The 72,089-nt window shown below is 34.3% G+C and overlaps 1 protein-coding gene across 3 annotated transcripts; it reads right to left on the bottom strand.

The window, feature by feature from the left end:
• Positions 1–31,399: 31,399 nt before the first annotated feature.
• Positions 31,400–40,284, bottom strand: LOC117907474. Of its 3 annotated transcripts, none has more exons than XM_034821020.1 (3): positions 40,132–40,284; positions 38,873–38,934; positions 31,400–31,950 (listed from the first exon to the last, which is right to left on the bottom strand). In XM_034821020.1, exon 3 carries the CDS (start codon positions 31,879–31,881, stop codon positions 31,576–31,578), a length of 306 nt encoding a protein of 101 aa, XP_034676911.1. In that variant the 5' UTR covers positions 31,882–31,950; positions 38,873–38,934; positions 40,132–40,284; the 3' UTR covers positions 31,400–31,575. The 3 variants fall into 3 exon arrangements, with proteins under 3 accessions (XP_034676911.1, XP_034676912.1, XP_034676913.1); XM_034821021.1 differs by having other exon boundaries at positions 31,400–31,942; XM_034821022.1 differs by lacking the exon at positions 38,873–38,934.
• Positions 40,285–72,089: the final 31,805 nt, after the last annotated feature.

Here is a 72,089-nt window from a genome sequence, read left to right as displayed (position 1 = left end):
TTATGTATTTTGTTTTGGTTAGTCTTATATGAAATCTCCCACATTTTGATAGCATATATGAAGATTCTTTGGATTACTTGTATTACTTTTTTGCCAACTGTACTCAAATGATTAAAGTAATGAAAAATCTAGTTTTTTTTTTTTGTTTTATTAACTCTTAGCATTAATTTACTCTTATTTCCTTTGCTCACACTTTTTATTCTTTTTGAAACATGTGGTTTCTCCAATCAATATTCGAAATTGATATCACTCAGGAGGTACCACTTCCTCCCTTTAATTTTCGATCACCCATATCACATTGAGGACAATGCTCAGCTTGGTTGGGGGGGGGGGGGGGGAGAAATAAGGAAGGAAGTTTGCTAAGTTGAAGGAAGTATGCTAAGTTATTTTGATATTTTAGCCTTGTCTAGTAAAGTAGTTGTAGTTTTTTGCTTGTTACTATAATCTCCATGGATTTTGAGGAAAAATTTTCAAATTAAAATAGGAGAAACTGAACTTTTGCTTTTCATCTAACTTAGAGTTTGGATTATGCTTGCTAAAGTGGTTCAATTGTTGAAACTTCTATTGAAATCAAATTTAGTCCTTCCACTTTAAGCTATCCACACACTGTGCACAATAGATTCCGATTATAAGATGAAAATCTATTTCCCCCTTGACTTAAAAAATTTTGGGACTTGGTACCTTTGACCTCATTTTAATAATATTGAGACACCCTATGAAAGGCCAATGAGCCTTTGAAAAAGAAAAAGAAAGAAAGCAAAATGTTGGCTTGCCTTGAAACCCGAGCAAGGTCTGAAGGGTATATGGTGAAAACCTTTGAAACCTGGTGCCCTAAGCCTTCAATGGTTGGGAGTCACCGGCCTCAATGCTCGTTACAAGGGTGGATAGGTGGAGTTAGCATAAGGTAGGCAGAAAGGGTACATGAAAAAGTCCGGGGTAAAATCCGAGGATTTAGTGGTTGAAAAATCCTTAAAGCTTGATGCCCTAAACCTTAATTGGTTGGGAGTCATCGATGGACCCCCGTTACATGGACAAAGCAGAAAAGAATGCCCCTTAAGCCTGATACCTTCAACAAAAAAAAAAAAAAAAAAAGTGTGTTCTCTGCCTATTGAATTTGGTCAGCTTGCTAAGTGTTAAAAAGAGATAGGTTGGGGGAAGAGATTAGTTTGGCATACTATTTTCGGATTCTATCATCTTACACTTAGATTTTTGTGGAAGATTAAAGTTTGATTCTTTGGAAGTGAAAATGATTTTAAAACTTCAATTTGCATAATGCATTCCCTTGATCAATGGTATTCAGCAAAGTTTTTGATATCTCTTATTGAAATTTGAAGTTTTATTTCTTTAATGATCCATGTGAGAGTTTTGTGAGTCATGCCACTTAAATATTTTTTGGAAGTGATTAGCATGATTTGTAAATTATGGTACTTTTGTTTTTTTTTTCTCTCCTTCATTGCTAAGGGACTAGCAATATGTCGGTTGGGGGGAGTGATTACTACTCAAAAAGTGCTATTTGATAGCTTTTAATTAATCCTTTTAAACACTTTTGAGTAGTAGTTAGTACCTTTTAACCCAATTAGCATGTTAAGGCCCCTTTCAATCAATTCTAATCAAATTGTGTAAGTTTTGGTGTTTTTGTTAGTATTTTGATCACCAAAGCATTATGAGATTGAGGAGAGTTTTATGGAATCCTTGGTAATCAATGGGAAGCTTAGAGGCATGAAGAATCAAAGCTTTGAAGCATCTTTTGCCATAAGCAAAGTGGAAATGAAAAGGAGAAGCAAAGAGAATCCAGCCATGAAGCATTCTTGATGACAGTCACTGCAGCCACTTTTGGAGCACTTCCTGATGTCCACATTATGCATGCTATATGTCATTTGAAAGCTTAGGAAGTCAACAATCCAATGCTTCAAACCGTGTTCGATTTGGAGCTGAAATGAGGAAGTTACAGCCTTTGGAAGACAACTGCTCCAAGCTGAAGGAAGGCTTCAGAAAAGTGTTGCGAAATCACCATTTTGTTGCGGAATGATTTCGCAGCCTTTTTCTACAGTACCATGGATTTCCCCTAAAGCTTCACGCCGCGATGGAAGCCAAGCACCACAAGATGGAAGTCAACTTCGCAAAGGTGTTGAATTAGCCTTTTGCTGCAAAGAAATTTCGCAGCTCTTCTTGTGTACTTGCGAAATTTCGCATACCTCACTTTTCACCTGCGAAATGGTCCTTAGTGCTTCCCGATATTTGTAACCGACACTTGGAGATATTTTTCATTAGATTTTTGTTGCCTAAATGCCTAAATTCTCCTTGTAAGTCACCAATGATAGGATTCTTTAGTTTTTAAGTTAGGAATTTGGCTAAAATATCCATGTAATAGTTGATTATGTAATTTTGGTATAAAGAGAGCCCGAGGAGCCTGTTCTGAGGGTGTTGAACCTTTTGTAAAAGTTTCAAAGAAATACATGGAGCTTGAGCTCTGCTTTACCTTCTCACTTTGATTGTGTTTTTACTTATTTTACTAAGTTATGCACTCTCTGAGGAGCTTTCCCTAGAGAATGAGTAACTAAACCTTTTAGTTCCTTGGAGTTAAGGTTGCCGGGAAAGGTTCCAAGTGCAAGAATCAGAAGCTTTGTGGTTTCAGCTAAGAATGAAGAGAAAGTGTGTCCCATGAATGGTTTCTAATGTTTTTAGTTAACTTAAAACACCTTAGAGTCACCTGGGCCAACACTTGGTAAGGCAAGTGATCTCTAACCATGGAGATGCACTAGTTTACCCCTTGCAAGCCTCTGGTAGGTGACTTAAAGGTAGGATTTTCTAGAATAGCCAACACTTGGTAAGCTTTTGGACTCTAAGGAGACATCCATTAGTTATCTCTTGCGAGCTTTTGACGGGTAATCCAAGGTTAAAGATCACCTTGAATGGTAAAGGCTAAGTGAGAGGCTTGAACCATTGCAAGTTGCATCAGTGAGAGAATTAAAGCCGAAATCCAATTGAGGGATGCATTTGTGCAGCACCTATTAGAGAATTGACTTTATGTTAATTCTCTAATGTGAGGAATTGAACCAACTGACCGGAGCTATGCTATTGCACGAGAAACCTCCCCTGTATACCTGAATCTCCAAGGAATGCTTTTCTTCTTAAGTAATTTTCATCACTTGCCGTGTTGTTAACCTAAGCTTAACCTTTTTTCAACCAAAGTTTGTGTTTTATTTCTTAAGCTAATTTGAAATGAAACAGCACCAATTCACTTTGAATTGGTATCATTTTCAACTTGAGTACCCTTCCCAGTGGAACGATCCTAGAGCCACTATGCTATAGTAGCTTTTTATTTGCTACCCTAGTTCATGGTGTTATAGGTTAAAAATTTTGTTGATTACTCCCGCCATCAAGGAGCACCAGCTGGACACAAATCAGCTGAGACACCAAATAGGCATGAATCAGTGACTAAAGAATTTTTATCAATAGTCCATAAAATGAATGAGGCGTGAAAAACAACACTGTCATGAGATTGATACTCCATCTATAACAAAATATCTCTTATTCACTTTCAACCCAGACTTAATAAAGAAAAATGATAACGTGATAAAGGCAAACCTCTCAAAAATGGTGTGAATTTGAAAACATGCCTTTTACCTTTTTGTAATGAAAATATTGGGTTGAAAATAGAAATAGGCAAATCGACCAAAGAATGAAGTACCAAGCCCATGACATAAGAAGAATGTAAAAATATGAGCATAATCAATGAGCATAACCCAAAACGTCAAGTAGAAAGTGATAACAAACCAAAAGAAAGTGTCAACTCAAAAAAAAAAAAAAAAAAAAAAAAACTATCTAAAGCCTAGGGAGAAAGTATGTTAGACTCAACAAAAGACTAGAATGAGTCAACACTACATGACAAAAGGTGGTCCAACTGATACTCAAACTTGCACTGATCTCTAAGCACTCTCAATTGGAGACCAAAAGAATGAGTATTGGATCCAAACTGTAACTAAAGAGGCTTTGAAGGCCCTTAGATGCACCCACATGTAGGGAAGAAGTCTTAATCGAAGGATCTAAGGCTCAAACTACAAGGTCAAGGTGGCTCTAAAAATGGAATGGTGGACTTTAAAAGATCCCTAGTAGAAGCAATCATACCCTCCGGCGGTATACAACCTCCTGCACGTCTCTGAAGAGACAAGGCGGTTCCATGCCAAGTGTTCATCACCTCTACATATGCACTACCTCGCATCCCAAGGGTTTCCTATGGTGAAGGCTCTCCTAATGGCTGCCATATCTCACAACTCTGGTCACTCATCAACGATCTAAGGTGCAAAGTGAGTGCTTTGGGTGCATCTGAAAATCCTATGAAACTAAAAAGAAAACACATAGTCACATAGATATCCTGAAATCTAGCTCTGGGCTATACAAGTCTTCAAATATCGGACTCCAATCAACATCAATGTGTCAACCTCCTCCAAAATGCTCCCAAACATAGATATAGCCCATTACTAAACCCTATTCCGAATCACTAGCTCGGACGAAGAGCTAACAAAGTAACAAGTCTCATATCAAATACGAGATCAAGGGAAACAAGGTCGACTGAGACTAGAGAGTTGGAGGTAAGGGGATAGATGTGTGTCCCACATAGACAAGCAATACATGCATCATGCAAAAAAAGAGAGGTCATGCAACAAACAGTCATGCAAAACACATGTATATCATCCAAATCTACACACAAGATAAGCAAGAAATATGATAATCGAGATGAATATCTAGCAAGGATAGCATGCTCCATGATAATCATGATAATATACAACCAAGAGAATCAAACATGTCAAGATGAATGAGATAAGCAGCAAGAAGAATGTACATGTCAAGGTGAGCATAGTAATCATACAGCAATGAGAGTCAATATGTGAGGATAGTTGAAATGATCAATCAATATAATCAACATGTCAATGCCTCAAATGAATTTAATAACCAAGCATGCATAAAGGATAATGATACCAAGAGCTCTCAATGTGCAATCAACAGTCTCAAGCAAACACACGCACAAAGAGAGGTGGGTACCCACTAATCGACCAATCAAACGCCACATTTGCCTCAACCTAAGTTCAAGTTTGACCCTCTAAACATCCCCAATGGAGTCGCCATTTTTTGGACCCCGTATTTTAGCAAGATGCATTCCCACTCAATGGCGCAACTCATTTTTGTATTTATTTGGTAAAATTTTGATTTTTTTGAAAATGACCTAAAGTCGCCACTTATTTTTGCTTTATTTTTTTAAGGGAAAGCAAAATAAGAAAGAAAAGCCTAAGTGTGACTCCTTATTTGGAAAAGATAATTTGTGAAAAATCAAAGTTAAGTCCGGGGGTTAGGTTACTTATTGGGAAGGTACAGTAAGGACCGTAGCACCCCTCTAAATCCCTAAAAATGGGTCTCTACTAAAGAAGGTGGCAAGTGTGGTAATTGATAAGAAAATCAATGGATACCAATGAAATGATCAAATAATAAAACGAATTATGCATAAGAATAAGCAAAGTGGGAGTGAGATCGTACCTTAGCAGCAAGTAATGGTGCGCTCCAAGAAGATGTGGGCTAATGAATCCTCCCTTCCTTTCTCTGTTTTTCTTCCAAGCTACCACCCACTCTCACTACTCTCAGTTCAGCAAATATGTCACCACCAGTTCCACTACTTCAACCACCACCATGGCAAGGTGGTCACGTCCATTGTTACGTGTCCCATACAAGTTCACCTAGAAGTCGTCCCCTACTTCCAAATGAAAATCCCAGCTCTTTCCGGGAGTGAGAAAAAAAAACCATTAGTCCAAAAGGGGTCTACAATTATTAGTATTATTATTATTATTATTATTATTGTTATTTTATCCTTTCACTATAAAAGCCAATTCAGTAGAAGTTTTAACCTTAATAGAGGCTTCTAGAGAGATTGAGAAAACGAGAGAAAGCAGTTTTGGAAGGAGAAATGAATAGTTTCTTTGGTTTATTTAAAATATGAGCATAACTCTCATGTGGGCAAAGAAAAATTTCAAAGTTAGCAATTGGATTTTATCTTTCAAGTAAAAAATAAAATTCAAAGTTAATAATCAATTTTTCTCTTTTTCCTATAATTTTCCATTAATCGGATTTTCTTCTATTATGTTTGGTTTCATAGAAAATGTTGGGAGAAAAGTTATTAAAATTATTTACCTAATCTTGATCACTAATCATGTTTTTCACATGGAAGAACCCTGTTTTTTTTCGTCCTCCATTTTTGACATCTTATCTTTTGTTTTTTGTTTGGTTTCCTAAACAATGTAGGGAAAAAGCTCTTGAACTTTGTAGCCCTAAACCTAATCCCTAATCATGTTGTTCATGTGGAAGACCTTTGATATTTTTCCCCTTCAATTTTGTGTGAGTTAAATGTGCTTAGATTTATCCATGAATGGTGTAAAAACTATAAGTTATCTATCATCCTCTTCACCAATAATTGGGGTTTTTTTTTAAACTTTTATTATACCGTATGACATTTATGGTACTTCAATAAAATGAGAAATAGAAACAAAAAAGAAAAAAATAACCGGAGGGAAAGAAAAGAATAGGCTATAAAGATGAGGATGATGAGAGAGGAAATCAAGTTTATATCTTAAAATATAAAAGGAGAAATGAAGATGTACAAATTAGGTTTATTTCTTAAAATATAAAAGGAGAAATGAAGATGTACAGGTGTTGGGACATTGGTGTAGCGACGTGAATCTAGCCACCAGCCATGCATCATAGCAAAGTAAATACAATTTGGTAAATAATCACAAAAATAAAGGATAAAAAAAATAAGAAAATTGTCATGAATCACAACAAAGGATTGTACACGTGTTACAGCAAAAGATTGTACAAAAGGGCATGGAATAGAGTGAAATTACAAATTACATTAATACCATATTGGTAAATATTTGAAAAAAAATAAAGATAAAAAGGGTCAAATAAGTTACAACAAAATGTCATGGCACCTTTTATAGTATAAAGATAATTCCATTTAGTTATAACATTTTTACAATTAATATATATATATATATATATATAGTAAAATTATAAAGTGAAAGGAGAAAAAAACAAGAAAGAGAAATTAGAATGTAGGAAGAGAATAGAATGCATGAAAAAACTTTGTTCTCTTCCTACATTCTGATTTCTCTTGTTTTCTTCCCCTTTTCACTTTATAATTTTACAACACATCATCAGCACGAGATAGCAGTACCATTGTAATTAAACACATACCATGTTTGTGACTTACCTTTATATGGATCTGAAAGATATTCCGCATCTACATATCTGATTACTACTCAAAAAGTGCTTTTTGATAGCTTGTAATTAACTCTTTTAAACACTTTTGAGTAGTAGTTATTGCCTTTTAACCCAATTAACATGTTAAGGACCCTTGCAATCATTTCTAATCACTTTGTGTAAGTTTTGGTGCTTTTGATAGTAATTTGATCACCGAAGCAATACGAGATTGAGGAGAGTTATTTGGAATCCATGGCAAAGCAATGAAGAGCTCAAATTCATGAATAACCAAAGCTTTTAAGTCCTTTGCCATAAGCAAATCCGGAATGCAAGGAGAGAAGCAAAGAGGAGAAAAACAAAGAAATTGAAAACAGAGGACAACATCTGCAGTCTTCTTTCACACTTTCGGAGCACTTTCCGAAGTCCATTTTCTACATGCTATATACCATTTCAAAGCTCAGGAAGTCAAGAATCCAACGCTTCAAACCGTGTGCAATTTGGAGTCGAAATGAGGAAGTTACAGCCTTTGGAAGACAACTGCTCCAAGCTAAAGGAAGGATTCAGCAAAGTGTTGCGAAATCAGCCTTTTGTTGCGGAATGATTTCGCAGCCTTTTTGCACAGTGCTATGGATTTCCCCTGAAGTTTCACGACGGGATGGAAGCCAAACACCACAAGACGAAAGCCAACTTCGCAGCGCTGCGGAATCAACCTTTTGCTGTGAAGTGATTTCGCAGCCCTTTTTGTACATCTGCGAAATTTCGCAGACCTCGTTTTCACCTGCGAAACGGTCCTGAAGCTTCCCAATAGTTATGCACCAACTCTTTTAGATCTTTTCTTCTGATATTTTTGTGTCTAAATTTCCATTTTCTCCTTGTATTCAGTCACTCATGTAATTCCTTAGCTAGGAAGTATCCAAGGAAGGGTAAATTACCTTCCTATATAAACTCCCTTGCATCCATTGTAAAATATATAATCCATCATATAATATATCATATATAGAATCAATGAACAGAGCACTTGCTCTGTTTCTTCTATATATTCTTGTTTTCTCGTTAGTTTTCTTTCTAGTCAATCAAACTCTGAGGATTTTTCCTTAGAGGATGAGAGGCTAGGCTCTTTGTTTCTTGGAGTGAAGGTAGCCGGGTAAGTTTCCTCATGCATAAATTGGAAGTTTTGTTGTTTTAGTTTTTAATGAAGAGAAAGTGTGACCCGTTAATGGTTTTTATCTTTTTAGTTAACTTAAAACGCCTTTAAATCACCTGGGCCAACACTTGGTAAGGCAAGTGATCTCCATCCATGGAGATTCACTAGTTTACCCCCTACAAGCCTCTGGGAGGTGACTTGAAGGTAGGATTTTCTAGAATAGCCAACACTTGGTAAGCTTTTGGACTCCAAGGAGACATCCATTAGTTATCTCTTGCGAGCTTTTGACGGGTAATCCAAGGTTAAAGATCACCTTGAATGGCAAGTGCTAGGTGAGAGGTATAAGTCATTGCAAGTTGCATCAGTGAGAGGGATTTAGTGTTTGAACTCATTAAAGGGAAGCATCTGTACAACACCGGTTGGAGAAGGAACTATATGTTAATTCTCTAATGTGAGGAAAAGAAACAAGTGACCGGAACTCCCTTTTTGTATGATGAATCTGAGCCTAGTGATCTAAAACTCCAAGAAACACTTTTCTTTGTAAGTAAAATCAGTTACTATTATTTTTGGTTAGTTTAAAACCAATCTTTGTTCAAACATCTTTATGTTTTCTTTTAAAGCTAACCTTGAAATGAAAAGCCACCAATTCAGCTTTGAATTAATATCATTTGTGAAGTGAAAACTCATCCCAGTGAACGACTAGAGCCACTATGCTATAGTAGCTTTGTCTTTGCTACCCTAGTATATGGTGTAATAGGTTATAAATTTTGTTGATTAATCCCTCAATCAAGGAGCACCAGCTGGACATGAATCAGCTGAGACACCAATTAGGCATGAATCAATATCCAAGCAATTGTTTGGACGTATACAATTGGCAAGACATATAAGTGCACCAATAACACTAAGATATGGTACTTTAGGACCAAGTAATTCTTTATCCTTTTTTGCAAGGATGAAATGGGTCATTTTTCACATCAAATGATTGGACAACCATTGGAGAACTTAAAGGATGCGCTTTATCCATATAAAAACGCTTCAAAACTTTCTAAATGTATGTTGATTAATGTACTAAAACTCCATTTGGAAAATGCTCAATCTGCAGGCCAAGACAAAATTTTGTTTTTCCAAGATCTTTCATCTCAAATTCCTTTTTTCAAGTGATTTTTTGTTCTTGTGAGCTCTTAAGAGTTCCAACAAGATTTAAGTAATCAACATACACTGCAATAATTGCAAATCCGGTTTCTAATTTCTTAATGAAAATGCATGGGCATATAGGGTTATTCATATACCCTTCTTTTAGCAAGTATTTGCTAAGACGATTGTACCACATGCGTCCAGAGTGCTTTAATCCAATCAAGGATCGTTGTAACTTGATTGAGTACAACTATGAGGCTTTGTACAATTTGCTTTAGGCAATTTAAATCATTTAGGGATTTTCATGTATATATCATTATCCATGAATCCATGTAAATATACTATAATAACATTCATGAGATGCATATCTAGTCCTTCTGGGACTACCAAATTAATTAAGAAACAAAATGTGATTGCGTCCATGACGGGAGAGAATGTTTCCTCGTAGTCAATACCAGGTTTCTACGAGAAACCTTGTGCTACTAATCGCACTTTATATCTTATGATCTCATTATTCTCATTGCGTTTTTCATACAAATACCCATTTGTACCCAACAAGCTTTACATCTTTAGGTGTTTGGACTATAGGTCCAAAAACTTCTCATTTTGTTAATGAATTTAACTTTGCCTGTATAACTTCTTTCCATTTTGGCCAATCATTTCTATGTCAACATTCTTCCATATTTCGGGTTCAGGATCTTCATCATTTCTTATGATATCGGAGGCTACTTGGAAAATGAAAATATTGTTAATAATAGTATTATTTTGATCCCATTTTTCTCCCGTGTATACATAACTTACTGAGATCTCACAATTTTAAGGTACCTATGCCTCTTCAAGGGCTTCTCATTCAATATGTGCCTCTTCATGGGCTTCTTGTTCAATATATGTGCCTCTTCAAGGGCTTCTTATATTATTTGCGCCTCTTCTAGGGCTATAGATTTATCAATTTTAAATTGATCAATCATTTTGATGGTCTCTTCTAGAGTGCCAAGTTTTTCTTGGGTTCTCCTCTTCCGGGGAGTTACATCATTTGAGCCGACAAGTCTACCATGCTTCAAGTGTATCTTAGATTAATTTGTTAACTGTCCTATAGGGACATCAATCCGTGTTGGAGTATTTGCAGTCGGGATATATGACTTTGTCACTTTCTTTGTATCAATGAATGCATCTTGTAATTGATTTGCAAGATTTTGTAAATGAATGATCATTTGAACTTCTAGTTCACATTGATTTGTATGAGGATCAAGATGAGTCAAAGTCAATGCATTCCAAATAATTTCACATTGTTCTTCTAGAACTGGCTCTTCTCCCCCTAACGGTGGCAAAATTGTCTCATTAAAATGATAATCTGCACAACATGTCATTCTACCTTTTAAGTATATAGGTAGACTAGTCACTAAATAAAAACTTCTGGTTTTATAATGTACATTGATTACTACACAAAAAGTGTTATTTTGTAGCTTGTAATTAACTCTTTTAGTAACTTTTGAGTAGTAGTTATTACCTTTTAACTCAATTGGCATATTAAGTACCTTTGCAATCGTTTCTAATTAAATTGTGTTAAATTTTGGTGTTTTTGATAGCTTTTTTATCACCAAAGCAATCCAAGATTGAGGAGAGTTCTATAGAATCCATGGCAAAGCAATTGGAAGCTCATTTACATGAAGAATCCAAGCTTTGAAGCTCTATAGTCCTTTGCCAAAAGCAAATCATGAATGTAAGGAGGGAAAGCAAAGAGAAAAATCTAACATGAAGAATTCAAGAGGACAAAAACTATTGAACACATTTAGAGCACTTCTTGGAGTCCATTTTATGCATACTATATGTCATTTCAAAGCTCGGGAAGTCAGGAATCCAACGCTTTAAATGGTACGCGAATCAGAGTTGAAATAAAGAAGTTATAGCCATTGGAAGCCAATCACACCAAGCTAAAGGCCAATTTCGCAGCTGCGAAATCACAAGGTGCTAGCTACAAAATCAGCCTTTGGCTGCGAAATGGAGACTTTCAGCTTGCTAAATTTCGCAGCCCATCTTGCATGCCTACGAAATCCACCTAAGTGCTTCCAGATATTTGCGACCAACTCTTTTAGATTTTTTCTTCAGATATTTGTTGTTTAAATCCCCATTCTCTCCTTGTAATCCACCAATCATAGGATTCCTTAGTTAATAAGTAAGAACAAAGGGTCAATAACCTCATATATATAGTTTTTAATTTTCTTTACAAAGACATCTCGGGAGTTTGTTCTCAGAGACCACTTTTTGTATAGTTTTGAAGGAAGTAATATACAGAGCTTTGCTCTGCCTTACCTACTCACTTTGATTGTATTTTTCTTACTAGCCAAACAAGCTCTAAGGATGTTTCCTCAGAGAATGAGTGGCTAGACTTTTTGTCTCTTGGAGTTAAGGAAGCTGGGTAAGGTGCTGAATGCAAGAATTGGAAGTTTTGTTGTTCCAGCTTTTAATGAAGAGAAAGTGTTGATTCGTGCCTAATTGGTGTATCAGCTGATTCATGTCCAGCTGGTGCTCCTTGATGGAGGGAGTAATCAACAAAATTTATAACCTATTACACCATGAACTAGGGTAGCAAAGAAAAAGCTACTATAGCATAGCGGCTCTAGGATCGTTCACTGGGAAGGGTTTTCAAACTGAAAATGATACCAATTCAAAGTGAATTGGTGTTGTTTCATTTCAAGGTTAGCTTAAGAAATAAAACACAAACTTTGGTTGAAAAAGGGTTTAGACTTAGACTAACAACACAGCAAGTAATGGAAATTTCTTATGAAGAAAAACATTCCTTGGAGATTCAGGTTCACATGGGAGGTTCCTCATGCAAAAGCATAACTCCGGTCAGTTGGTTCATTTCCTCGCATTAGAGAATTAACATAAAGTCAATTCTCTAATCGGTTGTACAAATGCATCCCTTAATTGGATTTCAACTCTAAATCTCTCTCACTGATGCAACTTGCAATGGTTCGAGCCTCTCACTTAGCCTTTACCATTCAAGGTGATCTTTAACCTTGGACCTCCTTTCTCAAGCTCGCAAGAGATAACTAATGGATGTCTCCTTAGAGTCCAAAAGCTTACCAAGTGTTGGCAATTCTAGAAAATCCTACCTTCAAGTCACCTCCCAGAGGCTCGCAAGGGGTAAACTAGTGCATCTCCATGGATAGAGATCACTTGCCTTACCAAGTGTTGGCCCAGGTGACTCCAAGGTGTTTTAAGTTAACTAAAAACATAGAAACCATTCACGGGGCACACTTTCTCTTCATTCATAGCTGAAACCACAAAGCTTCTGATTCTTGCACTTGGAACCTTTCCCGGCAACCTTAACTCCAAGGAACTAAAAGGTTTAGTTACTCATTCTCTGGGGAAACTTCCTCAGAGAGTGCATAACTAAGTAAATGAAAAATACAATCAAAGTGAGAAGGTAAGGTAGAGCTCAAGCTCTGTATTTTACTTTCTTTCAAACTTTTACAAAAGGTTCATCACCCTAAGAACAGGCTCTCCGGGTTCTATTTATATGAAAATTACATTAATAGCTATTACATAGATATTTAGCCTTTTTCCTAACTTAAAAGCTAAGGAATCCTATAATTGGTGGCTTACAAGGAGAGTTTGGGGATTTAAACAACAAAAATCTAAAGAAAAATATCTCCAAGTGTCGGTTACAAATATCGGAAAGCACTAAGGACCATTTCGCAGGTGAAAATGAGGTCTGCGAAATTTCGCAGATGCACAAAAAGGGCTGCGAAATCACTTCGCAGCAAAAGGCTGAATCCGCAGTGCTGCGAAGTTGGCTTTCATCTTGCGGTGTTTGGCTTCCATCACGTCGTGAAACTTCAGGGGAAAATCCACAGCACTGTACAAAAAGGCTGCGAAATAATTCCGCAACAAAAGGATGATTTCGCAACGCTGTGTAAAATTCTTCCTTCAGCTTGGAGTGATCGGCTTCCAATGGTTGTAACTCCTTCATTTCAACTCCGAATTGTGCACCGTTTGAAGCATTGGATTTTTGACTTCCTAAGCTTTAAAATGACATATAGAATGGATAAATTGGACTTCAGAAAGTGCTCCAAAAGTGGCTGACATGACTGTCATCAAGAATGCTTCATGGCATATTTCTCTTTGCTTCCCCTCCTTGCATTCCGGATTTGCTTATGGCAAAGGACTTCAAAGCTTTGGTTCTTCATGCTTCTGAGCTTTCCATTGCTTTGCCAAGGATTCCAATTAACTCTCCTCAATCTCATATTGCTTTGGTGATTAAAAAGCTATCAAAACACCAAAACTTAACACAATTTGCTTAGAATTGATTGCAAGGGTCCTTAACATGTTAATTGGGTTAAAAGGTAATAACTACTACTCAAAAGTGTTGAAAAGGATTAATTACAAGCTATCAAATAGCACTTTTTGAGTAGTAATCAAGTGTGACCCGTTAATGGTTTCTATGTTTTTAGTTAACTTAAAACGCCATTAAATCACCTCGGCCAACACTTGGTAAGGCAAGTGATCTCCGTCCATTGAGATGCACTAGTTTATCTCTTGTGAGCTTTTGGGAGGTGATTTGAAGGTAGGATTTTCTAAAATAGCCAACACTTGGTAAGCTTTTGGACTCTAAGGAGACATCCATTAGTTATCTCTTGCGAGCTTGAGAAAGGAAATCCAAGGTTAAGGATCACCTTGAATGGCAAATGCTAGGTGAGAGGCACGAGCCATTGCAAGATGAATTAGTGAGAGGGATTTAGTGTTTCAATCAATAAAAGGGAAGCATCTATACCACACCGATTAGAGAAATAACTATATGTTAATTCTCAAATGCAAGGAAAATATTCAAGTGACCGGAACTCTATTTTTGTATTAGGAGCCTGACCCCAGTGATCCTAAAACTCCAAGAAACATTTTTCTTTATTAGTAATTTCAGTTTCTATTATTTTTTGTTAGCTTAAAACCAATCCTTTTTCAACCAAAGATTATGTTTTCTTTTAAAGCTAACCTTGAAATGAAAAAGCACCAATTCAACTTTGAATTAATATCAGCAGTAAGTTGAAAACCCTTCCCAGTGAACGACCCTAGAGCCACTATGCTATGCTAGCTAAGGCTATCCTAGTACATGGTGATATAGGTTATAAATTTTGTTGATTACTCCTGTCTGAGGACCAAAGTTAAGGTACACCAATTGGGAACGAATCAAATGGCGTCGTTGCCGGGGAAGGTGCCAACTTCACAGTGATATTATCTTTTCAGAGTACTTGTGATTTTCATCACAAGTTTGGTGATTTTTCTTTCATTTTACTAATTCTTTTACTTATTTCTTCTACTTTTTCATATTTTAACATATCTTTTAATTTAGTTTTAGTTAATCTTAGTCTTTTTGTAGTCTTGTTTTCTTTTGTTTCTTTGTTTTTGTTACAGTTGATACTAGTTGTGTATGCCAAATTGGATACGAGACAGTGGAGGAAGGCTTATGAAACTTGAACCACCTCATAACAAGGAATTGGAATTGAGCTTGAACATCATGGAAGCTACACCTGAAGATCAGCATAGTCACCATGGTTACCAAGACAATCCCAATGCATTCAGATCAATGAGGGATCGCATGCATCCACCTTGTAGGAGTGCACCATCATGTATAGTGCCCCCTACAGAGCAGCTAGTAATTAGACCGCTTATTGTACCACTTCTACCAACTTTCCATGCGATGGAAAGTGAGAATCCTTACGCTCATATCAAGGAATTTGAAGATGTTTGTAATACATTTCAAGAAGGAGGAGCTTCAATCGACTTGATGAGGCTTAAGCTATTTCCTTTTACTTTAAAGGATAAGGCCAAGATTTGGCTTAATTCTTTAAGGCCAAGGAGTATCCGGACTTGGACTGATTTACAAGCTGAATTCCTCAAGAAATTTTTCCCTACTCACATAACAAATGGATTGAAAAGGCAAATTTCAAACTTCTCAGCTAAAGAGAATGAGAAATTCTATGAGTGTTGGGAAAGATACATGGAAGCCATCAATGCTTGTCTTCACCATGGTTTTGATACATGGCTATTAATGAGTTATTTTTATGATGGGATGTCTTCTTCAATGAAACAACTCCTCGAGACTATGTGTGGAGGAGACTTCATGAGTAAGAATCCGGAGGAAGCCATGGATTTCTTTAGTTATGTGGCTGAAGTAACAAGGGGATGGGATGAACCGAACAAAGGAGAAATGGGGAAGACGAAGTCTCAACCGAATGCCTTTAATGTTAAGGCTGGGATGTACACCTTGAATGAAGATGTTGATATGAAAGCAAAGGTTGCAGCTATGACAAGAAGATTGGAGGAGCTAGAATTGAAAAAGATACATGAAGTGCAAGCCATTGCTGAAACACTAGTGCAAGTCAAGCCATGTCCTATTTGTCAATCTTATGAGCACTTGGTGGAGGAGTGCCCTACAATTACAGCTACTAGGGAAATGTTTGGAGATCAAGCAAATGTCATTGGACAATTCAAGCCCAACAATAATGCTTCGTATGGAAATACTTACAACTCAAATTGGAGGAACCATCCAAATTTCTCCTGGAAGCTAAGAGCACCTCAGTATACACAACCAGCTCAACCATCTCAACAAGCTTCAAATCCTGAACAAGCAATAGTGAATCTAAGCAAGGTTGTGGGAGATTTTGTTGGAGATCAAAAAATCCATCAATGCTCAACTCAGTCAAAGAATTGACAGTGTAGAGAATGCATTGAATAAAAGGATGGATGGGATGTAAAATGACTTATCTCAGAAGATAGATAATCTCCAATACTCAATCTCAAGGCTCACTAACCTGAACACAGTGCAAGAGAAGGGGAGATTTCCTTCTCAACCTCACCAAAACCCCAAGGGTATCCATGAACTGGAAACTCATGAAGGAGAGTCTTCACAAGTGAGAGATGTCAAAGCCCTGATCACTCTAAGGAGTGGTAAAAAGGTTGACCTGTCAACCCCCAAGCCACATGTTGAGAAAGTTGAAGAGGAAGATGAAGAAGAGACAGAGAAGATGGAGGAAATCAAAGGAAAGAAGAAAGATACCAATGAAGGGAAAGAGGACCATGATTCAACATTGAATGCAAATCAGGAGAAAGTACTTATCAAGGGAGATGTGATGAAGAAACACACACCTCCACCTTTTCCTCAAGCTTTGCATGGGAAAAAGGGAATCAGAAATGCAGCAGAAATTCTTGAAGTATTGAGACAAGTGAAAGTCAATATCCCATTGCTAGATATGATTAAACAAGTTCCAACCTATGAAAAATTCCTAAAGTACTTGTGTACTATCAAAAGAGGGTTGAATGTGAATAAGAAAGCCTTCTTGACTGAGCAAGTAAGTGCTATCATACAATGCAAGTCTCCTTTGAAGTACAAAGATCCAGGTTGCCCTACCATCTCAGTCATGATTGGAGGAACTATAGTGAAGAAAGCTTTGTTAGACTTGGGAGCAAGTGTGAATTTGCTACCATACTCTGTCTACAAGCAATTGGGACTTGGTGAATTGAAACCAACATCAATCACTCTATCTCTAGTAGATAGATCAGTGAAAATTCCAAGGGGGATAATTGAAGATGTCTTAGTTCAAGTTGATAATTTCTACTATCCAGTAGACTTTGTTGTTCTTGACACAGACCCAATTGTCAAGGAAACTAATTATGTTCCTATCATCCTTGAAAGGTCATTCCTTGCTACATCAAATGCAATCATAAATTGTAGGAATGGACTCATGCAACTCGCGTTTGGCAACATGACATTGGAGCTCAATATCTTCTATATGTCCAAAAAGCTAATCACTTCGAAAGAAAAAGAAGGTCCAGAAGAAGTGTGCATTATTGACACTCTAGTGGAGGAGCACTATAATAAAAAAATGCAAGACAAGTTGAATGAAAGTCTTGGGGATCTTGAAGAAGGGTTGACTGAACCCTTAGATGTGCTTGCTACTCTACAAGGCTGGAAGAGGAGAAAAAAGATTCTACCTTTGTTCAATAAAGAGGAGGCACAAGAAGCTGCTAAAGAAGAGACCCCAAAGCTCAATCTGAAGCCTCTACCCACGGAGTTGAAATATACATACCTAGAGGAGAATAAACAATGCCCTGTTGTTATATCTTCATCTCTTACTACTCCTCAAGAGATGTGTCTACTTGAAGTTCTCAAATAGGTGTAAGAAAGCAATAGGATGGCAAATATCCGACTTGAAAGGCATCAGTCCTTTGGTCTGTACACATCATATATACATGGAAGAAGAAGCTAAACCAATTCACCAACCTCAAAGAAGATTGAATCCTCATTTGCAAGAGGTGGTGCAAGCTGAGGTTCTAAAGCTACTTCAAGCAGGTATTATCTACCCCATATCTGATAGCCCTTGGGTGAGTCCTACTCAAGTGGTACCAAAGAAGTCAGGGATTACAGTGGTTCAAAATGAAAAGGGAGAAGAAGTTGCTACACGCCTCACTTCAGGTTGGAGAGTGTGTATTAATGATAGAAAATTGAATGTTGTGACAAGGAATGATCATTTTCCATTGCCATTTATTGATCAAGTGTTGGAAAGAGTCTCTGGCCATTGATGCGACTCATGGTAGCTTAGCTTTAAAGGCGTATCAACAAAATTTATACCTTAAATACTATTACTAAAGTAGCCAAGCTACTATAGCATAGTGGTTCTAGGATCGTTCACTGGGAAGGGTTTTCGCAAACACAAGTGATATTCAAATTAGGAAAATAGGTGATTTTCATATGGATGTTAGCTTTAAAAGAAGATGAAAATGTTTTAGAAAGATTTAAACTAATTTAAGCTAACATTAAAGACTAAAATGAAAGGGTGTAAAAACAAGTTTCTCAAAGATAGGATAGCTATGCTCTGACTCTTATGCAAATTGGAAATCTCAGGATAGGCTCCTCGCGTTGGGGTTGCAACTATGGTGATGCTTGCTTCCCGAACCGGTATGGATTTAGCAAATCAAGTTTTAATCCTTTAAAATGGCAAAACAGATGGTAATGAATTTTATCAATGGTTATTCACCTTAGACTTCCTTTGAATGGCTCGTAAGAGATAACTAATGGTCTAAAGCCAAAAGCTTACCAAATATTGGCAACTCAAAGTCATTCCAGGTGATAAACTCACCTTTCAATGGCCATTGAAATTGGTTCTAACGGATTAATGCAAAACTTGGAATTGAAAACCTCACCTTCCAATAGCTTGTAGGAGATAACTAATGGATAGAAATCCAAAAGCTTATCAAGTATTGGCCGTTGGAAGTTGTCCAAAGGAAATAAAAACCAAAATTTACATTAATGAACCATTAATGAAAAACGACTACCTTACCTTCCGGGTGCGAGAAATTTCCATGGGATTGCATCCAAGCCATCACATAACATCCATACTTTGAGAAACTTAAAGGTTTTAGCCTCTCATCCTTGGGGATTTCATCCTCCAAGGATGTTTGGCTACTAAGAAAATGAGAAAGAAAAGAGAAAAGAAGAAAAACAGAGCTTTATATATTTAAGTTAATGTACAGAGGATCGATCCCCCAACCATCCATTTTCCAATCCCCTTTTGGAGGTGTTGTGCACCTCTATATATAGCAAAATTACAAGATAAAGCCTTATGATGGCTGAATACAAGGTTACAAAAGGAATTTACATGAGAAAATATCAAGCTAAAAATATCTGGGAAGTCGGTGGTGCGTGCGTGGAGAAACAGAGGAGATTTGGCATTTTCGCAATGTGAGTTTCTCCTTGCGAAAATTTCGCAATGTTGCGAAATGGCAAAATTTCGCATCGTGAGGAAAATCCCCTTGCGAAATTTCGCAAGGAGAAATTCACCTTGCGAAATTTCGCAAGGAGAAATTCACCTTGCGAAATTTGCGCAAGGTTTGATGCAGTTGTCTTCCGAAGGCCATATCTTCCTCATTTCAGCTCCAAATTGTACACGGTTTGAAGCATTGGATTCTTGACTTCCTGAGCTTTGAAATGGTATATAGCATGTAGAAAATGGAATTCGGTAAGTGCCCGAAAAGTGCGAAAGAAGACTGCAGTTGCTGTCCTCTGTTCTCCTCTTCTCTCCTCTTCTCCATTGTTCTTGTTTGTGCTCGTGTTTCCACTTGAAATTCAAGCCTGTAAACTTCCAAAATCCTTGCTTTAACTTGTCCAAGTAGCTCCTACATCATTTGGCATGCTTGAATTGATTCATAAGCTGATAAAAACATGTAAACTTGCCACAAAATGGTTAAAACCAATTACTAAGGACCTTAATGAATTAATTGGGTTAAATGAATATGATTACTACACAAAGGTGCTTAAAACCATTATAATTAGGTCTACAAAATAGCACTTTTTGGTAGTAATCAGCCATCCTTTCTATTGTTTCTTAGACGGCTACCGGGTATTTTCAAATTGAAATCGATATTGAAGATCAGGGGAAGACCACTTTCGCATGACCATTTGGAACATATGCCTACAGAAGAATGCCTTTTGGTTTATGTAATGCACCTACAACATTCCAAAGATGTATGTTAAGTATCTTCAGTGATATGGTGGAGCAAATTATGGAGGTTTTCATGGATGACATCACCATATATGGAAGTACATTTGAAGAATGTTTAGTCAACTTGGAAGTGGTTCTGAACAGATGCATTGAAAAGGACTTGGTGCTCAACTGGGAGAAATGCCATTTTATGGTACAATAAGGAATTGTCCTTAGCCATATCGTCTCCGAGAAATGCATTGAAGTTGATAAAGCAAAGGTGGAACTTATTGTCAAATTGCCATCCCCAACAACTGTAAAAGGAATAAGGCAATTCCTTGGCCATGCAGGGTTCTACGGGAGGTTTATAAAATATTTCTCTAAGCTTTCAAAGCCTCTTTGTGAACTTTTAGCTAAGGATGCTAAGTTTGTATGGGATGAAAGATGTCAAAAGAGTTTTGATCAACTAAAGCAATTCTTGACAACCGCTCCAATAGTGAGGACTCCTAACTGGCAACTACTCTTTGAAGTGATGTGTGATGCCAGTGACTTTACTATAGGAGCTATGCTTGGCCAAAGAGAAGATGGAAAGCCCTATGTGATCTACTATGCAAGCAAGATATTGAACAAAGCTCAAAGGAACTACACGACCACAAAGAAAGAATTGTTAGCTATAGTGTTTGCCTTAGACAAGTTTCGTGCTTATCTAGTAGGGTCTTTCATCATTGTTTTCACGGACCATTCAGCCTTAAAGTATTTATTGACAAAGCAAGATGCAAAAGCAAGGTTGATTAGATGAATTCTCTTACTACAAGAGTTCAATCTCCAAATCAGATATAAGAAAGGAGTGGAGAATGTGGTAGCTGACCACCTTTCAAGGTTGGCTATAGCACACAATTCCCATGTCTTACCTATTAATGATGACTTTCCGGAGGAATCACTTATGTTGCTAGAAAAAACTCCTTGGTATGCTCATATTGCTAACTATCTAGTTACTGGTGAAGTTCCAAGTGAGTGGAAAGCACAAGACAGTAAGCACTTCTTTGCAAATATTCATGCCTATTATTGGGAAGAACCTTTCCTTTTCAAGTATTGTGCAGATCAAATAATAAGGAAGTGTGTCCCTGAAGAAGAGCAACAAGGAATTCTCAATCATTGCCATGAGAGTGCATGCAGAGGCCACTTTGCCTCCTAGAAAATAGCCATGAAGGTGTTGCAATCAGGGTTTAGTTGGCCATCACTTTTCAAAGATGCCCACACCATGTGTAGAAGCTATGATAGATGCCAAAGGCTCGGGAAGCTAACAAGAAGAAATCAAATGCCTATGAACCCCATTCTAATAGTTGATCTCTTTGATGTTTGGGGCATCGACTTCATAAGACCTTTCCCAATGTCTTTTGGTAACTTTTATATCTTGGTGGAGGTGGACTATGTTTCTAAATGGGTTGAGGCAATCCCTTGTAAACACAATGATCACAGGGTGGTTCTCAAGTTTATCAAAGAGAACATCTTCTCAAGATTTGGGGTGCCCAAGGCCATAATCAGTGATGGGGGTACTCATTTTTGCAATAAACCTTTTGAAACCCTATTATCCAAGTATGGGGTGAAGCATAAGGTAGCTACACCTTATCACCCTCAGACTTTCGGGCAAGTTGAGCTAGCAAACAGGGAAATCAAGAATATATTGATGAAGGTGGTGAACACGAGCAGAAAAGATTGGTCTATTAAGCTTCATGATTCACTATGGGCATATAGAACAGCTTATAAGACTATTCTTGGCATGTCTCCTTATCGCCTAGTCTATAGCAAAGCATGTCATCTCCCTATGGAAGTTAAATATAAGGCTTGGTGGGCAATCAAAAAGGTAAACATGGACTTGATTAGAGCCGGGGCAAAGAGGTGCTTAGACCTTAATGAGATGGAGGAATTAAGAAATGATGCCTACATCAATTCCAAAGTTGCAAAACAGATGATGAAGAGGTGGCATGATTAGTTAATCTCCAACAAAGAATTCCGGAAATGACAAAGAGTCTTACTCTATGACTCTATGCTCCATATCTTTCCTAGGAAGCTGAAGTCAAGGTGGATAGGCCCTTTCATTATTCACCAAGTACATCTCAATGGAATGGTGGAATTACTTAATTCCAACAACATAGACACCTTTAAAGTCAATGGTCATCATCTCAAACCATTCATCGAGCCATTCAATCAAGATAAGGAGGAAGTCAACCTCCTTGAGCCACAGAAATCCTAATCAAAAAGGGGTTAGATGGACTTGGTCTTGCCAAAGTCCATATTTTTGTTTAATTTTGCGAATTTATGAGCTTTATTAATTGTTTTTATTTTTATCTTAGTCTTAATTTATGTTATTTTGATGTAACTTAGACTTTTTGAATGATCAAATTTAGGAGGAATTGCAAAAGAAGAGAAGGAAAGTCTCAGGGAACCACAGGAGCTCAAAAGCAAGGAATTTTAGAGGCCTGCGAAAATTTTGCAGCCAAAATAGCCCGCTGCGAAAACGGCCATCCTCTGCGAAATCATTTCACAGCCCAAGCCTTACCCCCTGCGAAAATTTTCGCAGCTGCGAAACACCCCCTTGGCACACGAGTGTCATTTCGCAGCCCAAGCCCCCATTTCGCAACTGCGAAACCCTCTACGAAACCATCCAAGGCCCCCAAAAGCTTCATTTCGCAGCCAAAGCCTCATTTCGCAGCTGCGAAACCCCCTACGAAACGCACCCTTGGCACACGAGTGCCATTTCGCAGCCCCACCCTCTCATTTCACAGCTACGAAATAGGCTGCGAAAGTGGCCCTTGGCTACGAAAATGGCCCTTGGCTACGAAACAAACCTCCTCCTATGAAAAATTCCAACCATCACTTAGATTTTAATTTAACTTTTTAAATTCCTATTTTTCACTTTACACTGGTCATTTGCCTTGCGAAAACCTCCATTTGGTGCGAAACAGAAGCCAAGCCAAAGCACCATTTCCAGAGGACCTCTATCTGAAGAGAAGTCCCGCGCACACCTCAGGCCACCCTCTCTCAAGCTTCTCTGAGTCAGCTATGGCTAAAACCCGAGAAGCCAAGACCCCATCTCCCTCAGGTCGCCACAGAGCACCGAGAGTGGTCCCTGTGCAAGGCTCCATGACTAAGCCTTCACAACCACTTGTCGTCCCACCTTCAGTAGAGGGCGCGCCTCTAAGTTCTCCTTTGAGACGATATGAGACGAGGAGACCACCCACCACACCCGGGGCAAGCTCCTCTCGTGCCAAGAAGTTAGGTAGCTGCCCTTCTAAGAAGAAAGCAAGGATATCAGCTCCAATTGCGCCATCAGAGCCTCAGCCGCCTACTACAGAGTCCCAGATTCCCTCTGAGATGACTCCTGAGGTGATTATCAGGCGACCCATGGTCACTCAACCACCTATAGAAGGAAATTTGGATTTTCGGGCTAGGCCATTCCACTCCGAGCTTTGCTTTGACAAAGAGACCTTCAGGCTTCAGCCAGAGCTCAGAGATTCATTCCATCTACTGCAGAGGTACCATTTTGGAGTACCTGATGACTCCCAGGGATTTCTTCTATCCCCGTGTAGCATTAGACTTTTATCAGTCTATGACTACACATCGCGTCCGGGATCCTACTGTCATCCACTTCACCATTGACGAACGTCATGGTATCCTGGGAGCCAGACATATAGCAAAGGCCCTACGCATTCCCTATGAGCCAGCACGTCCAAAAGATTATCGAGTATGGGTTCATCCTTCTCAGAGTGACATGGTTCATATACTATCCAAAGGGACATCCACACACCCATATCTGTTGAGGAATGAGCTCCCTCCCAGCATGTTCTTTATCGATGCACTTCTATGCCACAACATTTATCCACTTCAGCATATGGTGTAAAGGAGAGGAGCTTTGCTAGAGGCCTTGTTCCAGATATCAAAGGGATTCTTCTTTGGCCCTCATCATCTCATCATGGCCGCTCTTCTTTACTTTGAAGAGAAGGTCCATAGGAAGAAGCTGCTGAGAGCAGATGCCATTCCACTTCTATTCCCGAGATTGTTATGCCAGATCTTGGAGCACTTGGGATATCCATCCGAGCCTCAGCTTGAGTGTAGACACATTTGCCGAGAAATATTCACTCTCGACAAATGGACGAGCATGACAGCCTATGATACAGAGCAAGGAGCCCCAGCTGGACCAGAGCATCCACAAAGACCATAGCCAGAGCATCCAGATGAGCCACAACCGGTTGAGATACCTACGGACATGAGAGCACCTGCCCCTACAGTGCCCTTTACAGGACCTATGCCTGAGGTTGCACCTTCTTCTTCTCCTGCCACACCAGGGACTCCACTAGTTGTACCAGCTACATCCGAGGCCCCTCCTCCATCTGAGTCTAGGATCGCCATATCCATTTAAGAGTTTAGAGGCCTATGTCACACTTTGTAGACATTTACCACTACTCAGAGCATCATGAGCCAGTAGATGGAGGCCATACGTGCCCATCAGGATCAGCTTATCGCCACCTAGACCTAACATACTGCCATTCTTAGGTAGATACAGCAGCATCTGGGTATTCTATCGCCCCCTGAGCACGTTATTCCTATCCCATCAGAGTCTACAGATCCATCATAGAGCCCTCCTCTAGCAGAGCAGACTATGCCCCTTGAGGAGACAACTACACGAGAGATAGAGGCATCCATTCCGAGCATTCCGACCTCTACAGCCGAGCCATCATCTCCACATGATCCTCCCCCACCATCTGATCATTTACCTAGTTTCTTTTCTGTATTTCTTTACTGTACTAGACCTCATAATCCCATGTTTTTGATGTTTTATATATTGGGATTTGATGTATTACTTGTTTTGCTCCATAGTGTACTTTCTTAAAGTAATACATATCTATCATTTTTTTAGTATTCTTGGCATAATTTTATTTTAATTCCTCTACTCATATCTTTTGTTTTTTTTGAAACATGTGGTTTCTCCTATTACTCAAACTTCATGTCACTCAGGAGGTACCACTTCCTCCCTGTAATTTCAGTCGTTCTTGCCACATTGAGAATAATGTTCAGCTTGGTTGGGGGGAAGAGAGTTGAGGAAGGAAGTTTTTATTTTAAATGCTAAGTTATTTTGGTAATTTAGTTGATTTTTGCTTAATTTTAAAAAAAAATTAAGTTTTTATTCTACTCTCCATGGTTATTAAGGAAATATTTTCAAAATGAAAAAGGAGAAATTGAATTTTTGTCTTTTTTCTTGACTTAGAGTTTGTATTATGCTTACTAAAGTTGATGAATTGTTGAAACTTCTATTGAATTCAACCTTAGTTCTTCCGCTTTAAGCTATTCACACACTATGTACAATAGGTTCCGATTATAAGATGAAAAACTATTTCCCTCTTGACTTAGGAAAATTTAGACTTGGTACCTTTGACCTCATTTAATAGTGTTGGGACACCTTATAAAAGGCCAATGAGCCTTTGAGAAAAAAAGAAAGAAAGAAAGAAAGAAAAATGTTTGATTGCCTTGAAACTCGAGCAAGGTCTGAGGGGTATATGGTGAAAATTTGTAAAACCCGGTGCCCTAAGCCTTCATTGGTTGGGAGTCACCAACCTCAATGCTCGTTACAAGGGTGAATAGGTGGAGTTTAACATATTGTAGGTGCTTGGGTATTAAAATGCATTCTCAAAAGTCCGAGGTAAAATCCGAGGAGTTAGTGGTTGAAAGATCCTTAAAGCTTGATGCCCTAAACCTTAATTGGTTGGGAGTCATCGATGGACCCCCGTTACATGGACAATTTAGAAAAGAATACCTTTAAGCCTTGTACTCCTACAATGAAAAAATGTTAAACAAAAGGGTGTGTTCTTAGCCTATTAAATTTTGTCAGTTTTCTAAGTGTTGAAAAAGAACTAAGTTGGGGGGAGAGATTAGTTTAGCATACTATATTCGTAAACTATCAAATAACACTTAGATTTTTGTGGAAGAGTAAGGTTTAGCCCTTTGGAAGTGGAAACGATTTTAAAGCTTCAATTTGCATAATGCCTTCTTTTTATGAATTGTGATTAGGCAAGATATTTGATAACTCTTGTTGAAATTTGAGTTTTATATCTTTAATGTTCCATGTGAGAGTTTGATCATCATGTCACTTAAAATTTTTTGAAGTGATCAGCATGATTTTATAAATTATATTACTGTTTATTTTACTTTTTCTCTCCTTCATTGCTAAGGGACTAGCAATATGTCGATTGGAGGGAGTGATTACTACGCAAAAAGTGTTATTTTGTAGCTTGTAATTAACTCTTTTAAACACTTTTGAGTAGTAGTTAACTCAATTGGCATATTAAGTACCTTTGCAATCGTTTCTAATTAAATTGTGTTAAGTTTTGGTGTTTTTGATAGCTTTTTTATCACCAAAGCAATCCAAGATTGAGGAGAGTTCTATAGAATCCATGACAAAGCAATTGGAAGCTCATTTACATGAAGAATCCAAGCTTTGAAACTCTATAGTCCTTTGCCAAAAGCAAATCATGAATGTAAGGAGGGAAAGCAAAGAGAGAAATTTAACATGAAGAATTCAAGAGGACAGAAACTGTTGGACACATTTAGAGCACTTTTTGGAGTCCATTTCATGCATACTATATGTCGTTTCAAATCTTGGGAAGTCAGAAATCCAACGCTTTAAACGGTACGCAAATTGGAGTTGAAATGAAAAAGTTATAGCCTTTGGAAGCCAATCACACCAAGTTGAAGGCCAATTTTGCAGTTGTGAAATCACAAGGTGCTAGCTACAAAATCAGCCTTTGGCTGCGAAATGGAGACTTTCAACTTGCTAAATTTAGCAGCCCATCTTGCATGCCTGCGAAATCCACCTGAGTGATTCCATATATTTGCAACCGACTCTTTTAGATTTTTTTCTTCAGATATTTGTTATTTAAATCCCCATTCTCTCCTTGTAATCCACCAATCATAGGATTACTTGGTTAATAAGTAAGAACAAAGGGTGAATAACCTCATATATATAGTTTTTAATTTTCTTTACAGAGACATCTTGGGAGCTTGTTCTCAGAGACCACTTTTTGTATAGTTTTGAAGGAAGTAATATACAGAGCTTTGCTCTGCCTTACCTACTCACTTTGATTGTATTTTTCTTACTAGCCAAACAAGCTCTGAGGATGTTTCCTCAGAGAATGAGTGGCTAGACTTTTTGTCTCTTGGAGTTAAGGAAGCTGGGTAAGGTGTTGAATGCAAGAATTGGAAGTTTTGTTGTTCCAGCTTTTAATGAAGAGAAAGTGTGACCCATTAATGGTTTCTATGTTTTTAGTTAACTTAAAACGCCATTAAATCACCTCGGCCAACACTTGGTAAGGCAAGTGATCTCCGTCCATTGAGATGCACTAGTTTATCTCTTGCGAGCTTTTGGGAGGTGATTTGAAGGTAGGATTTTCTAAAATAGCCAACACTTGGTAAGCTTTTGGACTCTAAGGAGACATCCATTAGTTATCTCTTGCGAGCTTGAGAAGGGAAATCCAAGGTTAAGGATCACCTTGAATGGCAAATGCTAGGTGAGAGGCACGAGCCATTGCAAAATGAATTAGTGAGAGGGATTTAGTGTTTGAATCCATAAAAGGGAAGCATTTGTACCACACCGGTTAGAGAAATAACTATATGTTAATTCTCTAATGCAAGGAAAATATTCAAGTGACCGGAACTCTATTTTTGTATTAGGAGCCTGACCCCAGTGATCCTAAAACTCCAAGAAACATTTTTCTTTATTAGTAATTTCAGTTTCTATTATTTTTTGTTAGCTTAAAACTAATCCTTTTTCAACCAAAGATTATGTTTTCTTTTAAAGCTAACCTTGAAATGAAAAAGTACCAATTCAACTTTGAATTAATATCAGTAGTAAGTTGAAAACCCTTCCCAATGAACGACCCTAAAGCCACTATGTTATGCTAGCTAAGGCTATCCTAGTATATGGTGATATAGGTTATAAATTTTGTTGATTACTCCTGTCTGAGGACCAAAGTTAAGGTACACCAATTGTGAATGAATCATACATCCATATGACCTTTTACCCCGGGGGACCAAGTTGGTCTTATAAGATTCTTTTGGGTCTATCATTGTATAATGTGTCATTCACATGGAATCAAATACTACTAGTGACATAGTATAAGCTCTTCTGGAGCCTTTAATTAGGTTTCTATCACCTTATATAGTATTAACATTGTTTGTCATCAATGTTGTGCAATTAATGAAACAAGAGTTTCATCAAAGTAACAAGTCATGAGACATTGTCATAAAGACTTCGTCTTTATAGAGTTGAATAAATATTATTATAAAGAAAAAGTTAAAATCAATGGAAAAATATTAGTCATCGATGATAACTTAACTTAATAAGTTGTGTAAAAGCAATGAGAGCATATATAACACAATAAAACAAATATGAAAAGATAATTTAAAGTTATATATTTCGTAAGTATCTCACACATTTGATTTTGTAAGTGTGGAGCAATTTATACATGAAATAACTAGGAAGTATTTCAATAATCAAACTAATTGTAGTGATGGATCAAGGTATGAGAGAGATCCATGTATCTTCAAGTATAAATAAAGAAAAGAATTTAAATGATAAATAATAAAATGTGAAATAAACTATAAAAGATGAACAATGTGTTCAAAGATGATAACAAAATAAACCTATTTGCAAAGAATTAAATAAAAACATAACGTTTAATCATAACAAACATTTCCATCACCCATTAAATGGTCAATTTTCCCATTAAGATTCTCAAGGAAATATGAAACATCTAAATGGGTTAGAACCACTTGGCCATCACTATCAATGAAGTTCATTTCAACTTCCTTTCATTTTATTGAGGCTTGGTAAAGGTCGACCAAATGTTTGGGCGTAAAACAGGTACGCAACCAATGCCCCTTCATACCACATCTATAACACTTATTCTCATGGTTCTTAGGAGGTTTATCTTGTAAACACTTCCCATTTTCTTGTTTTACCTCAATATTATTCCACTTTTGGTGGTGCAATGAGGCTTTCCTTTTTTGAGAATTTGGTGAATTGTTACTATAAGAACTATGGTATCGGGGATTTCTTCCATGACCACATCCTCGTCACCGTCCACGAGTTTGGGACAATATTGCATTCACTTCAAGGAATGATTCAAATCTAGTTGAACGAGACTAGTGATTTCTCATCAAAAGCTCATTTTTGTTAAACCTTCATGGAGATGATGACGAAGGAAAATTAGTGTTTTTGTGCAATCCTACAGGGATGCTTGATTTCCTTCTTTGATCATAGCTCCAAGATTCATTGACAATTTTGTTTTGAATAACTTCTGGTTATATAAGAGAATTAGAAATTGTATGCATAACTTATGGCTATGAAACAATTGTTAATAAAAATTGTTTTCCATAATTCCTGTTGTGAAAAATAAGTGAGTACAAAAGAAAAATTAAAAGCCAATATTTTTCATAACTTTGAATTATGATCATTTTTTCAAAACAAGAAAATATGCAAATTTGTACATAGCTTCAGGCTATGAACAATTTATACATAATTTCTAGTTGCACAATATAATTAAAAGAAATTAAAGAAATTAAAAGTTAATATCTTTCATAGCTTTAGGCCATGATGATTTTGTCAGAACAACAAAATATTTAAATTTGTACATAGCTTTAAGCTATGAACTGTTTTATATATATATATATATAAATTTGTATATAGCTTCAGGTTATGAACTATTCATTGTGTAGATTTGTGCATACCTTCAGGCTATGAACTTTCATTATGTAGATTTGTACATAACTTCAGACTATGAACATTTATTTATTTATTTATTTTATAGCTTCTAGCCATAATATTGTTTGGTATAACTTCTAGTTATACCGTATAATTAAAAATAAATAATTAGAGATCATATACATAATAACTTCTGGTCATGTATCTGTAATTTTGTAATTTTTCCTCATAACTTCTGGTTATAGGAATTGCACATTTTTCATAACTTCTGGTTATGAATTTATCCCATAATTTATAATTTATCCCATAACTTCTGATTATAGGGATTATACATATTTTTCATAACTATTGGTTATGAATTTACCCTATAATTTATAATTTATTATTATAGGGATTGTACATATTTTTCATAACTTCTGGTTATGAATTTACCCTATAATTTATAATTTATGATTATAGGGATTGTACATATTTTTCATAACTATTGGTTATAAATTTATCCTATAATTTATAATTTATGATTATAGGGATTGTACATATTTTTCATAACTTCTGGTTATGAATGTACCCTATAATTTATAATTTACCTCATAACTTCTGGTTATAGGGATTATACATATTTATGTATTCAAATAAAATAAATGAAAATAGAGATCAAAAGGTAATAAAATAGAAAGTCATGATATAAATTTATCATATACCTTTTTGTGAGAAAGAAGAGAGAAAGTCTTTCTATTTCTCTGAAAGGAAAAACATCTTTCTATTTCTCTAAAGAGAAGAACGTCTTTCTATTTCTCTTAATAGAGAAAAATCTTTCTATTTCTTTTGTAGAGACTATTCATGCTGATAACGTGTTATAAAATTATAAAATGAAAGAAGAAGAAAACAAGAAAGAGAAATTAGAATGTAGGAAGAGAATAGAGTATTTTTCATTAGAGGTATTTCCCTTTTATAGAGAGTCACAAAGAGATATACATCAATATTCTTATAATCATCCAAGAGGGAGTGTTATAAAATATGAGAATTACCGGAATATGGGAACTTGTGGATGATCATCAATATTGATGTATATCTCTTTGTGACTCTCTATAAAAGGGAGATACCTCTAATGAAAAATACTTTATTCTCTTCCTACATTCTGATTTCTATTGTTTTCTTCCCCTTTTCACTTTATAATTTTACAACATATATATATATATATATATATATATATATATATATATATATATATATATATATATATATATAGTTATAATTTTAAAAAAAAATTAAAATTAAGGTTATATTTTAAATAATAATAATAATAATATAAAATTAAGGTTATGTTTGATTAAAAAAATTGATAAAAAATTTAAATTATTAAATTATTTTTATATGTTATTTGAAACTCAAGTTTATTTATTTAGTCCTATCTAAAAATTAAATAATTAAAACCAAACAAATTTTAAATTTTTAACTAAATTTAGTCATATTTAATTTTTTTCATATTTTTTGTATTATAAAAAAAATCAATTGCTTCCATTTTTCTTTCCTTTTCTTAGTATTTTCTTGGAAGAAACATCTCATAAATTTGTATTTATGATTGATGTAATTATTTTTAAAAAAAAAAAAAAAGGAAAAATTTGAAAGCAGCAGCAATTATAGAAGGGAATGCGATTAGCCAAAATATGAACAAAGTTTCACATTGGATTTTTGTCTGGGATGATTGCAGAGGCAGAGGCTCAAACTCTTCTTGTACAGAGAAGAAGTTGAGGGTCCAGTTGCACCCAAAACAAAGCAGCTAGCTATATTTCATACTTGCTACTAGTAAAATACTAATGCTCCATCACTACCTCCTCGAAATTCCAGTCCCTCACAATGTCCCTTCTCACTGCACAGCTCCGGACCAGCCTTGGCGTCCCTGGAATGCCGCTACTGTTTGGGATGGATGGGTGCGGTGTCACTTTGGATGACCGTATGATCGAGGAGTTTGCTGTTGGGGCTGGAAGAGATGCCCTCCTGGCCAGGCAGTTGGCAATTGCAGAGCATCTTCCTTCATTGTCTGAACTTGAGACCGAGTAACTCCTAAATGAATGAGATGGGCTTTCTACGCTATGGCACACAAGACATGCTAGACTCATGTCTGGACTCGGGATGGATGTCCACCACTCTCTTTGCCTCAAATGCTCCTTCCCTCCCTCCCTGCAATTCTATATATACATTATACCAAGATCAAACAAAAGAGAGGGTCAATTTTTATAACAGAAATGGTAATATGCACCTATCAAGTTGCCATAGAAGAGAGGGTGAGAGGGAGAGAGAATCTACATGTGTATGGCTACCAAATTTATGCACTTTCTTTTTCTCAAATACAAGAAGCAAATTTTTTCATCTCCAAACACCTAAATTCAAGGGAGGAGAGCCAAAGACTCACGAGCAAATGAAATTTTGAAAGAAATTAGAGTGTATGAAAAGGGGAGAAAGTCAAAAGCCACATCGTTTGTTTACCCCCTCCCCCATCTTTTTCTTTTTAATTATTTTTTATTTTTTGTTATATTGAAGAACATTATTCATCTGCTGGCAGCTAACAGGATAAAAAGGCAAGTAGATGCAGTGTTTTAAAAATGAGAAGTCAACAGGCAAATGGTGAACAGGGCCTTCTGTATGCCAATAGATAAGTGCAGTTTTATATATAATTTAGCATGGCTCTTTCACTCAATATACTCTTCTTTAACCATTTCATTCATTTGCTTGTATTAGAATAACTATTAGGTTCTCATGTTCTGATGTTTCCATTAAATCAAATGGATTTTTGATGTCGTGGACTAGAAGGTCTGCTGACTGTCAAACTGGCAATAGGTGATGGGTACAATATCATACTCAAACCAATCCAAGCTTAAATAAGTAACTATGTAGTGATTTCTTTTCCATCAAACATTGGAAGAGAACGACTTGTGTTACACAGATAGATTCCCATTTCATACAAGAGACAGCATGAGTATGGGTATGGGATATGCATCCAGACACCTACTACCAGATATGCACCTAACACAAGTGTCCCAAAGATGATAACAACATTTTCCAGCTGAACTATATGTTTAGCCAGATCTAGCTGATATGTGCAGAGTTAATGAAGTACCCATGTGAACAGTTGTTTTACATGTTTGACTTAGTGTTGGCCTAGAGTTTGCCACACTAGTGTCCCTAGGTCCTAAGATCTGGGAATTACACCAGTCTGGCGCCTAAACAAACACCAAAACTGGCATGCATACCTATGTCTGCCTATTTGGCATAGATGGCAACTGCATGCAAACATCTCTTGCAGCATTTGTTCCTTCACTAAGGTCTCATATTGCCAAGGCAATAAATGAATTAGGCCCATTCAATCACAGTCAAATCAATAGTTGCCAGCAAAATTATTACTAGCTACAAGTCCAGCATTAGGCCAAATAGAAAATCATATGTTAGATTCTTTTACTATGTGGTTTCATCCTAGATACATGGTTCAACACTAGAAAGAAGAGGTACACACTTTGACAACTACCCAGACTGGTGGAAGGAGTAATAGTCGAAATAAAAGCATATACTACTATTTTGTAATAATTTTCTTCAATGCCAAGGAGGGGGTACTTTCAATTTTCAAACCAAAACAGCTACACAATCATGTAGGAGCTTCAACTTGCATGTGTGTGAAAAACAGTAATACACATTAGTGAATAGCAGTGTAGTAGCAGTTGGCAGAGAAGTTTACAAGATTGTCCCAATTTTCTATAACTGCAAACAAAAGAGTGTTCGTTCTTGATAATATAGTAGCCACTGGACAACAGCAAGACCTCATTCAATAAATAGTAATCATAGTATAAAATTACAAGTACACCCACATCCACACAGAGTCAGGCACTTATTTAACTGATACATTTTTGAAGTGATTAGGCAATTTGTTTTGACTGATCAATTAGCTACCTTTTAAGAGAGAGAGAGAGAGAGAGAGAGGTATTATTTAGTTTTAGTGGTAGTTTCTTAGGCATTAAGAGTGATATTATCCTATCTATTGAGCATTCCTATTAGTCTTTCACAATCGAATTAGATTGTCAGAGAATAGTTTATTGTTACTGAGTTTCTGGGAGGCAGGTACTCCTTAAAGTAAAGCCATTATCCATTCTTTTCCTTTTTTTCTACATTTCTTTCTCTTTTATTTAATTTATCAATATAGACGCAAGAAAGGCATGAGGCAGTCATTGTGTCCAAGTTGAAGATAACATCTTGTTAGAAGAGCCAAATTCAAACATTGGAGACCAAGGGCTAATCGACCAATGGCAAATGATATTATTGAAGTTGTAATATCATTTCTTGAAGTTTTTCTCAACATTTCTATGTTTAATCAATTTCTATACTATCAATATTTTATGTCCAAATTTTCATTCAATATTTCGTAAAATCCAACCACTGATATTTTCATTATTTTTTATATTTTAATCCTTTTTTAGAAGGAGATTCCCAGTCATGGTGTTAGTTGTTAAAGAAAGAAGAGGAGATTCCCAGTCATGGAGTTTTTAAGGAGGGTTTGCATACATGTTATGGAGTCATGGACCCACTCAATCCAAAGACTTTGTTAGAGCATGATACACATCTTGGGTCCAAATCTTAATAGGTTAATCTTTTAGAAAAAGTTGATAACTTAACATGGTATTAGAGCTCAAGTTAACAGGAGGTTGCATTATGATTTCTACAGCTATTGCTATTTTTGCTTCCCGCATGCATGTATGGGGTCACATGTGAGGGAGGTGTTAAGCATAATATACTTTGTGGGTTCAAATTCTAACAGCTTCAGCTTAAAGGAAAATTGGTAACTAATAGACCTCTTTGGTGACCTCACCAAACTTAAACAAATAGGTCATGTTCATGACTATCAAAGTTTGTTTGAGAGACTACTTAGTAGGCTTCATGACACGTTGTCTTAAGGAGAATATTAGCATTAATGTGGAAGCTCCTTGGCTAAATAATAGTTGCAATAGGTTACCTTTATGAAGCAAGTATTATACTCAAAATTAAACTCCTCAACTGAAAGTAACAAACATAGAGGTGACTTTATTTACCTTATTTAACTAATAGGTACTATGTGTCAAAAAGTTAAAATCTATTGTCAACTAAAATGTTGACCTCCGACTAATCAAAGGACAAAAGCTTTAATCCTAATGAGAAGTTTAGTCCTAGCCACATGTGTAAAATGCTATTTCTTATTGTAGAATGTTGGTTAGATGAAGATGGATGTGATGATGTGGTAGAAGAATGTGCAAGATGAGAGTCCCAAAATCGCCCTTGAGGACAAGGGTAATTTAAAGAGAGTAGATGTTAATGATTCTACATGTGCGCGAACTTGGAAGTGGATTTAATTTGGTTTTCTTTGATTAGTGAAATTATTTAGCTTTTATATATTCTAGGAGAGAGAAATGGTTTAATTTTGGTGGATTAGCTCGTTGCTTTTTAGGTAGGTTAATTTCCTATTTATAAGGACAGATATCTCCAAGTTTATTACCAGGAGTCTTATAAATAATGAAAAGTAGAGAAGTTTATTCTCACGAGTCTTACTAGTTTCCTATTTGTTGATGAATCCAATAAATAAATCTTTTTTTAATCCCTTTTCCAAATGAAGGAAAGTGATTTACTTGAAGAAAGAAAGAAAGAAGAAGAAAAGAATGGAAATTAAATAAAAAGAATAGAAACTAAGCAACAATAAACTGTTCTATGATTCCCATTTTATTCACCAAATATTTTTCAAATAAGACTAACAAGTGGCTGTAACTTTTATACCAATTTTTATGTGCCACTTAGGGGCCATTCATGGCCTATTTTGAGAAATTCATATAAAAAAACATAACAGAAAAAAAAAAAAAAAAAAAAAAAAAAAGGAGGGGCGGAGAGAATGGATAGTGGTTGCTTCGAGAAAATCTTCCTCTAAAATGGCTAATAGAAATAAACTCCAATGATTTACAAAAGACAATTAAAGAAGTATTTGTAGTCATAAACTTGGAAATAATCTTCCTAATGAATAGAAAACTAATCCACCTAAAAATAGCAAGCTAATCCTCTGAAACTAGATTTTTCTTATCTCTCCTAGAATATATCAAAGACCACATAACTTGACTAAGCATGCACTTATGGATAATGACATCCCACAAAATCATAAAGTCTCTCCCTCAAAAAAATTGCCCTCTTCCTAAAATACAAAGAATTCAATAACAATACTACTTTTCTCCAATTCACATTTTATATCTTGGTAATAAACTTTGACATAATTTTTCACCTAATAAATAGAAAAATAACCCATGTTATTTGGTTAGAAAGATACTTATATTCCTAAGATAAATGCCAAATGATATCTAAATCAGAATTAAATTGCTTAAATATGACTAACCTAGGGAGAAGGCTTGTAATAATGACCACTATTCAAGAGATCTTATATACATACATGCATCTGGATGTGTGTTCAGATGATCGGGGCTTAATGGCACGCATCTTAGTAAAAGTGGATGGCTCATTACTAACTGGTAGCAAGGATTGGATACTAAACCTATAGCTGTTAATTTTTAAGTTTAATCTCCATGTTCTAAATGCTCAACCATGTCCATTGTTTCTTTTCCCTTCATTTTCTTTTTCAGTTTTCTTGTTCTCCTGATTTCTTTCTCCCAGATTACCACCATTGGCCAGGATTAAGTTCAAAAAGAAGGTAATCACTTTAAGCCAGTTCTTTTAGTTTAGTGTAATTTTGAAACCTAAATTCTTTAAGGCTCTTGTTTTCTCACCACAACCTGAATATACATCAGAAAGCTGTAGCAACTTCGAACCTAAGATTTGTTGATCCAGTGCCATGATCACAAGTTCACTATCGTCCTACAACCAAATGTTACTTTGTTCTCTCCAACAATAGGACCAATCTCTTCCAACTCCAAATTTTATGCAAGTAGAATATCAAGTAGTAATTAGCTAAAAAATACAAGTTGGACAAAACAATAAAATAAGAGGACTCGCTCTAGTCTCCATTGAGAACTCAATTCATGGCAAGTTTTTTTGCCCCTTTACTTTTCTAAGAAGAATCTGAAAGTTTGAGCACAATTGAAGGATTCACATCATAGCAATATGTGTGTGTGTGTGTGTGTGTGTCCTTCAATTGTGTGTGTGTATACACATACACACACATATTGCTTTAAATTCTTGGGATCTACTATCATACATTCCATGTAATTAGTTGTAGTACTCCTTGTTAAGTATTCAATTTTAGTCCTCATGATAACAACTTTAGGTTTTCCATGCTGCTGGTATAATGATAATAGAATTCCATTAGCCCAAGAACTCTTTGATGGCTCCATGAGTTCTTATTCCAATTATTCAGTCCAAACAGCATATCTTATAGAAGTTGGCATTCCATTTATCTCACCACACTGAACTTCCATGCCAAATCATATCTGCACTTCACAATTTTAATTGCATGACAAAGTAATTGCTTTGACAATGACTTAGCACCAGAGTACTAAAGCATTTGATGCCCTCATCAGCTGAATCTAATGAATGAGGACTCCTAGCAAGAGAGAGAGAGAGAGAGAGAGCAACTCTTGTTGCGGGCATTCAAAATTTCTGCTCTTGAAAGCATTATTTATGGTGGATCCAGAAATTCAATCTTGGGGCGAGGAAATGAAGTGTATTTGAGATGATTAGCCTAGTGGAAATCTTGTTTTACCTCTCCAAAAGAGGCCAAGGATCAATCCCAACCCAATATAATATCTAGTTTTGATTTTCAAGGTGAGGAGGCATGTGCCCTCTAGGCCTTAGCTGCCTCTGCCTCTGCCTTCGCCTCAATTTAGTAAAGGTGTGATGGGGGAAAGTCTTTTAAAGTCTATTCAAGGAAATAAGGGAAGACATAAATAAACTTTAAATAGGATTAATATTAATTAGAATTGAAATAGAATTAGTATTTGTTGGAGTCAAATTAGGATTAGCTAGTTAAGTTATAATATAATTAGAATTTGAGTCATAATAGGTTATTAGAATCCTAGTAGACTTTGGATATTATAATAAGAATTAGAGTCAGAAATAGGTCATTAGAATCTTAGTAGACTTTGGATTGCTTAGAAAAGCCTATAAATAGGCTAATAGATGTAAATCAAAAGGATGAATTGATTGATATTAATAATATTATATTTTTTTTCATTGCAATTATTACAGCCCTCAATGATGAGGCTCAATTGATTTTCTTCTAAGTGAGACTCTTAGAATGTTTTAGTGAAACTCTAAGGTTTTTTCATCTTTTTTTCATCATTTCTTCTTTCTTTTATTTTATTTTATTTTATCTTATTTTATTTTTTCACTGCCATAAACTTTATTCCTTGTTCCTTTCTTTACACCCCAAAAACAAAACCCTAGTCCACCTATTTTTGAGTGTAGGCAACCATCCTAGGTTTGTCCTACATCAAGGTGTTAACCAAAACAATATGTTTGGAACTCCTCTCATTGAAACAACTATTTTTGCAGCTGTTGAGCTTGTCTTCAACATTGTGAAATTAACCTAAAAAACAAGTTTTTTTTTTCTTTTTTCTTCTTTTATTTTTCTTTGAGGTATTTCAGTAACCAAAGATTCCATGCCTTTTCCAATTCACCATATTTATACGCTACATCAGCTACACAGTCTAAAAGCCCATGCCTAACTACCCTATTTAATCACTGAAATATTATCCTATCAACCAGTTGAAAGTGGCCAAACATATATGATCAGCCCAGTGAACCTTGCTTTGTATTTCCAATTAATATTGAAAAAAGGATAAAATATTCATACCAGCTAAGTAATCTAATAAAATATGCAACTGAAACAGATTGAGCATGAATGTAGAGATATCTTCACCTACATGCTACTTCAATCACCTAAAAATCAAGTGGAGGGAAGTATGCATAAATAACAAACAGAAAAATCATCTAGCAGCAAGCCGTGAAGAATTTCACGATGAAGTAGTGATCCCCATAAAGGCAACAATGATTGATCATACACATGCTTAGCCTCTGAGTTTTGGAAACATATTGTTCCCAATGTAAATCATCAATAAAACCAAGCAAATCATAAAGATGAGGAAAACTTGTATTCACCACGCAATGTTCAATTGAAAAAAAGCTGATGTGCCCCTCTGATACTAATATCTTCAAAGTTCCTGAGAAATAAAACCAACAAAATACCATTAACTATATATATTCCACTAGTTGATCAATGGAAAAGAACTTCTTCTGGAAGGCCCCAAAGAATAAAATAATCCTTACATTTAGCCCTGGCCAACAATTCTCCTAAATTTTATTCCCCTTCTTTGAACATAATTCCACCAAATTGTTTAATGAAATATTAAATTTGTTTAGATGCAGGTATTGGGAAAAGAATCATCAAAAGATATATAATATTTTGTTTTCAAAGAAAAAAACTGCTATTTAAGTTGTAAAAAGAATCCCATCAGAAAGGAAAAAAATAAAAGCCAGATATCATATAGATGGTCTATTTAACATATGATGGAAGAGAAGAAAATTTGACAACAATCAAAATTATCATTTGGAGGTTAGATGACTATGATCAAACACATTGATCCACGCAACCCAATGGCACAAAGAGGTCCACCTTACATAGTGGTTGACTACAACCCAATCAGGAAAACCTAAAGCTGAAGATTGCACAAATACAATTACCACCTCCCTACATCCCCAGGGTGCCAACCCAAACAAAATAATATAATGTTCATTCTCAACCATACTAATTTCAATGATTCCCAAAGACACTGAGGGGTGCAGTAAACAACCAATTTATCGTCTCTGCTGCAGGGATTCAATACTCTCCTCCAAAAACTACTATACAATAATAAAATTCTGGAAACCAAAAATCCAAGAGAACTTTCTCGGAGCTGGACGGAAACCAATTACCCATTACCCATTACCCATTACCCATTACCCATTACCCACTATGATCAAACGCATTGATCCACTTCCCAGCTAAACTGATTGAGATCTATCCCCTAACCGCAATGCCGCCAGAAAAATCAAACAAAAGAAACCCTTTAATACCAGTTCTAATTCACCAAAATCTTCGAAACCCCAACCCTAATTCCTCACAAACAAACAAACAACCCCGCTTTACAGTCTATCCTTAACTGAACATGCATTAACATAAACGGGTCATCAAAAAATCACGAAAAATCAAGGGATCTGAACCAAAATCCACCAGAACTCAGAAAAAATACCAAAAGAAAACTCGAATTACAATCATGCTGCAGAATGCTGGAAATGATATCATATAAATTACAGTGCAGCAAGAAACAATCATGAATTGGGGAAAAAAATGAAGAGATATGAGATCTGAAGAAAAGAACCTTGGCGTCCTTCGTGGGTAGGGATCGTTATAGATTGTTGAGAGAAATAAACCGTGGGAATGAACTGAGGAGTATTTATAGGAGGAAAGGAAAACAAAGATAAAGAAGCAAAGTGGAAGGGAAGGCTATCAGGCTTTGTGAGGTGTGAGTGTGTGATCTGTGCTTATTAACCAATCAGCTTTTGGCTCTCCTGTCTCAAAAGATCGGAATCCTATTTAATCTTAATTTCAGTTTCCACCATTTGTTATTTCTTAACTAACTGTATATTTTTATTATTTTTCTAATTTTTACTCAATTATGATCATGAGTATTATATAAAAATAAAATAAATAAAAGAATTTTTAATTAAATAAAATTTATAAATATTATCATAATTATATACTTTTAGCACAATATAATAATTACTACTAAATTATAATGGGTATATCATATAGCAAATCAAAATTATTATTAAATTTAATATTTGTATACCATATTTTCTCTAAACTAATGTTTTGGGAGATTGACATTTTGGGTATATAAAGGTATGTCATCATTGTAATTATCATGATGGGCTAAAAAATAACAATTATTAGTTTTAGTATGTATTAATTATTTTTCAAATATCATTTACGTAATGTTTTTTATGAGGAATATTCTTGAAAAAGGAGATTATTATTATAATTATGGACCGTATAGAATCCTATTACTATCTCATCTCAAGCCTCTAATAATGGTTTCCTTTCTACAAATACTTAAATATTATTTTTCTTTCATTTTATTTTATAAAAAAAGATATGTTTTCATACACTCATATAAAAAAACCATAAAATAAAAAAAGTTTATAAAACATAAATTTTATGCAACTATATGAAAATAATTAATATTTCATGCATTAAAAAGGAAAAAGTGTGTTCCATAGAATCCATGCACTCATATGAAAAAACCATAGGAACTCGAGTTTATACAATACAAATTTTAAGTAGTTATTTAAAAATAATTAGCATTTTATGCATTTTTTTATATAATTATCTAACAATAATAAACACTGCATGCATTTTATATCGTGAAAAGATGCGTAAAAGGGTAAAGTGTATTTCCATACACTCATATAAGTTTATAAAATACAAATTTCAAGTAACTATTTAAAAATAATTAATATTTCATGTATTTGTTATTCAAATATATTTGGTACTACATTTGACTATCCTACTTCTTCATTTGACTTTTGATCCATGAAAATTGAATTATTTTTAAATGATTTTATTTTATAATTATTTTACATGAGTCGAAACTCATTTTTTCCAATATTATAAAATTATAATATTAATTATAAAATAAATAATAATAAATAAAACCTACTATATTGTTTATAAGTAGTAAAACTAAGAATTATTATTTTATTAATTTTTAAAATAATATATATATATACTATATTTCTTTTTAATAACGTTTACGAAGGAGATATTTTTTTTTAGTATTAAATTATTTTAACCTTTATTGTAATAATAGCAAGACTATGATTATACCAACCAATGATTACTTTTACATACAATTAAGTCTAAACTTTTTGGTGAATAAGGTTTGAAAGAGGGTTTCTTTGATGAAATGGTAAATAATTATTTTAGTAATAGCAACTTAAATATTAAAATTAAGATATGTTACATAGGGAACTAATATTTAATTATTTTTGTATAAGAATTATTTGTAGTAATATATTTACGAATAATATCTTTTGTTAGCAAATGTGGAGATATATTTCATAATTGTTTAAAGAAAAAGGTGGACAGTGTGACTATTAATAAAATAATAATTATTGAAATGGATTTGTTATATGTGATAAATTAATAATTATAAAATATTTATTTCTAAATATTTCAATTATACGTGGAATATATTTTGTGAAAAATATTTCAATTTTGGATATTTTATGATTAAAAATAAAATCTTGTAAAATAAGACAACTTTTTGAGAAAATTATCAAATAAAATACAAACATAACGAATATTTGAATATTTATAAATCTATTTCTTCCTATAAACATTTGATTACAAATATAATTTTGAAAATATTTATCAAAATTATTTTAATTTCTTTTATGAGCATACAAATACTATGTAATGACAATCTTCTAACCCTTATATCATTTCATAATCACCATTATATCATTTCTTAATCTCCCTTAGTCTCAATATCATCAACAAGGATATAAATATCGGTCTTTATGAAAATATTGATGAAATTTTTAACAAAAAATATTGATGAGATGGAAATTGATAGAAATTCATAAAAATCATGAAGAAAATTCTAAAAATAAAACAATAAAGAAGAAACAATAATACACATATTAAAATTATTTTGTTAAAGAAATTGATATATATATATATATATATATAGTATAATTTGTGATATTCGAGAATAATATTATGTGCAATGATAAAAAAAAAAATATGAATTTTCTAAATTTTCACTTGATATTAATTAATAATAAATATTTGATTTTATTAAGTGTCAATAATTTATACATATTACATTATAATTGTTCTCTTTAGTACCAAAATAAAGATCAGTGTGGTTTCATGATGCTATTAAATGAAAGAATCCCATCTTATTGCATACAATATTGGTACCAAGTGATTGCTCGGATTTTTCGTCGTTTATTGGATCAAAACAAAATTTATAACCTAATTTACTATTCTAGAGTAGCTTATACCCGATCAAAAATGGTTTTAGTACAAACTACCATAGTATAGTCGTTTTTAGGTGGCGTCCACTATGATGGATTATTCTCGGTAATTAAGGCTTGAATGAGAGGATAAGAAATTATTGTGATCAAGTGAAGTTGATTTGAAAATTCATGATGAAAAATCAATTTAACAATGGTCTAAAATTGAGAAGAAAAATAAAATGTAAAACAGAAGAAAATTAATAGAAAATGAAATTATCAGAGTTAGGATTTTCTAGAAAACAATCTCTATGGCGAATAGATGTTAAGATCTAATTTTCATCACGTTATATTGAAAACCTAAATTTTCATCTAAGCTGATTTTTTATTTAGCTTTAGATCTAGATCTAATTTCTCCTCAAATCAGGTCATTTAATCCAAAAGATCAATTCAATTCATCTTAAATTATCTTCCAATGATTCACACAATGCAACTATTCAATCTCATCAAATCTAGCATTAAAAATTTGATGAATCTACCTAGCTTGCATTATAGTAATCATTTAAGACAATTTGAAGAGAAAAACCCCCCAAATTTCAATTAATCAATCAATTAGATCAAATTACCTTTGCAATTCAAGCTCATTTCTCTAATTCACCATAGATCTTGCCTCTAGATCCTTCCTTCTCCGAGAAAAATGAGATTTAGCCACTCATGCTTGGAGATTTGATATCACAAGGCATGTTTGGCTAGCGAGAAAATGAGAGAAAATGAAGGAAATAAGAGAATTCTATATAGAGAGAAAATCTGGAAAGTTCTACAATTAGAAAATGTATATCCCCCCTTGATTTTCCATTTCCTCAACAATTGGATCACAAACCAAAAATGATTAGCAATATAAGTCCTTTACAATCTCTCCCTCAAATCTTATTCTCAATGTAGCATGCAATGGAAAGCCTACAAAAAAAAAAAAAAAAAACAAAAAAAAACAAACCAAGAAGAACAAAAAGAGAAATAAAAGATAAAAATGGAATAAAAAAATAATAAAAAAAATAGAGAATCGGTAAAGAGAACTTCACCAATCTTGTGATGTGGATCACAAGGGCTAATCCTCACCAAAAAATTTGCCTCAATCACCTAGGCACCATCCCTGACAATGGTGTCATTTTCGCCTTCCTGGAGCATTTCGCATGACTGTGCGAAATTTTTGCATGGTCATGCGAAATCAGTTTTCACTTTTCCCCTTTTAGCTACAGCCAAATTCCCCTCTAGTCCATTTTGCACGATTGTGCAAATTTTTCACATGTTCATGTAAAATTGAAAAACATAGTTTTTCAACTTCATTTTGCCATTTTCTCCATTTCTTTTTCTTGATTCCACTTCAACTACCTCCAAATCAACTCCAAATCTCAGTCCAAACCAATTACATTACTTCTTTCATTGTGCATTTGGATTATCATTAACTTTATTTGTTCTCTTCAATTTGATTCATCTCTTTTGTCAACAATTTATCAAAATCATACCTTGAAATGACTCCAAAACTTCATAAAACTTGTTAGTAACTCTTGCAAGGGCAAAAACATATTAGTTGAGTGTTTTAGGCATAATTACTACTCAAAAAATGTGAAACTCATGAGAATTATTCTCTAAAATGTGTGGTTTTTGAGTAGTAATCACCAAGATATAGAGTTTTAATAATATTGATTATAAGTATAAACATATCATGCATAGGTATCTTAAGTCCTATCCATTGTCTTTTCATGGATGGGAATTTTGTGGTTCTCTCGTGCTTATTTGAAATCCTCCTTGTATCATATTTGGAATGTTGTATGATATTTGTGTAAGATGAGGATGGTTAAACATATAGTCTTCATCCATTGAACTTAAACTATCTCATAATTTTGAGAAAGTTAACCATAGAGGATGAACATTAACTGAGTCACATAATTGAGTTTCTATACTCATGGACTTAAAATTTATAGAAAATAAGTCTTTATGAAATAGTTCATCCTTCCTTGTATTAGGCTCAAGCTCCTATTATAAGGAGACACATTTATTTTGTCGATTTTGGGTTTTTGGTTCATAAGTATGCATAAAGGTGTTAGTAAATATGGAAGATTGCACTAGATATTATGAATTGTCTTTTTAGACCGACTAATTAATTAATTGAAACTCATAGAGCTAATTAATTAATTGGAGCCCATATGGCTAATTAATTAATTAGGACTCAAATGAGCTAGATTAGGTGACCTGAACCCATTTTGAGCTCAAGTCACTTAAGCCCACATAGAGCCCTATATATATATATATACCTCCTTAGGGGTTAGGGATCTAACTTTTGTTTGTCACATTCTAAAAAGAGAGCCCTTAGAGAGAGAAAGAAACTCGATCTTATAGAGAGAAAAGTCCACTCTTTTCTTGTATCTAGACCCTTGAAGGAGAGATTGAGTGGAAGAACACTCGGTAGATGACTTTTATGATGGTTTTTTAAGATTTTCATCTTATAAGAAATGACTTGGAAACATTTAAATTAAAGGTATGTTTTTTACACTCTCTAGATCTATCTAAATGGTTTTTTTATTGTCATTATTTGTGCTAGAATAGTTTTTAGAGAAGCCTATGGTAAATATATATGTACCTATATGGTGGCCAAGGAACAAGTAATCCAAGATTCCCAACACCATACTGTCCCCATGTATGAATACTAAAGGTTCCATATGCATCAATATGTACTTACTCCAAACATTCCTTGATTCTAAGTCCTTTAGGAATAAAAGGTCGCTTGATCATTTTACCAATGTTTTCATAACCAAACTGGTTATTAAATCGAAAAAGTTATTGGTTCATGGTTCACTAGTTAAATCGATGATGTCATAAATATATATTTGATATATTATTAAAATTATAAAAATAAATAAAAATAATAAATTTTGCCTAAATTTTCTATCAAATTCTAAACAAAAATAACAATTTTAATCACCATTCATCAATAAAAAAAAATGTCATCAACCACCATATTAATTTAAAGAATCAAGTCATCAACAATTTAAAAATTTTTAAATTAAAAAATTTGAAATTTATTATAGAAATTTCTTTCAAAAGTTTACTTTGAAATAGAAATTTCTTCCCAATAGGTATCGTTTGCTAACAAGTGCTTCTTTCCAATAGGAGCCTTTGTAACCGCTTCATGCAACTTAGCCACAAAATCCCTTCTTTAATCCAATTAGCCAAGGGTCATGTCTGATTCTTTTGTTGCAATCCATCTCTCTGATGCCTCAACGTGCATTGGCGCACTAATGCCTACCCTTGTACCATACCTAAGCACCCATGACATCAGGTGTTGTTATCCATTCCTAATAAACTCTGCTTACAAGGCCCTCCCATGCCTTGCCTGTGTTAGCCATGCACCACCATGTCTACATCAGTATAATTGTTGTTGTGGCTTCCTCTGCCATCCCTAAATCTTCCTTGATTATAGTAATGAACCATAACATTATGCCTATGACTTGTCATCCATGTGCATAAGGCATTGCTTTCCTATGCTAAGCATGCATCTAAGACCTTCCACGTTGTTGCAATAGCACCATGCTCGTGTCTAAGACCCTACTTAGTGCAACATCATGTCATGGGCATTGTGTTCATGACTACTTGGTCACATTGCGCCCATGACTCATTGGTCGCATTGTGCCCTATATAATGCATTAGTGACCCATCTGAGGCATCATTGTTTATGCGACAACGCCATGTTGTGTCCAAGGTCTGCCTTGGTTATGGTAGCAAACATGGCATTGTACTTATGGCCCATCTATTTGTCTTGTTGCACAAGGTTTAGAACCCTTGTGCTGGTGTTGGAGAGGAAAAGGCTTGCACCGTGACCCATGCCATTACGCACAGGCGTAGGGTGCTACACATAGGATCGTGGGACGTTGTTATTTGAAGCGGGGGATCATGTGTGTGCATAGGGTAATATTACTATATAAAATAATATATGATATAAATTGATGCAATTCATATGTTTATAATAAATTATTGAATTTTTACTTTTTCTTTTGCCATTTCAAAACCATTAGCATATAAGGCAATGTGCATTTAAATAAACATAATACATTACCCCATTTTCTTCAAATCCTCTAATCCCAAATGTCTACAACCATCACACGTTCTCAATGTCCTAATATAAAGAGAGAGACTGATGAGAGTGGTATGAGGCTTGGTTTACCTAGTTTGATCTCCTCTACAGAGTACATCCATGCCACATCAATGAGAACATGAAGACAAACTCACTTGGTAGAGATAAGTGAAACCCATATGAAAAGATCATCGTTGATGGAAGAATTTGATGTTATTTTCACCGATCAAGTAATCACCACATTGACATCTCTGACTTGAAGGCATTAGAGTCTATCTATGATCTTATAAGGACCTCTTCTTTCTTCTTCTTCACCATGGATATAAAGTCATAGGTCTTTGAAAAGTTTTTTTTTTTAAAATAGAATATTTATTTTTTCATAGATTTCTTAATTTTTGTTGTTGTTAGATGTTCTTTTGTTATGATTTGAAATAGGAAAATGATTTATATGTTGAATTGGAGAAATGTTTGATAATTCAAAGGATTCAACCAAGTCAACTCGGAATCTCGACTAAGCTGACTGAGTTTAATTGATCCTTTACTAGGTTTAAGTTGAAAATAGTATTGAATATCCAGCTCAACTCAGAAAGATTGAAGGTAGATACGACTCATTCGAGTTATATCGAACTCGATCGATACTTTGAACCCTACATAGCTTACTACGTGGCCTATGCTAACCTCTAGTATTGTCTATTCTCAACACTTTTTCCTTTGTAATGCTTTCTAAACCTCAAATTCCTTGCCACTTTCCTAGGTGCCCTTATGAATCCAAGGTCCTTACTCATGAGGCCCTTTTCTACAAAGTTAGGGTGAATGGGCCAAAGGGCTAACAAACCCACTCCATTTGATGCCCTTATCGACTCAAGCTGTAGGTACTTTGGATCAACACATATTTTTTCTTTCTCACGAAGACTTAGTCTTGAATCTAGGGACTCGTATTGTATGGCACATTGCTACTCCATGTAGTCGTTGTCCTTCTATAGACTCCGCTTGAGTTGGATTGTAGACATCACCCTTGTCTGAACATTCCCAACAACATCATCCCTTAGAACAGACATAAAATATGATTGACTTTCCTCCAATAATGCTAGCCCACCAAGGTAAGGAAGCAACCTTACCTTAGTTTAGAAGAAAACCCCCATGCCTAGAATCATGTCAAAGTCCTTTAGAGGAACCACCGACATGTTATAGCATCCTTTCTAATTCCTAGCAATGCCATAAACTCTTTAATAATTGTCATTCAAAGGCTTGATTTTTTTTAGCATTTTTCTCCGCATTCAACCCTAATCTGGCTACCTCCTTGCTAGCCAGGCAATTATACGTTGCACCCATATCTATCATTGTCTTCATACCTATTTCGTTCACCCAAGTTGGAACATATATCAACTTATTGATGAGGCTTTCCATGTAAAATGTAGCAACTACTTGTAAAGGATTGACTCGTAGTGTTGGGCCACTGAGTTAGGATCTTCTTTTTTCTCAATAATCATGAGGACTAACACCCTCTCCTTGTTAGGGCAATCTCTAGCATGGTGGGGGCAATTACAGATAAAGAATTTTGCCATCTTAGATGTTTATTGCACAATTTGAGTAGTAGTTTCTTACCTACTTTTAGGGTTGCAAACATCTCATTTTATTCCAACCCACTTGTTTAAAAGACTTACCCTCAACCTTAGATCTTTTTGCCCCCTCAAATTTCTACTTCTAGGTGGTGGAGGTGACACCGACCACCTTATAATCCACCAAGCAATCCACTACACCCATTGTAGTAGGGAGATCTTTTACATCTTCCCTCTATAATTTTATTTGGGCTCGTTCCTACAACCCAGACATAAATTTGAACATTTTGTCTTCCTTTGACATGTTGTTGATGTCCAACATCAATTAATGTAATCCCACACTGATCCAATGTACTTCAATCTTCGTAGAAATTCTTGAGCAATCCAAGCAAAATTTGTGAGGAGGAATTGATCCTTCAAAGGGCTAAGGGGTTAACAATAACATAGTGAATAATGACTTCCTAATATTCAATATTATTATTTACAACATGTTCTTTCCAATGTGTAACCATACATACTAGTGTACTCACCATATGAAATTTAGCTCAATGACCAATACCAATTACCCCTCCAATTAGGAGATAGTGTACTATAGTCTCAAGTTGATTGCATAAGTCCATGAACCAGTTGTGAACAAATCATCTACTTGCAAGGAACCCATGATTTAGATCTTTTATGTAACTCATAATACACCCAAGTTATGTATAATGCAAGAAATATTTGGTTTGAATGCTCAACACATATAATGTATAAATGAGCTAGAGAAAGGAAAAACAAAATCATAATATAAAGATTAATAAATTCTATTTATTGATACAACATGTTATACTGTTAAGAGCTCATCCTCTTGCTAGGGTAAATATATAATCACCTTTTCTTAAGCATGTTTTGAAGATGTTTGATCATCTTGGAGTGTATGTGATGTTACCACTTGTCCTCAACCCCTAGGGTTTTCTACCAAGTAAATAATAACTTTAAAGTAGTCTGGGGGAAAAGAAGGCTTTGGATTTTGTTGCTTCTTCCTTATGAAGTCTTCATTTTCATTTTGTTTTTCTCTTAATGATTTTTATAGGTTGTAAAACTTGAAGATCTATTAGTGAGGAAACTTGAAGAAGTCATTCTAGGTTGGATTCTCTAATTAGGGGAAGAGCCTTTAGATGTAAATTTTATGAGTGCAATTTTTAAACTTTCTTTGCTATATAATGCTTATCTATTTTAATCTATATTCAATCTCTATATTTTATTGTTCTTTATTTTCTTACTCAAGTAATTCTTATTGAATATTTAGTGACAAATATACCAAATCCTTAAGTTTTGAATCTCCTTTGATTTATTGTATTCTCCTTGATTTAATAATATTAAAAATATTGTATTGAGAAAGAAAAGAGTTTTTCATAGAAAATGAGAAAGCATGGGCTAAACACATGTTTGATAAAATGTTTAAAAGGTTTTTCAAAACAAAATATTCTTATTAGGCTCACCATGATGTGGTTTATTTGTGTTTTTCAATAAGATATGTATATGGTGGATCTCATACAATGACCATTAAGGGTACCTTTTTCTTAATGATTTATTGTATTCGCTTTAAAGATTGAAGATAATATAATAATGGAAGGAGTTTAGAAAAATAAATTGAGAAATGCAAACAAGATATAGGAAATTTGTGATATAAAGATTTATTTATAAATAAGAGAAAATGAAATAAATGTTCGATTTGTAAAAATAAATCTTTATATCACCATTTTTTTTTTTTTTTTTTTTTTTTTTTTACAAACTGAACATTTATTTCATTTTCTCTTATTTATAAATAAATCTTTATATCACCAATTTCCTATATCTTGTTTGCATTTTTCAATTTCTTTTTCTAAACTCCTTCCATTATTATATTATCTTCAATCTTTAAAGTGAGTCCTTGTGGTTTGGTAACCATTTCATTGAGTTAAATTATTACTTGTAATTGGCAATCCTATGCTTAGTGTCAACATCATGTAATATTCAAGTTCAAGTAGCTATGTTAGGAGTCCATTTGAGGTGTAACTACAATTATTTGGTGTGATGTTTAGGGCAACTTTATTGTTTGCTAACCTTGATTGTCATGATAAAAAAAAAAGTACATGGAATTGATAAGCATGATGAAGTATTTAGATATAAAGATATGTTTTGCACTTTTAGTTGATCAAGGGGTAGATTTGTTTACAAAACCATTTTCAATAGACGAGTTTTTAAAGCTCAAGGTGAAAAACATAGGGTGGAGGAATAACCACCCTATAAAACTTAGAGGAGAATAAAATTTGAAAAGAAAATACTACTCAATTTTCCATTGATAGAGAGCTGTAATATATACAATGTACATGATTGAATAATAAAAGGAATAGTTTTCTACAGTTAATAGCTTAAACTATAAGAGCTAATTATGAGCAAAATATTTACATCTAAATATAGGTAATATACAACAGAGCAGTTGTTGACTATATTATTTCCTTAATATCCCCTCTCAAAATGGTGTCCCTTGGAGGGACACCGATCTTGTATCAAAGTGTATGTAGTTGTTGATAAGAAAGTGACTTAGTGAGTGCATTAGCGAATTGATCATTGGAAAAGACATGAGAAACTTGAATGGCACCACTTCGCACTTTTTTTTTTTTAAAACAAAATGAAAGTCGATGACAATATGCTTCACATGAGAATGGAACACTAGATTTACACAAAGATATGTAGCACCAATATTGTCACAATAAATTGTTAGTGTTGTATGTAATTAAATGTCTAGTTCATGTAACAATGATTGCAACCACATAATCTCAGTTGCAAAAGTGGCAACAACACAATATTCAACTTTAGTGGAGGATTAGACAATAGTGCATTGTTTCTTTAAACTCCATGAGATATCATTATGACCAAGGAAAACCACATGTGCATCGGTGGAGATGCGACCATTGATGTTACCAACTCAATAAGCATCGGAAAAGCCAAGAAATGATAATGGAGATTTTCGATGAAGAAACAAACCATAATGCATGGTACCTTAAAGGTAACAAAGTAATTGTTTAATAGCAGGCCGATGTTGTGTGGTTGGATGATTCATGAATTAAGATGATTTGTTGACAACAAAAACAATATCCGAGTGCATAAGTGATAAGTACTGGAGGCCACCAACAATAGGGCAATAGTTTGAGGCATCCATGAGTGAGGTTTCATCATGTGATTGAGAGACATGGGCATGTGGACTACTTTTGCATTGCACATATGAGCCTTCTATAACAAGCCATGAATATATTTGTGTTGGGACAATATGACACCATGAGGAGAGATAATGACTTCAATCCTAAAAAAGTAGGAGGAGGTGCCAAGATATTTGATGGAAAACTTTGTCATAAGCTAATTGGTGAATTTTCCAAGGGCATGATCATCATTACCTGTTAGAATCAAGTTGTCCAAATACACTAAAAGATACATGGTGAGATGAATGTGGTTAAAAATAAATAAAGAGGTATCCGACTTAGAGTTTACAAAACCAATTGATAGGAGAAAGTGTCGAAGTTCATTATACCAAGCTTGTGGGACTTTGTTTTAATCCATAAAGAACCTTTTGAAGGTGACATACATATGTGGGATTGCTTTTGTCCATGAATCTTAGGGGTTAAATCATATAAACATATTCAATTAAGTGCTTATAGAGAAAAACATTACTAACATCCAATTGTTTGAGAGACTATCCTTTAGATAGTGCAAAACTAATAACAATATGAACAATTATCAATTTAATGACAGGAATAAATTTGTTGTGATAATCAATGTTGAGTCATTGATGAAAGCATTTTACAACAAGTCAAGGCTTGTAAAGGTTGATGTATCTGTCAAGGTGTCGTTTGATGCAAAACACCCCTTTGCACCTAACCACATTTTGGAAGTTCTAGGGGAACAAGAGTCCAAGTTCCATTACGAAGAAGCGCATTGAATTCATCGGACATGGCAACCTGCCATTCATGGTGTTTTAAGACATGTGATATTGTGGTAGGTTCAATATGGGAGCATGAGTGAAGCTTAGTGAGGTTGAGCTTGGTGAGAGGTTTATGAATATTGTTTTTAGCTCTAGTTTGCATGGGGGGAGTGTTATGGGGTGTTGAGTGTGTTAGGTGAGGAGGTAAAGGGATGGATGACAATAGGTTGGGTGGTGAAGATGGAGTCTCATCCGAGCACATACCATGTAAGTCATGAGAAGAATGGGTAGTCTGAAGGAGCACATTATCACTAAATTCAGAAAAACTAGCCTGTTGTGAGTTGGTATTAGAGATTGACGAAAAATCAATGAGTTGAAATCTGAGAAGAGAAAATTCTAGGGTTGAGAATTGGATGAGAAGGGACATACAAAACATTATTTAAAAGAAATGAAGGAAAAGAAGATGGTAATTTGGTTGAATCGATGTGAGTGATTGGTAAACCAATGCCATCACCAATCTAGATGTGCTCAGTGATGGGGTATGGAAAATGAAAATAAAGGTTTCAAAGGTCTGATGTGACATTATGAGAGGTGCCAAAGTTTAGAGGCCATTTGGTTGTAGAAGGTGCAAGGGGGCTGGCTTCATAGGCTTGAGGAAGATGGGAAGGATTAAGAGTAATTTTAGGTTAAGGGTTATGAGACTAAGGCATGTGCTTGAACATAGGGCATCATTTTGCAGAATGACCTTGCTAATAACACAATTGACACTTGAAAAGATAAGAGTGAGGTTGAAGAATTGGGTGATTTGGATGAAAAGGATTGGTGTTTGTTGTTTGATGGTGGATAAAATGGGTGGTTTGATGTTTGTTTTGGGGATGGATTATTGAATGGTTTTTATGTAGGGTTGGCAGAAGTGAGCATGTTTGGGAGGTTGGCTTTTTTTTGCATTTCATACTTGAGATGTGCTTCAAAGTTGATGAGTTTTTCGTGTAACTCATCAAATGTAATAGGACTTTAATAGACATGCATAGCCTAACAAAGCTCTTTGTATTCTTCATCAAGACCACTTATTAGAGCCAAAATATGTGCTTTAATGGCACATATTCGATATGATTTATGCACCAAGGACACTCAAATAAAACAACTTGACCTAAATCGATGCTAAGGCCCTATCTATGAGTTTAACTTGTATTTTGGATATTTATCTCAGGTTCAAGGGAATAAAAGGGTGCACGTTGAATCACTTTAGATTTTGAAAGATAAAAAAAGGGTTAAATGAGGAAATAAGCAAGTCAAGACTCATGGACCATGAGGAAAGGTAAGACGAAAATATCATGAGTTTGGAAGATGAGAAATTACCATTATGGAGTAAGAAAATAGGCAAGAAAACATGGGAAATGAGGCATAAAGCAAGATTCAACTACATGGAAATTTAGAACTCAAAATCTAGTGGCAATATTACTCTAACTTTGAGGAAAATTTTGGAGCAATTCTTGGAGTCCATTTTAGACATACCATATATCGTTATAAAGATCATGAAGTCAAAAGTCCAACGCTTCAAACGATGTGCAAATCAGATTTGAAATTAAGAAGTTATGGTCATTTGAAGACAATTGCACAAAGCTGAATGACTATTTCAAAATTCAACTTGTGAATTCAAAATCCAACTTATGAATTCAAAATCCAATTCGAAATAACCCCAATTTCGAATTCACCTACTGCCACTTTGATGTTTCACCTTCTCTACCTTAGGAATTGCATTTAAGGCACTTCATTTGTCCTAAGTGGGCCTCACACGACTAGAAATCACAATTTTATTATTTTTTTAGTCATTTTTAAGTAATTATTTTGTAATAAGTGGCCAATGAGAGTGTGACAGATGTTAGGTAATTGATGATATTATATAAGCACTTTTAGTTCTAGGGTTTAAAAATCTTAGATCTTTTCTAGGAGTTTTGACATTGGAGGTGGAAGAAGACGAGAACTTTGGTTTGTTTTTTTTTTTTTCTTATTTATTGAATATACTGTTTTTAGTTTCTTTTGATTCAAATTATGGATTTTTATCCTATTATGGACCATGAGAGGCTTAAAAAATCCAACTTGGGACTTGAAGCATAAAAACCTAAGGGTTAGGAAACCTATAGCGACAATGGATAAATCATTATAACAATGAGATTGTTATTGGTTGAATTACAATTTGTCAAATTTTTTTTATCAAATCATTGTGAGTTAGTTTAGGGAATGATACAATAGTTTATTACCTGATACTAATGATTCTTGGTAACTCTTGATTATCCTAGTCTTTCCTATTATTATTTGCCCCAAAACAAAGGTATAAGGAGTAGGAATGATTAAAAAGCCAAACCTTAAACTAGTAATCAATCTTATTCGTTTGATGGTTTTAGGAATCTATTTAAAAAAAAAAAAATTAGGTTTTGAATGCATTTTTGAGTTATAGAACTAAAGTTGATCGCGAACAGCCAAAGACCCTAAAACCCTAAGATCACTTTAATTAAGAAACCCTTGTTCTTTTTATTTCTATACCTTAAGTTAGATAGTGGAAAGCCCCAGACTTGAATCAATTGAATTAAAAATTAATATTAATTTTTTTTTATTAATTTAGTTTCTTTTACCTAGTTTCACTTCATAAAAGTTACTTCATATATTGTTTTTCACTTTAGGATTCAAACAAAAGCAATTCATTTATCCTAGTATTGACAATTTTCATAAACCAGTCCTTAAGGACGATACCTGGAGTACTACAAAAGGCGTATTGAACCTTTTTCTAGTTTTTCTTTACAAGAGTTGCTACGTAAAAAACTTAGTATTTTGGACAACAGAGAAGATCATTCAACCACTTAGAACTTTAATGTGAAATCTTCATTATCAATAAGATGGTTCAGCATGGCTAGTTCGTCGGTGATAACCTTGACACTTTGTATGTAGTCAATGATTGATCGTGTGCCTTTTGTGAGAAAATGAAGATCCTTTTTCAACTGAGTGAGTCAACCTTGAAACGGTTTGGTATAGTTGTTAGCTAGAATGTTCCATGCTTCACGTGATGTGCAAGTAGAGGCAATAAAGGAAACAAGGTTAGGTAATATGGACCTAACAATAGCACTAAGGATTAATTGGTCTTGTCGAATTCAAAGTGAGTAATCTAGGTTTAGATTGTTACCATTTATTGTTGTAATAGATGGTGAAGGGCAAGGCTTGGATCCATCTATGAATCCCATAAGGTCATATCCTATGAAAACAACATGAAATTGGAAGCGCCATGATGTATAGTTTAAGGGAGTGGGTTTAATGGAAATGAGGGAAGAAGTGGTATCAAGGGAGTTGATGATGGTAGGACAATCTTGATTAGAGGTAACTGATGAATATTTAGAGATGAGGGTATTTTGAGGGTTGGCCATTTTGAGGACTTGTGTTAGCTTTAAAAAAGCTCAAATACCATATAAAACTTAGAGAAGAATAAAATCTGAAGAAAAAAGACTACTCAAGTTTTCAGTGACAAAGAGTTATAATATATATAGTGTACATGATTGAATAATAAAAGGAATAGTTTTCTATAACTAATGGCTTAAACTACAAAAGCTAATTATAGGTAGAATATTTACATCTAAATACATATAATATACAATAGAGCAATTGTTGACCATATTATTTCCTTAATGCATCCTTTGGTTTGATGTGGCATGTAAGGATAGCTTTAGATGTGCCTAGTCATCAAACTAATTAGCAGCTTATCGTATTAACAATTTCTCAAACTTCTGTTAGTTAGATTAGCTAATGACAATGAGATATTGTAGACCTCTCATTTTGTCAATGACACATATAGGTTACTATCCAAGCAATATTGTAATTCATCAACTTATAGTCTTCGATTCTTCCTTGGGAGCTTTTTGGAGGACAATTGTGGAATTTTGATGTGATCACATAAGCCTCTAAATTTTGTAGCTTAAGGTTTTCTATTTGTTCGAACTTATCATTAATCGTAATTTGAAACAAAATTATCAAATCCTTGTTTTAAAATATAAAGTAAAATAAATTGTTTCTTTGAATAATAAACATGCCAAAATATCTATTCATTTATTTATTCTTATTAATAATTCATGTCCTAAAATAATTTTTTCTTTTTAACATGTCATGGATCACAAATTAAAATAAAATTAAAAATAAGATTAGAGTTTATTGTAGATATCAAATTCATGCTTTAAGATATTGTAGACCCTCCATTTTGTTCTCCTAGCACATGTCCTATTAAGTATTTGCCCGGTACTTTACAACAATTCCTTGGTGGCCCATTACTACTCGTATAGCCTATCTTTTCTAAGTTACCTTGGGGACTTTGGTTGAGGGATTTATCTAACCCCATTATGACTCTTGGCAGCCCTAATTTAGACTCTAGGCCCATTTAGACACCTTAGGTTCCTTAGATACACTTAAGCCCATTAGGCATCACTCTAGGCCCATTAGGCACCACTTAGGCCCATTAGACATCACTCTAGGCCCATTAAGGCACCTTAGACCCATTAGACACTACCCTAGGCCCATTTAGGTCACCTTTTAGGCATTTTTTGCATAGGTGCGCATGGTTTGCATGGCTCGTTTTTTTATAAAGTTGCATGACTTGACTTTTTATTTATTTATTTATTATCTTGTATATTTCTTCCCTTATTTTATTTTCTTATTATTTCGTCTCTTTTCAGTAATACTTGTTCTTACTTATCTATTTTAATTTAATAATTTTGTTGAAATGTTTATTATTATTATTATCATGATTATTATTATTATTATTATTATTATTATTACTCATTTTTATCATTGCTATTATTATTATTATTATTATTTTATTTAATCTGTTAACCTTGACATTTTGTAGGAAAGTTCACCAAAGATTGAAGGAAATCATACATGACTGCATCTTGGTGAGATATTCAGACTGCATGCATTGGGAGTAGCAGCCGAATATAGGAAGAAATTCAAGGAAGGATCACCCATAAAGAAAGAAAAAAGAATGCAGTCGTTGTGAATTTTTTTAAATGGTAAATTACCAAAGCTGTTGAGTAAGTGAAAAGGAAAAATCCAGCATGTATGTGGACGGAATAAGGGTTGTGTGTAAAATAAAATTCTCAGCGTGCATAGAAAAGGCATGGGGAGGCGGGTCAAAGGAGAAGACGCTTATGGGAAGGTAGCCGACTGGTGATGGCAGAGAAGGGGAAGAATCTGAAGAGAAAGAAAAATTCATTACGGGAGGAAAAATGTGTTTTGGAAGGAAAGACACAGGTTGGTGGTCTGAAAAATGGAGGAAGCAAACATCAAAAGGAAAAGAAAAAAATTTTGACAGCCGATGGTGGATGCATGAAAAAGGATAATTCATCCAGAGAAGGAAAAAGAAAGAGCATCTCGGAAGAGGGATCACGAGGCTGCTGTTTTAGGGATGAGAGAGAGAGAGGTTTTGATAGTGTAAGGGAATGCCATTTGAGTGGGATCGGTAAGAAGAGAGAGGAGGGCGAAAGAGGCTACCAAAAATAAAGAAAGAAAAAGAGGAGAGGGCTGCTGACTCTTCTATATATATATATATATATTTTCTCATCACCGGATTGTTGATGCTTCCATTTTGATCACCGAACGGCTGTGACTTCTATTTTTTTTTTCATCATGCCACACGAAGTCTAGAAGGGGATCATCGAATGAAGGTTGGAGGGATTCGCAGAGAAAAGATGTATTTTTATTTTGAGAGAGTCTGACGCCTTTGGAGAAGGGAGAACGACTAGCTGCACCATACTTGGGACGCTTTCAGCACGTATAAGAGAGTGTGACGCCTTTGGGGAAGCAAGAACGACCAGCTGCACCATTCTTGGGACGCTTTTAGCACGCATCAGAAGAGAGGGTGACACCAAATGGGAAGGAGATCGGCAACCGCACTAAGGGGAATTCGGGTCAGAAGAGCAAGATTATTTTTTGGAATGTGAGAGGGTGCAGCTGCACCATTAAGAGGAGGATTTCCAGAACAGCCACACCATTGAGAGGAGAATTTCTGAATCAGTCGCACCGTTGAGAGGACTTCCGAAGCAACTGAACTGTTGGAAGAAAGAAAATATTCAGCCGTGCTCCTAGGTTTCAAAGACCGCCAAGAAGAAGTCTTCAGCTACAGTGCATGGGCAGCCGCCACACCATGCATCCTTGGCAATGATTCTTTTAAAATAAAAACTAGAAATCCTACTAGTGGAAAGTGGCCTACACGTTTTGGAAAAGGTAAATTTATTCTTCCTATTTCAATTTTGATTCATGAAATATTCAGTTCAATCCACAATTGTTTTAGAGTTTTATCTATTTAGTTTAATTATTTCTAATATCAATATATTGCCTGATGACAATTTATTAGTTTTAAAATTATTCCTATTCAGTCTTTGTATTTTTAATTTTTATTGTAAATTCATGTTTGGCTTAGATGTTAATTTTTAATTTTTCTTAACTAAATGAATTAATTATTATTGATTCATTATTTTAGCTTGAAAATTATGATTTTTGTTTAATGTAGTTACAATTTATTTTCTTAGTTTGACAAATTAGATTTTTTAAGTATTGGTTTGGGCAATTTTTGTTGATAATGGAAAAGTTAGGATTTTTAAGAGTTTGGATAATTCATGATGATGCTTTAAAATTTAGAATTTTGATTAACATTATTTTTGTTCTCAATTAGGAAATTCATAATTTCATTTAGTTTAGTTTTAATTTATCTTTTAGTTTAGATGTTATTAAAATTTTAGTTTATTAGTTCAATTGATTCCATGCCACTCTTTTCATATCCAAAGGTTGTTAATTTTAATTCATGATTCACCCTTTTAGTTTATTAGTTTTAGAATTTAAGTTGGTTAATTTATTTCATTTCGCGTTGATATATTTATGTTTTAAAAATAAATGAATAAAAATAAAAATAAAATAAATAAAAATTTATTTTAGTTTTGATTGATCCTGTTTTAATTGATATTTTTTAGAATTTTAATTAGTTTGATTGGTTTCAAACTATTTAGTTCATGTTTTAAGATTGTTAATTTCATTTTTCTATTAATTCTATGCTTTCGAATTATAGTCAATTAGTTTGATCTATCCCCATGTTATCATTTCATGTTTAAAAATAGTTAATTTTAGTTTTTGACTAATTTTATTTAGTTTGTGTGTTTGTTCTCTTTTATTCAATTGTTTAGTTAGTCGATTAGATTTATGACTCCAAATTGTCGATATTAGTTGATACGTATTGTTTGTACTGTTTTAAAGGTCAAATAATATTTAGCACTTAATTAAGTTTGTCTTAAGATTAAATGTTTTTAAAGTTTCAGTGCTTGTAAGATTTAAGGTTTTTGTTTATCACTTTGGTCATCCTTTGTTAAATTCAATTTTTAGAGGCTATCGGAAAATAATGAAGATTAGCCTCCATTCTCACCACTTCAATTTTTTCTCGATTGTCAAAAATTCTATTTGGTGATTTTGTTTTCTTTTGTTTTGCCTAGTATTTTGTCTCATACATTTTGTTGTTTTTTTAAGTTAATTTCTTTTATTTTCAAATAAAATAATTTTCTCAAAATGTTCCTCATAAAAATCTATTTTAAAAATTCATTTAGAATTCTTAGAATTGAAATCTCATTTTCTTAAAATAATATGCAATCATTTCTTGAATCGGTTTGCATCCTTCTTAGTTTTCAATGAAAATTTTGGTTTTGAACAAAACACGAATCAAAGCTTGTGATCCTAAATAAATGAGATAATTTCAGGCTAGATTTGTGTATATCAATTGGGGAATTGGTGAAACCCCTACATAAGGAATTTTTTTCAAAACTCTTCTTTGCTAGCCTCTTTGCTATTTGATGAAATCATGTCCATTTATTTTTAGGAATTATATAGAAGATATAAGTGATAATTGATGGTTTCGTATACTGTGATAATTTTTTCTATGCTAATTAGATATCAAGCATGCTAGGATTTCTTATTTTATCATTTGTTATCTAACCCCTCATGTCTTGTGGAAGCACGTTACAAGTTATCTAAGCTATCCAGGTATGCCCCTTAACACCCTTTCTAAATTTTGTGTATATGCTTGTCATTGTGAACTGTACCCATGTTCGATAGTGCTTAGGTGCCTTGATATATATGCTTCATAGTTCAATTATTTTTTATAAAGCGCATGTTGGATGATATATTATTTGTACTAACTTTGAATGTCTTGTGATAGTGCTTAAGAAGCAAACCGAGTACGCATCCTAACTCTCCTTTATTGTGATTTGATCTTGTTTAGCATGCTATTTTTTTAAATCACCTTAGTCTACCTAAATACCCTACATTAATCAATTAATTGTCACATTTCCCTCAACTTAGTTAGTGGAGACCTTTGTAGGGCTTAGAGAGGTGTTACCTTTTTAGAGGTACCTTCCTAATAGGTAACCTGATCCCCGGACCTAGACTTGGGTTTTTCAAAGACACGTTTTTTCCAAAAATTATGGAGTCATTTTTTTAGGGTTTTTCTTTCTTGTTTTATTTTCCCTTTAAAATAAAAATAAAATAAGTGGTGACTCCGACTTTGTTTTTCAAAAATCAAAATTTCACTAAAATAAAAGCAAGTCTCGCCGATCGAGTGGGAACACACGTGAGAAATGCGGGTCCACAGATATATATTAAAATAGGTCATTTATTTTAATAATAATCACACTAAAACAATATTTTTTTTCTTTAATGTCCCATAAAACACAAATAAAAATAGAATATTTAAGTCATTGCAACTATTAAAACACACTTTATAACATGAAACAAATCAATCTTTTAACAATTATACAGTTTATATAAGTTCATAAAGATCATCCCCTTTGTAGTCACCATATGAACCTACCCATTAATATTATTTCACATTATCCCCCACAAACCATCAACCAGCTACACTCTTTCCTCTCATCCATGAACTACCTTCCCTCGCTACACCTCATCTTTTAAGCTATCTAAAATGCCCCATAACCGGTCAACTCAAATTACATTTACCTTTCTCACCCATACCAACCTATAACCCTATTATCCTAGGTACATATAGCTATAAAATATAACCCTACAACCAGCCATACCACTCCCTACTACAGCTCAGTTTTGGGCTGCCCAACACCCATCTTCATCACCCTCACCAACCGTCCATCCTTTGGCATCTCATATCAACGCACAAATCCAATGCTTAGTTGCACATAGTTGTGATACAAATACCCAACTAGATACACTGCATAAGGGCCTCATTAGACATCTAAGATAGCCTCCTTACAATACCATTTTTTGGCTGCCCAAGACACCCTGCACCAATCGTCACACTCATTGCTACAATTCAGTCTTAGCTACCCAAGACCTAACTATTAATCCATTTCATCCCTTATTGTAACCCATTCATTTGGCTACCCAAGACACCTTAGTACAACACCCATCAGGCCAGGCCATCCCCTACAACAACCTATTCTTGAAGTTGTCCAAAAAACCTATCTCTACCACTTTCATCAACAAGTTTTGACCCAAAATAGGATATTTTTAAAAAAAAATTCAAAAAGTAAATCGATTTCCAAAATAATTCCCAATCTAGCATATTTGTGCCATGTAGGAGTCCAAGTCAAGAAACCATAGTCACCAATTACAGTTTTGAATTTTTTTTTTAAATCAGTCAAACCATAGTTACCAACTACGGTTTTGAATACTTTTTAGTTCATTTTCCTTTTCGATTAAGTTTCTTACCTTTAAGGCTTTGTCTTCTTATTCGTCCTTCCCGTTGTCTCCCATTGCATTTGATTGTCTTTGGTTCATCATTGGCTCAAATTCAATATTTTCCAAATTTTCATCTTGTTCTGTCATTAGTCAGGTAAGATTTATGAGTTTTTCCGTTTACATAAATTTTAATTTTTTTTTTTTTTTTTTTTGTAAATCTGTTTAGTTTTCATGTATTTTAGTTTGTTATTGTAAATGTGTTTGGTTTTTGATTTGATTTTCATCTTGAGCTTGGTAAAGATGTATTTGGTTTTCAATTTTATTTTCATTGTGAGTTTGGCAGAAAGAAAAAGGTTTTGTTTTGGTAAAGAAAACGGATATGGAATGGGGGCCACCATGAATTTTTTTTGTCAAAGATACTAAAAATGGAGGAGACCACAATTAAAAACTCCAAAAATGGAGGGGACCACAGTTACAAACTCCAAAAATGAAGGGGACCACTCTTAAAAACTCTAAAAATGAAGGGGACGAGTGCTGATTTTTGTTATAGGAACAAAAAAAATTGGAGTACTCCACTTTTCAAGGGCCAATGAATAGGGTTTTATCTTAAGCTAGGAGATTGAAGGTATGCGGTTGTTTTCTGTTTTTACATCATTCTCCAAATTTAGGGAATGTTTGGTTGCTAAGAAAATAGAGGAAAGTAATGCTTAAGTGTGCATGTTTGACCTATCATTTGGGTGGGGTAGAACTCTAAAAAATGATATCATAATTTCCTCTACAATGTGAGTCACTCCATGGACCCATTCCTCTATAATAAAATATAGTTGGTGGGTTTCATTAGTGGTCTTGAGTATTTTGATCTTTTTCTTACTTGGTGGGTTTCAAATTCCCTGTTGTTTGGTTGACCTTAAAATTCATGAATATGATCCAATGGTCGGAGATAGAGCTAGAAAGGGGAAAGTTATGAGGTTATAACAGAGTCATCATAGGCGAGTTCTGGTATAGAGATTTAAGGCATTATTTGCATCCTTTAAGGAGTCTCAAACTAAATAGTTCAAAAAATTTCAACACTTCAACTCTACTTGATTTAGACTCTGCTTGGCTATTCTTGGGATTTGATTTGCTGTAACCATAAGTTGGAGACTTTATCTTTAATTCTTTGTTAGGCTCATAATAAGCTAGCAATGTTCATGGGTGGAACATATGAAAATTGGCAAGATTTAAAAGATAAAAGCAACTATGAGACTGTATTAAATACATAAAACCTAGTACTGACAAGATTTAGAAGATAAAAACAACTATGAGACTGTATTAAGGCCATTAAACACATCTACGTGACTAGAAAACCTCCTAAGAAAAAGCCATAAACAATCTTGAAACTATCATACGAGATTTTCAAGCCTTAGATCAAGGCTATTAGCCCTCCTCTTATATTAGCTTTTAGTTGTTGCCATTTGTCTCAACCAAAAATAAAAGGTGCCCAATTTATTCTATGTTATTCCACTAATACCACTATGGACCCATATGGTCTTTACAAAAGAGGAAATAACATCAATCATTATTTTGCTCATAGTAACACAAAAAATATGTCCATATAAAAATATCTCCTAGTTTTGATGCAAGGTGAGGCAATGTTACCTGCACCACCTAATCCTAATTTTGATTGCAAAATTGTTGGCGCATAAATTGATGGATCCATAGGCAAAGATTTTTTAGTAGCACCCAAGTTAACTTCACCTTTGATGTCCTATAAATTCCAGGAAAAAAAAAAATCACGGATGCATGGTCAAATAAACAAAAAAAAATTGAAGCTATAATAAAATATTGAGCAAAACTATGAGAAGACAAGATAGTCAAGTATTTACAAGGGTCAGCTAAGTTCGTTCTTGGATTTGTTGCAAGGCCGTAGACATGCTCCTAGAATTACCTTGTACCAATTGGCTGAATCCACAACAAGAACAAGAGAAATGATTGAGCTATTTCAGCTTGGTAAAAGGAAAGCACAATTTCACCTCAAGTACACCAATAAGGTTACAAGTCTACCTTTGATGATTGGTGGCTGATTTGAGAAAGGCCATCTTGTTAGCATTTATTTTATTAAAATTAATATTTAATAGATTTATAAATTAAAATTAAATTAATTTATAAATGATTTTTTTTCTATAATTAAAATTAATATTAAATAGATTTAGGAAATATTTATTTGTTTTCATTTTTAATATTCAAATAATGTTTATATATATCTATATATATACATATAAATGATTTTTTTCTATAATTGTGTATTTGATATTTTGTTAATATATTTTTTGAGGTGAGTTATCTTTTATTTAATTTTGAGATTTAATTTTTTTTTCGACTTTTAGGTTTAATCAAATATCAAGTGATTTATGAATAGCAACATAATTATTTAAATTATATATTATTTAACGGTTGATAACATTTAATTTTATTTTAATATATGATATTTTATCAAAATAATAATAATAATTTATTGTTTTTTTATTTAATTTTGAGATTCTTGTAATTGTTTAGCCTTGTAGGTTTAACTAAACATTTATTGATTTATAATCCACTATCTAAGTTTTAAATAAAAATTTTATCAAGGATTTTTCTATGAATATATTTGTATCATAGATAACTATTTAAAAAAAAAAATTATTATTATGAAGTGATTTATATTTTTCCCCCTAATGTGTAAGAAGATGTTTTATTATATAATTGTGTATTCACGTGTTAAAAGATTATATGCAATTTCTCTTGAACATTCTTGTATGTGTTTTTTTTGTAATTATTTTAATAAACAAGTATGTTAAGTTCAAAACACAAAGACTTGCTATTATTTTCATTGATTATTAAACTATTTGATTTTGTATTTTTTGTAGGTAAATCATGTCTGAATCTATTGTTCCTGTGATTTGCTTTTGTAAAGGAAAAATGTTGAGGACAGAAATAGATGTAAAGTATGTTGGGGATCAAGCTATAATTGTGCCTTTCGATGTGCCTGTTAGTTCAACATATGAACACTTGCTATCTATGATATACTCGAGAACTGGCATTGTCAAAAAACAAATTTCAATTAGTCCTCAACTATAGGTATCTTTTAAAAAGGGAAAATAGGTTCCAACCTTGTCCAATATAGGATGATAATAGTTCATCCCAAATGTTGAAATTGGTTAACACATTTGGAATGACAAAATTGAATTGTATATTGAACAAGTGACAATACAACCACGAGTGAGAGGGCAATTATTGGGTAACTTCACACATTTATTACTTAGAGAAAATGATAATGTTGAGGAATTTGAGTATGGTTGTAGACCTAGTAGCGCCCTAGTTGCAATGACTTATAAGTGTAAAGCAGATGAAGATGAAGAAGAATGTGAATCCCAAGAAGATGATGATCAAAGTGAGAGAGTAGAAGATGTTCAACATGATGGCCACAGGGTATTCGAATTTATGGATGAGGAAAACAATAATGTTAATGTTATTTCATCTTTCTTAGCTCTTTATGAAGCAATGGAAAGTGAACAAGGGAGATATGTCTCCATGGGTGGGGAAGGTTGTGATATGTCAAATAACCCAGATTCTGAGGGCCCAATGGAGTTTTCCCCTGCTTAGTATCACTCAGCACCATCTTTGTATTTTGAAAATGTAGAAAACATTGGCAATGTCGTTTGAAGTGACTAGACCCCATAGGGGAACACTAATATTGGAAACTCGGGTGGAAAGTTCATGGTTGGCAGAGTTTTTAATTCAAAAGCATATTTACAACATGCTGCGAAGTTGTACTCTATTAGTGCACACCAAGAGTACGTTGTTGTTTCATCATCTAAAAAGTTGTTCGTCTTAAAATACAAGAAGGCTAAGCAATCTCAATGTCCATGGAAACTTCGTGCTATGGTTGTAAATGGTACAACTTTATTTGCAATCAATAAATACAATGGTCCGCACAAATGTGTAAATCCTTGCTTGAATCAAGACCATCAACAATTAGATACCAACTTGATTGCTACTCATATCCAAGGAATGATTAAGGCACAATTCACATTGTCAATGGCTACTATTCAAGCAAGTATTGTGGGGAAATTCATATACCAAATATCATACAAGAAGGCATCTAAAGCGAAGCTTAAAGCACTTACAAACTTATTTGGTGATTTTTATAAGTCATATGAAAAGCTACCACATTTTTTCATTGCCTTAGAGCAAACAAATCTAGGATGTGTTGTAATTTCAAAAACATTTCCTGGTATTATGGAGAATACAAAGATATTTCAACAAGTTTTTTGGACATTTCACCCATCTATTAAAGGATTCAAGCATGGTCGGCCCGTACTCAGTATTAATGGTACACATTTGTATGGGAAGTATATAGACACTTTAATTATTGATATGGGTTGTGATGGAAATAATCAATTATTCCCATTGGATTTTGCCCTAATAGAGGGTGAGAATATTAATAGTTGGGGATGGTTTTTGGCATGTATTAGAACTATAGTAACTCATAGGAGGGAACTTTGTGTTATATCAGATCGACATCCAGGCATTATGGCTGCAATGAGGGATGTTCATCTTGGTTGGTCTGAGCCATACGCATATCATAAGGTTTGTATGCGTCATCTTACCAGCAATTTTATGACTCGATTTAAGGATAAAATATTGAAAAATCTAATGTGCAGAGTAGCCTTAGCAACCAAGATTGAAAATTTCAATAAACATATGAACACAATTGGGAGGATTAATGCAGCCGCACAACAATGGTTGGAAGCAATCCCTTTTGAGAAATGGGTGTTCTCTCATGACAGAGGTCAAAAGTATGGCATCATGACTACAAACATGTTGGGGGTGTTCAATAGTGTGCTTAAAGGGGCTTGTAGCTTACCCGTAACTACTTTGGTTTAATTGACATTTTTTTGGCTAAATAGTTACTTTGTTATGAGAAGGGAACAGAGTGCTAATCGACTTGCTTCAAATAAGGAATACACTTCATATGTCGATGCTAAGATTAAGGCAAATGTGGTTAAAGTGGGATCTCATGAGATTGTTTTATATGATCACATCCAAGGACAATTCCATGTGAAGACTAATAGGGGTACTAAGAGTAGCTCAACTGGTGGTCGAACATATCGCGTCAACTTACATGAGTATGCATGCACATGTGGAAAAACACTCATATATGGATTCCCATGTAGTCATATTCTAGCAGCATGTCATTTTCGTTCTATTGATTGTAGACCACTTGTTCAACAGTACTACAGTACACAATCATACTATAATACTTGGGCACCCTTGTTCCATCCCATTTTCAATGTATATGAGTGATCTCCTTATGATGGTCTGATTATCGTGCCTTCTGAGTCGATGAAATGTGCATCAAGTGGACGACCTAAATCAATTCGTTTGCATAATGAAATGGATGTTAAAGATGGAAAGAGTTCTATTACATGTGGGTTATGCAAACAAAGTGGCCACAATCTCCGTTTTTGTCAAAACAATAATAGAGTTTATTAGATCGTGTGATGTATGCATGTAATTTTCTTGGATATTGTGATGTAAGCTACTATGATACTACCTTTATGCAATTATTGGCTTTGGTTTGATTATAAATATTGATGTTATTTGCACAATCAGGTTATTTGTATTTGGAATAATTTCCATACTATAGGGGAAACTCTGTCAAAATTTTGAAAATTTCTATTAAAAATGTTAATAAAATGCTCCATTGTATTTGTATCTCTAATTTTAATTTAGACTAGTATGACTTGTTTATTCATCATAAATGAATTGATCTACTTAAATTTATCAAATTGATATATACTAATATAGGGAAAACTTCATAAATTTTTAAAACTTTTCCATTATAAATATTTTTTATTTAAAAACAATAAGTATTGTTTATTTATCTTCAAAATTTTGTTATAGATATGGAGTATAGAGGACATAGCTCTGATCCAAATCCATTAGATACGTCTGGCCAGGTATGTATATGAAAACACATAATATCTCTTTAAAGAATGAAAAAAAAAAATTGGAGTTTATTATCTAAATGATTTATTTGTATTTTTACAACTTGCTTCAATCTTGACTTGTCGACAACATATATCTAGGTTTATGTGAGAGTGGGAGATGGATCCTCATCTTCGACCTTATATTATTCGATCTAAATTTTATGGTGTATACCGTATTGGACACATTACACTAGATTGGGGACTGATCACTAGTCTAGTTGAGAGATGGCATCCTGAGACGCACACATTTCACTTACCTGTTGGGGAGATGACCATTACTTTACAGGATGTTGCTATCATATTAGGACTTCATATTCATGGGCTTCCCTTCACTGGCACATGTGACATAGATTGGTCACTGCAATGTTATGAACTTTTAGGTGTGACTTCCCCTACATATGAGATTAAAGGATCAGCGATTTCGACACAATGGCTATGTCATCAATTCTCTCATCCACCAATTGATTCAGATGATGCCACATTAGAGCAGTATGCATGAGCTTTCATATTAACACTCATAGGTTCAGTGTTATTTACAGACAAGAAGGGTACCCACATCCACATGTGTTATCTCCCACTGCTTAGAGACTTGACTTAGACATCTATGTATAGTTGGGGCAGTGCAGTATTAGCACACCTATATAGGGAGTTGTGTCGAGCGAGTTTGGATGGTGCCACCAATATTGCTAGATGTGTCACACTATTACAAGTATAATTAATTATTCACATTAGATTAAAATTTCTAGTTGCTTCAAGTTTATAATTGAAGTAAAATTTTAATGTTATATTTTTTCCAGTTGTGGTCTTAGGAAATACTCCACCTGGGTTGACCCGATTTTGGTCGACCACCAGCCTCTCTAGTAGCTCAACATTTAGATCATGATGCAATCGATGATTTACCAGTTGAGGGTCCTATTAGGGTACACCAAGGATTATTGGATGAAAACCAGTAAGGCATTGTTAGATGAGAGTTTACTAGCTGATTCGTTAGGATATAGGTGGAGAGTACCTTTATCATGGGCTCAAAACCCATCACATGTGTTGACATTTTATCGAGACCAATTAGATGCACAAACCCATGACTAGGTACATATAAGATGTAATGTGCTATTATTAACCATATAAACATTAACATTATTAATGTCAAATGTTGATTTTAACAGGTTTTATGAGAACCTTACATGGGAGACTTAGTTGCCCATCTTCCAGCAATATCTCTAGCAGATTAAGAGATTTGGCGAACGATGTCACCTCTTATCTGCTTTGACATTGTCAACTGGCTTCGACTGGAGCGAGTGTTGCAACAGTTTGGCCTCCAACAAGGGACCTCCATCTTGTTCCATAGAGCAAGACCTTCCTTCCGTGGATAGGTGAGGACAACATAAGGATGATTGGGGGCATCCCATGCACACTACATTACTTTATAGGCTAATTGTGCGAAGCGTATTGCGACGACACCACCTATGGCGGGTGCTATGCAGTTTCATGATCCATATATGAAGTGGTACTGACGTATTACACGGCACTTGGTCACACCCCCTCTCCATAGAGTTCAAATGAGGTATCATAGTACAACAACAACTACTCAATTGTTGGTAAGATTTTTTAATTTAGAAATTGTTTATTAAATTATAATTAATAAAAAATCATCTTCGTCTGTTTTACTTTTTTTTTTTTTTTTTAAATCACTAGTATGGTTAAGATTGCTAGCCGATTTTCTAGGCCTACTTCAGGTGCATTAGGCGACATTCATCAAATTGCTATTGATATTTTACATGTTATTGGAGAGGAGCATTGCATACATTCAGTTCGTCAGTCGCCAGACCCATCCATGAGACCACTTGTGTCAGCCACTACAATTAGGATGCAACTTATTTGAGGCCGAGAGAGAGGTAGTAGGTGAAATGGTGGGTGAGTTGGTCGATAGCCTCAACGATCTATGCATCCACCTGAGACCATGTTAGCACCATCCACGTCATTTACCACATTTGCACTTGAGGCTTCCACACTTCACCTTTCACCCGTACCATCACCTTCACCTAGACTTTCTCCCTTAGAGCATGTCATATCAGATACCACTCTACCATCACCTATATTTCCTCCCATAGAGGTCACTATACCTGATGTCACTACACTAGAGACTACCCCACTATCTACTAATCTACAATCACCTGTACCTTCTCTCGAGGAGACCACTACACCACATGTCACCTCACCATCATCACTTATATTTCCTCTCCTCAAGCCCACTATATCAGATGTTATTGCACCAACTACCACTACATCAGATGTCATTCTTCCATCTCCTATATCACTTCTCCTAGATGCTACCATATTAGATATCATTGTGCCTGATATCGCCCCACCATCTACCACCTTACCATCACCTACACCTTTTCCCATAGAGACTACCATGCATCACACCCTTACACATGTTACACAATTAGATGTATGCCCACCTAGGTGATGCCATGGTCCACATAGACGTCGAGTCTTGCCTTCATCAACTCCATCTCAACCTATACATACTGAGACATGGCAGATTGCACAAATAGATTCGACAAAGATATCTTTGTATCATAGGCGTTTGTAGATAAAAAGGAAGACCCCATCATGTGACACTCATTGAGGACTATATTTTAGTTTTTGTGTTTATTTTCATTTGCATTATATTGTTAACTTTTTTATTATGAACAAATTATTATATATTTAAATGAAAATGTGATAAATTTTAAACTTAAATTGAACTTTTATATATATATATATGTGTGTGTGTGTGTGTGTGTGTGTGTGTGATATTGCATACCACTTACATATAGTAATCCGACAATCTAAAAAATTGGTTTTAGGTTTAAATTTAAATTAATTATATTTATAACTAATTAGTTACATACAACAACAACACTATATTGATATAGAAAAAGTAATGCATTAAAAAAAATTTCCAATCTAAACCTCCAATCAAAATAATTCTTAAACTAATACTACTTACTAACTTGAACATTCGCATGATTTGAAATTTAAACTTAAAAAAATGGTTTTAGATTTAAATTTAAAGTTATGATTATCAACTACTATTTTGACTATTTAAAAAAAAAAATCAAAAACCATGATTACCAATTATGGTTTTGCAATGTGAATACCCACATGAATAAGACACACATCACTTTGAAAATTATTTTGAGAATAAAATTAATTTATGAATTTTTTGTTTTACAAAAATCATTTTTCCCAAAAACTCCCGTTAGTACCCAATAAAGAACATTTTTCTTACTCTCAATGAATTCACAAAAATATTCCAAAAACATTTTCATCTATTTACCAAAACAATTAAACTAAATCGTGAATTGATTGGAAAAACAAAAGTATTTTCTTTCTAGAATTCTATACTTTAAGAAGTGGAAAAACAAATTCTATTAGGTTGGTATTTTAAGTTTAAAAGTTTAAGCCTTTCCATTCCATTTTGATCCCATTTTGAAAGGAAAAAAATGTAAAAAAAAAGATATTTTTGTTGTATTTAAGTAATTTTCCAATCATTTACCCACTTGAAGTCATATTATATTTTATACAAATGTATAATTGGTTTTAATTTTTGCACAAAGTTACAAAATAATATTATATTCTTCGTTATGAGGGTATAAAATAGTATATTTATAACTAATTATATTTATATTGAGTATAGTGTCAATTATTTTAATAAAATTAAATATAAATATTTTAAAATCAAATTAAAGACATCAATTATTTAATTTTATATATTACTATTTTTTAAATAATGAGATCAGTTTAAATATTTTTATTAAACCACGTGATCACTTATTTTTAATAAATATAAAATCAAAATATCAACCTACCTGGAATAAGTGCACTAAATTAGACATTATTTTGAAAACCGGTTTACTTTATGAGTTTTTTTTTCTTTTAAATGTTCCATTTTGGGTCAAAA

Source organism: Vitis riparia, chromosome 18 (assembly GCF_004353265.1).
Source record: "Vitis riparia cultivar Riparia Gloire de Montpellier isolate 1030 chromosome 18, EGFV_Vit.rip_1.0, whole genome shotgun sequence".
Taxonomy (NCBI): Eukaryota; Viridiplantae; Streptophyta; class Magnoliopsida; order Vitales; family Vitaceae; genus Vitis; species Vitis riparia.
This window is presented reverse-complemented; position numbering and strand designations above follow the sequence as displayed.

Excerpts from the sequence above, each read along its gene's own strand:
- LOC117907474 (XM_034821020.1), bottom strand. The coding sequence starts at position 31,881 with ATGAGTCTAGCATGTCTTGTGTGCCATAGCGTAGAAAGCCCATCTCAT.